At 37.9% G+C, this 72089-nt stretch overlaps 1 protein-coding gene and 1 long non-coding RNA gene across 4 annotated transcripts; one reads left to right on the forward strand and one right to left on the reverse strand.

Moving 5' to 3' along the window:
* Window positions 1-23060: 23060 nt before the first annotated feature.
* On the forward strand, window positions 23061-45246 carry LOC104234663 (uncharacterized). 3 transcript variants are annotated; one of them, XR_011402502.1, is made up of 5 exons: window positions 23061-23150; window positions 24099-24140; window positions 38881-38995; window positions 40313-40379; window positions 41134-41352. It is a non-coding gene; the product is annotated as an uncharacterized lncRNA (long non-coding RNA). The 3 variants fall into 3 exon arrangements; XR_713009.2 differs by lacking the exon at window positions 41134-41352 and adding an exon at window positions 45130-45246 and having other exon boundaries at window positions 23094-23150; window positions 24083-24140; XR_713008.2 differs by having other exon boundaries at window positions 23094-23150; window positions 24083-24140.
* Window positions 45247-54703: 9457 nt separating this feature from the next.
* On the reverse strand, window positions 54704-55402 carry LOC138877317 (uncharacterized). Its single transcript, XM_070156917.1, has one exon. The coding sequence runs from the start codon at window positions 55400-55402 to the stop codon at window positions 54704-54706; it is 699 nt and encodes a 232-aa protein (XP_070013018.1).
* Between the last annotated feature and the right edge of the window lie 16687 nt (window positions 55403-72089).

A 72089-nucleotide genomic window follows, 5' to 3' on the forward strand; every position in this document is an offset into this window, starting at 1 on the left:
AAGAAAGGAGAAGAAAAATCAGATTTTAAGAGGAGAGTTTTAAAAAATAGGAAGAAGAAAACAGAAACAGAAAAAAGAAAATATAGTCAGAAACAGGAATCCGAAACAGGAAGAAATTGAAATCTGAAAAAATGTTATCCTTCTAGAATCTGTCCGTCGTTTGTTTTTTTGTGGATATTATTCAGTATGAATCTGAAATCTTTCCCTCAAGTTTCTGTCACTGTTCATCTGGGTTAACGGGTCTTGTTCAGACTTGCTGTGTTATTGGTATATTCTGCTGGTTTTGTTACTGCTGCAACTGCTGAAAATTTACTTCTTCTACCTTCATTTCCAGGTACTTATCTTTTAAATTCTATGTTGGAAAGAGATTCAGCATGACAAATCGATGAAGAATGAATTGCAATTCTATTTTTCATTTATCTAAGTTGTTATTATAAATTTCAGTTTTGTTTCATGTCGCTTAATATAGTAGCATGCCTGACATGTTAATATTCAGTTAATCATTCTCTTTTGAAATTCATATAAGTGTTGTAATAATATTATCTATTCTAGAATTTCATTAAAGTATATGATTGAATTGTCAAGGCAGGGAATAGGGCATGAATGTTGGCCATTATTTAAATTTCTTGGTGTTGCTAGCTAAGTGAAGAGTAATGTAGAAATATCAAGAAAACTACATTAGTAACATCTATTGTTAAATAAGGTTAAAATGGTGTTGGTGGTGTTTTTCATGTACAAAATAATAAGATGTGTGTATAACCATTAGCGAAAGGTTATATGATGTAGCTTGTTACGATGTTTACGACATACAGTTAGATTGCATGTAAGGCAATTTTATTGAATTAGCTTGTATAATAATTTCTTTCTTATCAACTTGATGCCTATTCACCCTCATAAATAAATTAACCAAACAATTAGGCCAATTAGATCAAAAGCAAGTATATGAGAATAAAATGAGGTGTACAAGCATAAATTGCAATACTTTATATCAATGGTAAGTAGAAATAGAATTTGCACTAAATAAAAATAAATAATGCAAATTCTTGGAAAATATTTCTTCCCATTATGAATCATTTTTTATGCAATTCATTCTTTGGTAGATATATATGTTGTATTTGCCGAAAATAGTGTTAATCATATTTTTATTTTTATTTGAATTTGAATAGTCTGGGATGAATATAATTTATACGCAGGAATTATAATCGACGGGCAACATTTAATAAATTGTGAATCCTTTCTTTTTAAAAAAAAAAAATTTAAAGGCATCCTAAAAATGTGAATTTCTCAGGATTTTCATATAAAATACATAGATATAATAGACAATTTGTGGAAAATCCATAATACCATTACAAATATTTTGCACAATTAGGGATGCCTTCGCGCACCCTGATTATATATATATATAAAAAAAAGCAAATTCGGATAATGCGTACGCGCAATTTCGAGCGAATATTTTAATAAAAATGATTTCTCCGCGGATGTCAAAATAATTTCATATAACCCGAGGTGTGCAGTTCATTATCTAAATAAAAAGGGTGATGATGTTCCTGGTTTTATTTTTAATTTTCGAATATATATTTTTTATAAAAACTATAACATGGACAATTTTATTGTGTACACGTACGCGTGGCACGATCCCCGATAATTATAAAAAGTATATAATACGAATATACGTACGCGTAATTCGTCCATATAATTGTAAACAATAAGTAAAAAGCGGTAGTAAAATCATGCAATAAAAACGTATTTAGTAAAATCAAGATAATTAAGCCAATAATAAAAACAGTTAAGCGACCGTGCTAGAACCACGGAATTCGGAAATGCCTAACACCTTCTTCCGGATTAACAGAATTCCTTACTCAGGATTTCTGGTTCGCAGAATAATAAACAGAGTCATATTCTCCTCGATTCAGGGATTAAAATTGGTGACTTGGGACACCTTAAAATTCCCAGGTGGCGACTCTGAAATAATTAAATAAATCCCGTTTCGACTGTCCTTCAATTGGAGAAAACTCCCCACACGCCCTGCGGGCGCGGTAAAAAGGAGGTGCGACAGTCACAAGCTCTTCAAATATGCCAGGCTTAATACCTTTCAAGATGTAGCATAGTCCACAATGCATGCCTTTGATGCAAATCTCTATGCCCGAAGCTTTACTAAGTTTGTCTTTGCAGTTGACGCTTGAATTTCTCCAACGATTGATAAAGTCGATAACTGGTTCACCTTTTCATTAACAAGTATTTTTAAGTTCTATCATACTCACAGTACATCTCGTGCTATAAAAGCGATTGAGGAATTCTTGCTCTAGTTGACCCCAGCTATCAACATATCCAGCTTCGAGGTCCGTGCACTAATCAAAAGCATTTCCTTTTAATGAGTGGACAAACTACTTGACGAGGTAATCTCCATAAGTCCCAGCATTATTGCATATCTCAACGAAATGCACCACATGTTGCTTTGGATTGCCTTTGCCATCAAACTGTTGAAATTTAAGAGGTTGATAACCATCAAGCATCTTCATCATATTGATCCTTGAAGTGTACATCTTTGCATATGTAAATGAGGACTTGGAAGCGACTTCATATTTGTCTTTTATAATCCCTTCAATGAACTCTTTTAGTTGATTGATTGGAATTATCCCTTCCGAAGAGACTAAAATTTCCTTAGTAGATGCAACTTGTCACGAGGGAGGATCAATCTCTTGAACTTCTGGGAGTTTGCCAGGTGCATGGGTGGATTCTTCTTCCATCAAGATCCCTACCGTATCTGTTATCTTGTTAATTCTAGCATCTTGATTTTGCATGCATTTGATCAAGCCAGCGATTGCTTCCGTCAAGTTTGCCAATTGCTCCTCCACAGATGAAGTGTTTGTCGCCATGGCTGGCATGATTGTTGTGGACGATGGAGAGTAGCATGTATTGTCACACAGATTGATCCTAGATTGGCTCATGTTATGTAGTGTAAGTGGGGAGGATCCATCACTTGAAGTATCATCATCTTCCTTCATAGTAGAGTGCTTGGATCCGGAGAGGTCAAGTAGAGCAAGAGTTTTCTTAATCCTTTCAGCAACATCGCTTCCTCCTTCACGTGCGTTCGTGGAAGATCTTGCTCCTTTTGAGGATGAAGATCCGAAAACAAGGGTTGATGCGGACGGCACTTGGGGTGCTTGTTGTCCTAACGAGCTTGCTTTGCTCCTCGTAACTGGTCTAAAGCTTCGAAAGGTAACATCGAGGATGCTTTCCACATCAACATAGAACTTGGAATTAGCAACCTTGGTGGAAGTTGAACTGGAGTTGATTTTTTCTTTGAAGCCATTTCAATGTTCTTAAACTATGGTGATTGAAAAGTTGAAATGATATGTAGATATTGTCCCACCGGGCGTGCCAGAATTTGTAGATAATAAATTTGCGTCGAGAAAATAAAACCGTGACCGAAAAATATAGCAACAATCGTAATTTGATTTCGAGTATTTGAGTGTATAGTCTCTATGAATCCTCTAATTCTTCTTTCCAATAGTAAATAAATTCAAGGGCCTTTAAGCTTGATTTTGAATCTATATTTGTTTCCACGAACGATGATCTTGAATTCAATTAGCACGAACTTTGATTCGAACTCGTACTCCATAAATCTTGACTTGTTCTTCGTTCTTGAGGTTGAACTTGATTTCTTGAGCTTAAGTTGTTCGTTCTTGAGCTTGAAATTGATTTTTCAACTTGAACTTGATTGCTTGAAGCTGGAAACTTGTAGAGAAATTTGATGTGTTTGATCCACGAGCTCTCTCTTGCTTCTTATTATAACTTCTGTTGTCTTCTCTGGGTTATGAAGACCCCTATTTATAGTTATGGGAGGGAAGCGTTTGTGATGAGAACAAACTCTTTCCGACCAATCAGATTGAAGAATGACAAGGCCCTATTTGATTGGTCAGAACATGTCACTTGTACACGTGGCGTGATTTTATTGGCATTTTAATTTGACTTGGCACGCCTTGTCATTTTGACACGTGGCATGATCTCATTGGCTCTTCTGTTTGACTTAGCGTGCCATGTCATTTCACGCATGACACCAAACTGGGCCTCTAGGAAGATAATATCTTGGACTTAATGAAATGGGCTCAAAACTTTAGCTCAATTAAATAGGCTAGCCCAATAGATTAATACTTATGTATTTAATCCATATATATTGTATTTATATAATTAATTCAATTATATTAGTTCATAATATTTATCTGGCCTAATATATCTTGCATTTAAATATAGTCCAAATTATTTAATAAACTTAATTCTAATAAAATTTATATGCCTACAAATGTACCCTGCTTCAAAACTTGTCAAGATCTTTAAAAAGATTAGACTTGAAGTAATAATAAATAAAAACGTTTCTTCCCTTTTTTTGGAACTTAAATTTATTCCCCATGGTCATGAAAATGTTTGTCACTGGCTTATTAAATAGTGAGCTTCATAGATTTGAGTGTTGGATGCCAACTGTGATTCACTTAAAATAGTGATGATATGCCTTTTTGCCTTATTACTACACGCTGAACTGCAAGATAACTTCCAGCACTTTAAAATAAGGAGAATCTCATGAGAGTTGTTATTAAAGTCAAAACACTCAATTTCTTCATCACGTAGGAATGAGAGACTTTCTCTGGACTCCATATTTTGTATGAACTTGGAGCTGATTGTTCTTATTTGAATTCCTTTTGACGTATGACAGCCATCCAAGTCCATGTTGGAGACAGATTATTGCCGACGCCTTTTCAACTGATCCCACATCGGGACTATATGTTCTGCAATGCCTTTTTACAAACTCTATAAATACATATACTTTATTCTATTAGCATCACTTTCAACGTTTGCAAACCATTTTGAGTCTATTTTTGACGACTTGAAACCATTAACGCTTATGTAATTTCTTCTTATTTTCTTGTATTTATCTTCTTTTATTGGTTTTTTTTGTAGGTCAATGAGAAAGATATGTTCTTGCTTAACAAGATGATCCATGCATGAAGAAGATAATCACGGGGTGTAAGGGGTAGGTACTCATCCTTGATCGAATATCGGAGAGATTACTCTCATGGTCCAATTATCGGAGAGATTACTCCCAATGTGGCCCGACTACCGGAGCGATTACTCTGAATGTGGCCCGACTACTGGAGAGATTACTCTCAAAATGACCCGACTATCGGAGAGAGTACTCTCAATGTGTCCCGAGTCCCGACTACCGGAGAGATTACTCTCAAAATGACACAACTACAGAAGAGATTACTCTCAATGTGACCCTACTACCAGAGAGATTACTCTCAAAATAACCCGACTATCAAACAGATAACTCTCAATGTGGCTCGATTGCCGGAGAGATTACTCTCAAAATAACCCGACTATCGGAGAGACTACTATCAATGTGGCCCGACTATCGAAGATATTACTCTCGATGTGGCCCGACTATCGGAGGTCATTTCATCCATTTAGACCTTTGTGCCCATTCTAATATTCTTGATTTGGACTTTGATGACCCTTTTTTTTTGCAACCCAAAGAGATGGCAAATTTCAGAGACTATACCTCACCTTCCTCCAAACTTAGATATCTCATACTCGAGACTGAAGATGGCATAGAAAAAATCAAGCTTTTGTTTCACACCTCACAAGTTGGCCGGTATGCAGCATCATGGCCTTCTTTGAGGAACTCCCTTCATGTAGAAAATTGGACCTTGGAGCACAAACCAACTTCTAATCCACTGTCCAAGATATGTTCTCTCCAGGCGCCAATCCATCGCCACGTAAACATTGCTATCACCCTTCCAAACTTAGGACATCGCATAATTCAAGGCGAAGTATGTTGGGGAAATACAACAACAATCGAGGGCGAGTATCGTCGTATTCCAGGATATTGGAAATAGGCTGAAGATGTACTTGGTGGAAGCCAACAAACCCTGAGTACAACAAAGATTTACGATGTTGTCTACGCCTCACTTTCCACTTATGATCGGAACTCGAACATTTTGCAAGCATTTTGTAAGGCTTGGTTCCCAAAGACCAACACACTTCTTACAACAGTCGGGGAACTATCTATCTCTCTTTGGGACTTACATATCCTTGGAGGTCTGCCCATTGCAGGTTCTCCGTACGAAGAAGTGGTACATGAGACAAGAGAACTCGTCGGTTTGGACGAAAAATAGATAAGATTTATTCCTCGACCTTGCGCGATGTCTTCCATCACCTAAAGGAAAGTAGGGGTGTTAACCAAAAGGTCTCCTTGAGCAAGTGCACAAATTTTTGGTATAAAAAACTTTAATTTATAAACCTTCCCCACTGCGAAAGGAAAAAAAGTCAGCATGCCTAAAGTCGAGACATAATCCTAACGGAGTTATTCCCGAGACAATTAGGTGGTCAAGTAATCAAGAAGATATATTCTCCAAGCTTAGGGTGAGGTCTAACAAGAAAGATGAAACATATATAGCAGCATTCTTATTGATTTGGCTACGTGCCTTTGTGTTTCCTAAGGCAGAAACAGGCAAATATAGCATTATGGTCACAGTTTTGGCGAGTATTTATTGAATAAGATTTTGTGTTCCTCCCAACTTGATCAAGTCAAAGTTTGTTTTCCCATCCATTATGTTTATGGATGGCTTGCACATTACTTCAAAACTCATTATCCACTTGCTAAGGTTCCGTCCGTCCATTTGATGGTGGCATACTCAGGAGAGGGAGCTGTGCGGTACTTTGACGAGTAGGATGTAAGAAAATACATCCACAATGGGGAGAATATAGTTTGGACACCAACAATTTTAACCAATTCTCGTCCTTATTATTATGTGAATAACGATGCCCCTCAAGAGTTGGAATCAAATTACTTCATGAGCTTATGTTTTAATTACCTCTCTTTGAGGTATGGTAATTCATTCATCATAGAGCCATATAGCCCACATCGGTTTGGTCGTCAATTTGGGTTTTACTAGAATGTCACCGGTTTTCTTGGAGAATGATATCCGTAGAGCCTCTCTAGATGAAGGACTCAGATTTTGAAGGATTTGCACACTTTATCGGTCTATCTCACATGTGGCTTTTCCCCCAACGGGAGATCCTGTGGCGAAGCCTTTTTCCACCAATTATTTGTCATGGTGGGAGAAAGCGCATGGAAAGTTTCTCTAGAGATCAAGGTGTTAGAAAGACGCTCTCAAAAGTCAAAAAATCACCTACTTCGATCCCAAAAGTAGTTACACAACATAAAAAAAAGAAGCTTAAATCCTCAAAGGCAACTTTGAAAGAGGTGGTGTACACTTCCACAGATATAGAAAAACACCCTCAAGTTCTTCCATTTAGCAAGCAAGTTCCTCATGATTCAAGCTAGAGTACCAATGAAGATCAAAATTGGAAAAGGAAACGGCATACCCCCGTAGATATCGTAGAGGTTCCAAGTGTCGATGGTCCCTCAAGAATGCATACGGCTTGTAACAAGGAGGTAAAAATACAATCACCTTGCCCTTTCTTTTTATTTTTAATCGGACGAATAGCTTCACTAAAAAATATTCACTTTCTTTGCCTTTTCCTTTATGCAGTTAAATGCCATTAGGTATCCGGTGGTATCCCCACATGATAAGCCGTAAGTGAGTAATGAATCTATTGGAGGACCTACATCTAAAGTGAAGTCATCTTCAAAGGCATTATCTCTTCCTCATGACGAAGCCGTAAAATGAAAAACTCTAAATGAGATAACTCGTGTTTCATCAATGACAAATACAACATTATCTATTTTTAAAGGAAAGAGCATTGTCTTTAATCGCAAAAAGGAATTCATCATGGGACTTTGGGAGGATATTTACAACAGACTCTCCAAAACTCGTGCAGAACCGCTCTCATCTTATAGGAAGCAAGTCACTGAGATTTTTGAGGATATGAAAAAAGTGAATATCTTAGATCTTTCTCCATTAGAGTGTTTACTGGATTCTCTTTTCGAGCTTGCTGCTTTATATGACTAAGAGCGATTCAATCTGGTTGATAAGACGAGTCAAGATGAGAAGCTGGGAGCTGATTTCCAAAGCTAAGGAGCGTCTTGAATCGTTCAAACTTGAAGCAAGTGATAAAGTCAAGAAAGTTTCCTCCAGAGAAAAGAAACTAAAGAGAGTTGTGAAGAAGTTGCAGACATTACAACAAGAGAGGGAGAACCTCGAAGATGTTATAGAAGTGACTCAAAAGGAGGTTGAAGAGATTCAGGCAAAAGTTTCAGCTGCAGATACTGAGGTCTCTTCATATGACAACGTAAATTTGCTGACTGATGAAGATTAGGCCAATTTGGAGGAGGAGAAGAAGAAGAACCAGGAGACTAGCTATCAAGAATTGATCAACTACAAGTTTTGTTTAGATTAGGCTAATCTCCCATTTTATCTTTGTGTTAGATTGCCATAATAGATATTTATTTCATCTTAAACAAGATTGCTTCTCTTTTGCTTTACATTGCCTGACATTTATCTTAGTCGCATCATTTTTAGCTTTACGCGCTTGTAACGAAAGATTCATATCTTGTCGTGGGAGAATCCAAATAACGAACCTTTTAATTTTTTGGAAACTTCACTTATAGATCTATAAAGTATCCAAAATGCAAAACTAAATGCCTTAAGGATAGTTTCAGATAATAATTCTAAATCAATACTAAATTCTGACACGGCGACGATTTCAGATTTGTGTGACTTCACCAAATCTTTTGTATCTTGATGTAGGAATATCGAAATCACAAACCGTTTGATCTATTGGAAACTAAACTTCAAAGTCTAAAACATATCCAAAATATAAAATTAAATATATCTTAAGGATAATTTCAGATGATAATTCAAAGTCGACGTTGGTTTCTAATATGCTAACAGTTCCAAATTAGCGCGACTTCACCAAATTTTTGTATCTTGGTGTGGGACTTAGGTGTATGTTCAGATCTAATTTTGGAGGTTCCTAGAAGATTTTGAACTTATTTGCCAAAAGTTGGCAATTTGAAGAATTTAAGAGTTATTAAGTTTGACCGATTGTTGACTTTGATGATATCGGACTCCATATGTTGTTCCAAAACTTGAAATAAGTTTGTTTCGTTATTTGGAACTTGTGTGTACGTTTGTGATCCGGATAGTTTAGGTTTAAATCAGATGCTTGGTTGGAAACTTGGAAGTTCTTGTACTTGAGATATGTGCAACTTGTGATTTGATCTTCGATTCGTAGATGATGTTATTATATGTGTTTGTTAAGGTCCAAATAGTATTTAAGGACTTGTTGGTATGATTAGACGGGGTCCCTGGAGGCTCGGGTGTGTTTCAGATGATTCCACATTATTTTGGAGTTAGTAGGTGTTGTTGGTTGTGGTGTGTCGCACCTGCACAGTTTGGTGCACATGTGCGATGTCGCACATGCGGTGGTTAGGGCATAGAGGCAAACGAAGGCTTGGATTTAGGAGGCTGCTCCTGCGGAGGGTGCCTCGCAGAAGCGTTAGCATGCCTGCGATAGGTTTTGCGCCTTTGCATCTCCACAAAAGCGATGGTCTTGTCACGAGTGCAAGGTTGGCTAGGGGGAAGAGTCTCACATATGCGAGCTTTTTGTCGTAGAAGTATGCTCGCAGATGCGAACCTTTTGTCCACAGATGCAAAGTCGATAGGCAAACCACTTAAGTGTTATATTTCGAGATTTTTGGCTTATTCTCTCATATATTGGACCCTAGAATTGTAGAGGGGCGATTTTGCTTGGAGTTTTTTCATATAAGACTTTGGTGTCACTGATTTCTACTCATTATGAAATAATTTGAAGAATCTACATGGATTATTAATACCTAAAACATGGAACTTTGAGGATATTTGGGGGGGGGGGGGTTCTTACAACTTAAGAAAGTAAAAATTGAAGTTTTGAGCTATGATTTGGACTTGGATTTGAGAATCAAACACATATTTGGACTTCTGGGGTTATGGGTAGTCGGTATATACGCCTTAACTCAAGTTTTGACCATGTGGGTCCGTGTTAACTTTTGTTGACTTTTTTGAAAATTGATTAAAGATTAAAGCTTTATTGTATGGAATTGATTCATATGACTTTGTTTGATGTTATTTAGTTATTTTTGGGCTAGATACGAGTCGGTTAGAGGTGATTTCTAAATGAAAGGCGAACTTGGAGTACTGATTTTGCTCATTTGAGGTAAGTATCTTGCCTAATCTTGTTGAGGAAATAACCATTAGGATGTGCCTTTATTTGGCCAATTGGAATGTGTGAAAAGTTATGTATACGCGAGGTGACCAGCGTATATGTGGGTGCTATAAATGATTTGGACGGATTATACTTTGGGCTTCTATTATGCTTTGTTCGGACTGTTTACTTTCTGTGTTTCATGTTTAATCATTCGTATGACTACATGAACTTCTTAAATCATGTTAGAGATCATGTATTGGCTTTGATATCCTGTTTGAGCAGGATACTCGTTATTGTATGATGTACCCGCCTAATATGAGTTGCAGTTGTATGTCGGAGTACTTTATGTGGATTTTTGAAGAAGCTCAACTAGATAGGCCTAGGCGAAAAGGGCTAGCCGGGTTGAAAGATTCGGGAGCAGCTTTACAAGTATACCACGAGATTCTATCTCACTACCTTGTCAGCTCTACCATGCACCACCAAGTAGTCCCAGGATCGATTGATCATATGCTGCCACAGCTTGATGATGACAATCAGATAATGGAGTACATACAGATTGAATTAGAAGAAGAACCGGAGGATCAGGAAGAGGAGCTGGAGTATCGTCATGAGGATGTAGATCCTGAAGAAGACCAAGAGAATGAGAGACTAGGAGGAGATTCCAAGGATGTTTATTGAGTTGTTGGTTGATTTCCATTTTGTACCCTTTAAATTCCCTAAGGGCAATCCTAGGAGCCCATAAAATCTTTGTAAGCCCCGAAATCTCCTCCCGGCCTCACCTGTTAGTGCTAGTTCCTCTGTTGCAGGAGATCCGTTATCCTTATTTTTGCCCCAAAGAAAATTGTAAAGGCCTAACACAATCACAGTAGCACCAAGTATCCTGCAAAAAAGTGTACATTTGCTTAATTTTTGTTGTAACTCTTATATGAGTTTTAGGGTTAAAATATTACCTTCCGAGGCTCATTTAAGCATGGAGAAGTAATGTACTGGTTACAGGTACGATAACCATGTTTAAGGGGTTGAACGTTGTCAGGAATACAAGACCCATGTATTTCATTATGAATCCTTGTATGTATAAGTTAGTCCTGAACAACATATCTCCTGGATTATGACATGGAAAGTAAGGAATTTTTAATATATTTAACATGTAGAGGCAAAGTTTTTCTTGATAGAGATATTAGCAAACATTGATCTTTTAACCTACTTATACTGTACACGATCGCAAGCAACTTTGCATCCCAATGGATGCTCCATACTGCAGTCTTTCTTCTTTCCATCACCGCTGCTACTATACCTCCCTCAATTGTCACAAGAAAGCATATCCATGTCGTGAGGGAGATTCCGATAGGATAGGTCTAGGATGTGATTGCTTAGGCAAAGAAAAAAACTAGTGTCAGATTTTTTGCTTTTTCCTAATAATTTATCTGTAACTAAGTTCTATCTTTACCAGCAAAACTATGAAAACTGCCGAACTCAAGCACCCACTAATTAGCAGAAGATAACCTTTAATAAAATGATTTGAATTTGGGTTTATCCCACCACTTTGAGATGCATTATTAGGCTTTCCTTTTGTCCAAAGTTCAAACACAAGGCCTTGTACCTGAATCATTATCAATATACCACCAAATGCGGCAATGGTACCAATTAGCTTGGCCAGGCTGCGGGGACTTTTAAGATTCATTGTCTCAAGCCTGAATAAACAATATATGTGCAAAAGGAATTTAAATTACAAAAACTACCCCTTAATACACAGTGTATTAAAAAGATTAGACTAGCCCATGTAATGCAACAACACTATAGAGATCTTTAATTCCATATTCTAGACCTCAAATAGCCTTGAGTGTAGGTTGTAGCTGAGTGGCGGAAATAAAAAAATATTAAGTGATACTAACTAAGAGTGTAAATCACTAGTATGTAATATTTTATTATAATAGGCTTTTAAGTATTTGATTTATATATATAATGTATGTATCTGAATGAGACAAGGGATAATTTACCTGTATATCCAGGCCATTATTAAAGTAATGGCAGGAATAACATTGCACATTGCAGATTCAAATGTTTCTGTTGTATCTTTCAAGCCTAGAGAGAAGAAAATCTGGTCGATGATTGACCTGTTGGTCAAGAGAAAGACGTGTAATAGAATAAATGATATTAGCATCGGCAGTGATAATATCGTCAAGATTAATACAGATCTTAAACCAACTACTTCTGAAATGGATTTTTCAAATGGTGTTAATAATGGTTGAAAACTAAATAGATTTTACTCCGGGTTTACCGGCAAGAAAAATAATTTTAGAAGAATTTCTAAAACCCAGATGGGCTGTTTTCAGAAAATGGTTTCATGAAAACATGACTCCTGAATTGATACAATTCTTTAGACATGATTTTTATACAGACATTAGCAAGAAAAATAAAATTATTGCTTTTGTTCCATGGTTTATGTCTAAGCATGTTTATAACTATATTTCTGTGCTAGAAAGAGATTATACGCTCACAAGAAATATTTTTAATTCTATTTTTCCACCCCAACAATCTTTTCATATAGGGGAAAAGGATAAAATTGATTATTGCACTGCTTTTTAAAAAATATTTGAAAATGATGTTGCTGCAATAACTGCAAAGAATTTGAATACTATGCTTACTCAGAACAATTATACTAACATGTATGTGAGTATTCTGGGTGAACACGTCATTAAGATCCATGAGAAATTGGACAAGCTTATAGCTGAAGTCAACAAAATCCAACAAAAGGATACTAAAGGTAAAGAGAAGATCACTACTACCAGTATTCAACCACCTACTGAGGTAAAAGATTTTAAATTAAAAAGTCTGGATGACTTAAGTCTAGAAAATATTGAAGAACTTCTTGTTAAGAAATTAGGTGAATTTAGAGTTAGTCCTCTAAGTTTAGAGCAGACATCTACTAACAATCTGAAAGTAGATGACGAGATTAATAAAATCTCTGAAAAATATGCTCGAAAACCCTATCAAAGAATGTTTTACTATTCTAGGCCAACACCACAAGATGTTCTGATAGAAGAACAAGATAATGATCATTACCACCAAGGTTATAGTGGGTCAGATATCTATGAATGGAACATAGATGGTCTTGCCAAAAGGCAAATTTATACGATAGTACATAGAATGCTTATGTACAGTACTATCTGTAAAGTTAACAAGAATACAGATAGGGCAATTGCAGAAATGATTATTGCCGGATTTACTGGTCAACTGAAAGGCTGGTAGGATAATTGTCTCACCCAAGACTAGCGCTTTCAAATAATGCATGCAACCAAGACTGAAGATGATAAGATTGTTCAAAACTCAGTGTATTATTTAGTCATGAATATCATTGAACACTTTTCTGGAAGATGGTCTGATAATAGTGAGACCATTAGGACAATGCTCCAGAATTTGAGGTGTAAAACCCTCACATATTTTAGATGGGATAAAAATGTTTTCTTATCCAGAGTGATGGAATTGCTAGAGAGTAATAGTACTGATTGAAAGTCTAAGTTCATAGATGGACTCCCGCCCTTATTTGCTGAAAGGATTCGAAAAGTCCTTAGAGGCACAGGAATGAGTATTGATTATAATAATTACTCATATGGTAAACTATCTAGTGTATGCACTCAGGAAGGTTTAGCTCTGTGTAATGAGATCAAGCTAAACCAACAAATCAAGAAACATCGTCTCACTGAGAGACAACAATTAGGTGAATTCTGTGAGCAATTTGCCTTTGATATACCATCCAGAAGAAAGAAATCCCGTAAAAGGGATTTCAAAAGGAAAAGGGGTTCGCCGGAAAAACAGCGCGAAAAGACCCGAAAAATAAAGGCTTTTCATAAAGCCAGAAAGGGTTTTATTAAATCAAAAAACCCTCAGGCATGTTATAAATGTGGTAGAGTAGGCCATTATGCAAGAGATTGCAAGATCAAAGATAAGATCAAAGAACTAGATTTAGATGATCATATCAAAGATTCTTTATGTAAGATTCTTCCGAATTCTTCTCCAGAAATATCTGATACTGATGGAGGAACTTCATCAACAAGTGAAGACCTAAGGGTCCTTCATGAAGAAAGTTATACTTCATCTTCTGAAGAAGAGCAAGAGTCCTGTAAAAAAGGACAATGCTCAAATCATTGTTGTAATATCGACGATGAACTTTTTAATATCTACTCTCAATTTAGGGATTTAAAGATTAATGTTTTGTCTAATGACAATTTGATTGATTTACTAAGGGTTATTAAAGACCCTGAATTAAGGTCCCAGCTAATAGATAAAATTCCTACAAATCCAGAGGTAGGAACAGAGGTGGAAGAAATTCCATCTCAGAAAGGACCTTACACCATGTCTGAAATCAGAAAGATGGTGAAAAATAAGTCCCAGCCTGAAAGGCTTGCTACTGTCCAAGATTTAAGTACTGAGATAAGTTATCTCAAGAAAGAAATCTCAGAATTAAAAGCTTCAAATGTAGTTTTAGATGAAAGAATTTTCAAATTAGAAAATTCTGGGGGTATTAATACAGATCTCGGTGTTAAGATTATTGAGATAGATAATATCCCTAGTTATTCAGAAGAAAAGACTAGTAGTACTTTATTGGCAGTAATGGATTTTTCTGAAGATGAATTTTTAGAAAAATTACAATATTTTATCACTCAAAATTTTTTAATAAAAATAACTCTTTTAATTGATTACAATTTCAAAAAAGAGTTTGTCGCTCTATTTGATAGTGGAGCAGATCTAAATTGTGTAAAAGAAGTGGTTATACCCTCTAGATATTTTCATAAAACCACTCATCGTTTAAAAAATGATAGTGGTGGTGCAATAGGTATTTCATATAAATTGCCCAAAGCTTATATTTACCAACAAGACACATGCATTCCTGGGAGTTTTGTTTTGGTAAAAGATATTCAACAAGAAGTAATACTTGGAGTCCTATTTTTTATAAAATTAATGTCTTTTTAATATTGGGATACAAAGAGTTTTACTGGTACTTATAATGGTAAGAGTATCACTTTTGAGTTTATAACTGAACCAGTTCAAAGATTTTTGAATGAGATTATTTCTGATAATATTTCTTCAAAAGTCAATCAAATTGAATTTTTGAAAAATGAGATTTGTTCCATTACTATAGAACAAGATTTAAAAAATCTCAAGCTAGTAGAAAAGATTAATTTTCTCAAAAATCAATTTGTTGTTTTTATATGTGGTGACCATCTGAATTAGTTTTGGAATAGAAAGAAGCATATTATAAGTCTTCCTTATGAAGAAGACTTTTCTGAGGATAATATCTCTACCAAGGCTCGACCTTGTCAAATGAACTCCGACTATTTGGAGTTATGCAAGAAGGAAAGTGATTCCTTAAAGCAGAAGGGTTTAATTAGACCTTCAAAGTCCAAATGGTCTTGTACTGCTTTTTATGTTAATAAGCATGCGGAACAAGAACAAGGAGTTCCTAGATTAGTTATAAATTAAAAAACCCCTTAATAAGGTGTTAAAATGGATTAGATACCCTATCCATAATAAAAAGGATTTACTGGATAGACTTCATGATGCCATTATATTTTCAAAATTTGATTTAAAATCAGGTTATTGGCAGATTCAGATATCTGAATCAGATAGATACAAAACTGCTTTTAATGTGCCAATGGGCCAATATGAATGGAATGTTATGCCCTTTGGTTTGAACAATGCTCCCTCTGAATTTCAAAAAATTATGAATGATATTTTCCTTCCTTATACGGATTTCATAATGGTTTACATTGATGGTATTCTAGTATTTTCAAAAAATATAGAATCTCATTTCAAACATCTTGATCTATTTAAAAAGATTATTATACAAAATGGTTTAGTTATATCAAAACCAAAGATGATGATTTTCCAAACTTCTATTAGATTTTTGGGTCATAACATTGAAAAGGGTAGAATAATTCCCATTAATAGAAGTATTGAATTTGCCTCTAAGTTTTTCTGATATTATTACTGATAAAACTCAGCTTCAGAGATTTTTAGGAAGCTTAAATTATATCTCACCTTTTATAAAGGATCTGGCTAAGGATACTGCTCTTCTTTATGAAATATTAAAGAAAAATCCTAAGTCTTGGACTGACAGTCATACTAAAGCAGTCAAGAGTATTAAACAAAAGGTTAATAACCTTCCCTGTTAACTCTCGCCAATCCTAGTTGGGCAAAGGTTATGGAAACTGATGCCTCTGATATTGGTTATGGAGGAATTTGAAACAATGTTCTCCAATAGATAAACAAGAATATCTTGTTCAGTTTTATTCTGGTAAGTGGAATAGTTCCCAAAAGAATTATGCGACTGTAGCTAAGGAAATCCTTGCTATTGTCAAATAAGTTATGAAATTTTAGACTGATTTATATAATCAAATTTATTTTATTAAAGCTGATTGCCAAGCTGCAAAGTTTATCTTTAATAAAGATTTTAAACATAATGTATCTAAACAAATGTTTGCAAGGTAGCAAGCTTTATTAGCCCCTTTCGATTTTGAGATAATATATAACTTTTTAGGTAGTGTAGTAAGTCCCGCTTGGTTTTTCTTTTGGCCACGGTTCTTTTCCAAGAGTTTTTCTTGAACCGGGTTAGGTAGATTTTCCTTTTGTAGTTAGGACTAAGATGGGTAAAGGCTAGAATGCTACCCTGGATGTACACACCTGCAAACAACTAAAATGAACTTGAGAGTGTGACCTAGAAGGCTCAGTTGTGGACTTGTAAATCTATGCCTTAATTTTGCACATCTTGCTTTGCTTGAACGCTCGTATGAGTGTGTTGATAAACTGATTCAGAACTGATAATACCCTTTCTTACTTTCTTACAAGAGAATATCTGAACTCATAGTTCTTTATTTTGTTCTACAGATTATGAGGCCTACATATAGACCTCCTCGAGGAAGAGGACGAGGAAGGGCTTCTGTTGAAAACAGGAGGAATAATATTCTCGCCCAAATGGGAAGCCAAAAATTAATTGCTGCTAATATAGCAGAAGGTAATACCAAGCATCCTTTATATAAGGAATTTATGGATTTTATACAATCCAAGAAAAGTGAGGGTACATCATCTAATGTACCAACCTATTCCTCAGTTATATCAGAGGATAGCAATGAAAACCTTGAGGTTTATAACCGAAAGGATACAAAAGAGTTAATAATTCTTTTGGAACAATCCGACCTTAAATGGAAGGAAAACCTATGGCAATTAATGACCAGATACTTTGATTCAGCTTCATACGCTACTCCTGATTATAAATACAGGATGCACTATGAGATTATACTCTCAACAACAGGATCAGCTGAAATTCAGCATTTTTATCCTGCCAATACCAAGAAAACTTATAGTTTTTCAAAAATTATTATCAAAAAGGTTATACCTGCAGATGAATGGGGTATGAGTACCCTTAAGGATCGAGAATATACTCATCATGATCAGAAAGTCTCAGTTAAATTTAATTGTTGGGACTATGTTGAAAGTTTTAATAAAACTTTCCTCTATGAGAATCCTAATAGGAAACACTCATGGTTTATTAAGCTATGTTCTAATATGAACAGTCAGCAAATTCCAAATTGGTTCTTTAAATGGTAGAAATCATATGGTCCATCATTAGAAATACTTCCTCCTCTATTTAAGATTTTATATACTCAATGGGTAGATATATTTCCCAAGATTATTTCATTACAAAAAGATAATATCTTTTACGATGGAATTGCCGCCATGTATTTTTTCATAGAATTTTCTATCCCTTGGATTATGAAATGGGATGTAGAAGTTGGTTATACCAACGAAGGATTCCTTGCCTCCAAAGAATTTTTTATAATAAATTCTGGACAAAGTTAGTACAAACGAACCAGCAGGAAAAATTATTTGGAAGACAAAATTGAAGAATATGTCAAACAAGAAAGGACGGATATCAATGAAGGAGAAATCAGTCCTTTCCAACAAGTCACCAAAAAGCTTCAAATGAAGAAGGGAGCCATATCCAAAAAAGAAATCATCGCTTCATACTTCGAGGAGATAAAGAAGGATCTTGCAAAAAAATTTGAATCAAAAATAGGGGATGATATATCTATGACCTCACTAGCAACTACTTTAGATGAAGAAGCCTGTGCAGCAGGAGAAGCTCAATGTATTGCAGACACAGAAGTAAATATAGAAGAAATTGAGGACTTCCTTGCAAAACTGAAGGAAATCACAGAAGAATCTTCTGCGAAGAAAAACGACAAAGGAAAAGATAAGGCATGAAGATAAGAAGGCCCCACCAATAGATTATTAGGGTAATAAGACGAAAACTTTAATAAAGTAAAGGGTCCTTCTATTATAGGAAAGAATCTACTTTTATAAAGAAGATTGTCCGTTTGTAATTATAGAGCATCTTCTTTTTATCTTGTCGGCCACACTTGTAATTATTTCGTCGGCCAATTTTACTTTTTAGTTTTGTTTGTTTGTAGACCGATCCATTATATAAGGATCATTTTTCCATTCTCTAGAGGCAGGCGTTAGCCAAGATTAGAACTCTCTGCCTTCTCTCTAGTTTATCTTTCTACTTGTAAAGAACCCCTTCTGTAATAATTTTTCCAAGTTTGAAATAAAATCAAAAAGGTCGCTTGGCCACAACTAAGGGTCTATCTGCTGGTATTGTTCTTCTCCTTCCCTCTTCCATATCTGAAGTACTGTTAGCCTAAATGATAGGCTAAATAGGTAAGTATTAAACTTGGTTTTCAAAGGTTATTTACTATACATGCTTGGTGGTTAGGAGTTTATTGTGTCAACCCGATGGGGTTTTGGGTTAAGAACTATATAGATCAGGTAGTTACCAATCTCGACAGTAGACCTTGGTTAGGCCAACCTAACCGGTGGGGCTCGTAAACCCGTTTTAGGCAGGTGGCCGTTGTAGGGTTGTGAGGAGCCTCGTGGTTTAAGGTTTACTGTAGAGTTTAGTAGCTGGCCAGGACTGGTGTTCTTGTAATTCATTTCCTAAGCCCCATTCGGAAGTGATCCTGTACCTCTCTTGGTATAAGAGACTTTTTCCAGTTCTGATTTCTGTCATCTCTGAGAGCTGCTATAAAACTTTCAGGTAAGCCTCTTAAAGTAAGTGGCTTAAAAGCGACTTGTATTAAGTCTATGTGTATAAATCTATGTGAATCCCTATAAGGGGCTAAATCACTTTCAGATAATAACCTGAATGTAGCATGATCACTATCTACGGTGATCGTCTCTTCAGTAGTTTTAACTACTTGTTTTAAACCAACCCGTTTTAGACAGGTGGTCGTTGTAGAGTTGTGAGGAGCCTCGTGGTTTAAGGTTTACTGTAGAGTTTAGTAGCTGGTCAGGACTGGTGTTCTTGTAATTCATTTCTTGAACCCCATTCGGAAGCGATCATGTACCTCTCTTGGGGATGATATATCTATGACCTCACTAGCAACTACTTCAGATGAAGAAGCCTGTGCAGCAGGAGAAGCTCAAAGCATTGCAGAAACATAAGTAAATATGAAAGAAATTGAGGACTTCCTTGCAAAACTGAAGGAAATCACAGAAGAATCTTCTGCGAAGAAAAACGACAAAGGAAAAGATAAGGCATGAAGATAAGAAGGCCCCACCAATGGATTATTGAGGTTATATATATACACACACACTGCACTTCGCCTATCATTAAATCCAATATTAAATAGTATTAAAAAAAGTAAAAGTAAGAGGGAGAGAAAAAAAGATATTAGAATTAAAAGAATTGAAGAAAAGAAGTAAAAAAAATATAGAAAAAAATAAAAAGTCAAGTGTGATACGTAAGAAAGAGAAAACAATTTGGTGTTGGGAAGGAAAAGTATGTAGGGAAGATAAAAAAGTTAGTATTAAAATTTACTTTTGTCTTTTGTCTATTGATTTTATCCTATGGGTTACAATTTGATATTAGTTTTATCCAAATGGACATTTCGGGTTACATGCAAAACTTTGGGCTAATACTTTTTTTCAACGACCATACTAGGTAGTTTTCTCAAACATAATTAGACAATATTTAAGAAACTTTTACATAATCTAGCAGAATAGGTAATTAACATAACATAGCCACTAAATAATTACATTCCTTAATACAAACCTATAAATCTGGACCGAGAATCTCGTTCAAGGAAATCCAAATCGATTCAATTCCTAAAAAAATTAAGCTGGCGAGATTCACGGAACAACAATCCTAAACGTTTGCTTCCTATTTCTTTACTAGGTAATATTTTCAAGAGAATAGTTATGTATCATTTTTATACATAAAATATTAAACGCTAATCAACTATTAAAAAATTACTTGCACTTATTGTTCACATTTCATAATCTCTTTGTTTCCATTTACAAAAAAATGAAACTAATAAATCTGGAATTTAACATGCATAATCATATACATACGGGATCCTGAAATATAACTACATAATTACATTAATATATGTTGTATAAATTATAATAAATTATGTACAAATTATAATAGATAATTATACACGATGTAAATCATGTATAATTACACCCTCTGTTTTAAAAGGCAGAACTAGGACTCGCCCGGGGCTTGCCCTAGGGCGGAGCACTCGTAAAACGCCCCTGGGCTTATGTGTGGGGCTTAGTTCCGTCAGACTTACGCTTCGACCATCGGGGATTACGCCCCGGACATGCCCAACACCTAGCGTATTGGGTTCGCCTAATAGAACTTTATGCAATTGTATGTAACTAACCTTATAAATCCTCAAATTTTCTTAATAAATCCTTAAGTATTCAAAATTACTTTTTTTATTATCATAAATCATTAAATTGAGAGTATTTTATGTCACAATTAAAATAAAAAGTATTATACATTATCTACTAAGACTGCTATGATAGTTAGTTTTAAATAAATCTGTCATTTAAAAAAATTATTTATTAACTTTTGTTATGTCTTTAATATATAATAGTCCATAATTTTTTATAATTATTTTTCTAAATATTATTTTTTTCACGTTTACGAGATACAAAAATTATTAATTTAATAGCTCAATATTAGCTAGTAATAATTAGTTATCATAGTATTGTATGGTGAATTATGTGTCACTCTATTAACTTGTTGAAACTTTAAAAATAAATGATGCTAGAGAACCGTATTGAAATTGTGAATTATGTTTTTATATTAATTCTCTTTCAAATAGAAAGCATAATAAATAAAAGGACTATTTTAAGAAAAATATCAAATTATAATATCGAAATTCTTTCAAGATTCATTACTCCTTAAGAGATACATATAAGATTTTGTATCGAATACATTACTTTTGATGTTTGATTGTAATGACGTTGCAGCTAATTTGCATATTATGATATATGTCATACTTTTCGTATTATTCATAGTTGAATTATACTTTATAAATATTTTAAATATATTATTTGTTATAATTTTGTGATTTTAATGTAATTTTAATAATTATTTTTTATTTTAAAATTCTTGAAACTAGTAAAATTTAAAGATCCGTGGGACTTACGCCCCATGTCTTAGGGCTTACGCCTCGCCTCATCAGAGGTAAAATGCCTCGCCTCACGCCCCCGCCTTTTAAAACATTGATTACACCAAATAATATACCAACTAAAAACTTGCACATTTTAATGTTATATTTTATCATAAATTTTCATATGTATATATTGATTGTATATTAATGTTAATAATAGTGGATAATAAATATATACGTGGAATACATATATCGATAATATGACAATAGTATATAACTATGTATAATGTATATATACATAGTATTACCATACATTTAATAATACTAGTTTTAGTATACGTGCGTTGCGCATTGCACGTGTGTTTTGCGTCGATCAATATTATATATGCTTACACAAGAAGATCAAATTATTTGAATAAATAATTAAAATTATAATAAATACAATATTTCTTTAAATAATGAGAACACATATTATTTCATGGCAAAATACATAGTTTAACCACAGAACTTAGGACCAAATCCCTGTGATGCACCTTCCGACCACAGACAACTTTTACACTCCCAATCGTTCTAAAGTATGTTTAAGACACACCACTTTTTTCTTGAACAGTTTTTTATTTTGAGATTGCATCCACGTGCCAATCAAAACACAACGCGTGTCATAACTCAACTTTAAATAAGTATATATTTAAAATAAACTTTAATTGATTTTATTTTGAAAAAAAAAAAAAAAAATTATGCCGCCTCCACTTTCTTGTCACTCTTCCTGCCGAAATTCATTTCTCTTGCTAAATAAAATTTATCGGATGGTGACTAAAATCTAGACAGCAAAATATGGTCAAAAGCGAAACTTTATCTCTATTGGATTTTTGAAATTCTTCAAAAAGGAATCTTTGTCTCCACTAGTAAAATGTTTGGTTTTCAGTTGGCAAAGCAAGTATCCGCTCAGTATTCATCTTTGTTTCTCCGTTGAACACTTAGCAAGAAAATGATGAAAGAGGCAATAGATTAGTTAAGGAAGTGGGGGAAAAAAACAAAGAAAGAAAAGAAGAAGGAAAAAAGAAAAAGAAAAAAATTATTTAGAATTGTTGGATCAATTTTATCAAATCTGGACTGTTCAAATAAAACATCACATATAAATTTTTTTACTGTTTACGCACCTTATTTTATTGGTAAAACACGCGCTACAAGTAGGTATATATTAGATACTTTAGAAAGATCCCTATAAATATATATATATATACACATAAAGTTGAGTCTAAGAGAGGCTGATGTGGCACCTCTCTTAGCCCAGCATTGGCATTTATCTTTATTGCCATTTTTTTGATATTTTACCTTCTAAAAATAATGAAAAAACCCGTTCCAATAATAAATAAAAAAAAATTAACTGTCGCTGCAAAAGAAACGCCCTTTCCCTGCAGAAGAAACGGCCGCGTCTTTTACTCCTAAAAGGCTCTTCTCTTCCTCCTCTTCCCAAATCTCCTCTTCCCTTAAAGTGTCTTCTTCTTTACCCCTTCTTCCTCCCTATCACCCAAGGTAAAATTCTTTGTTTGCTCTTTAATATTTTAAATATTTCCTTGAATTTCTGTTTCTTTTATTTCTACTATTGCTAGAGATAAATTACTTCTCTCTGATTTTGTGATTTGCTTATCTCTTTCTTATTTTTGAGATTTATTTGGTGTGTATTTCCTGTGTCACTGTTTCCAATATTCTGGTTTCTGCCGGATAGATTTAGTTTCATCAAGTCACGAAGATCAAACTGAATAAACGGAAGTCGCTTACATATTCTTTTTGGGACAATGGAATGATATCTTGTGCTTACTCTTTAGTCTTTACTAATATTTTTTTGTAGTTCGTCATGCTGTATGATTTGTGAGTCTCAACCTGTATGGCTACACCTCTTTTTTCCCCTCAAATATTTTGGTTAGTTTCAAATCAAATTATTGCTTCAAATTGCATATTGTATGTTATGGGACTTGGCTTGTTTGGTCTGTATTGTTATTAGCCTAACATTGATCAATTAAGACAATCATAATCCATGAAAGAAGCACAAGAGGATTACGAAGTGCAACATATTTTATAGGTCAATTATCAATGTTAATTGTTGTCTCCTATGTTGAGGAATGTACTATAGTAATATTTGTGGGTAAATATCAATGCTTAATTTTCCTTTGCTATGTAATAACGAGAACAATTTTGTTTTTCTTTTACCGAGATTGATTTCTGATGATAAATTGTGTTCATCTTCTTCTTCCATCGGTTCTTTTCATCACTTCAGACTTTGCTTATGTCCCATATTGTTTGTTCTTTGTGATAAGCTTCTATTTCTTAAATAGTTTAGTGTGATTTTCTTTGAACTGTATGGTGTGAATATGACTTTGCTTTTTCGAATTTTCTATAGCTTCTAAGAGTTCTCGACTATATGATCCTCTAATTCTTATTATGGCTATGACATAATTGGCTTTCAGGATATTCTCTTTTCAGGTTTGCAGATTTCATCCAAGTTCAATAAAAGAGTGACCTTTGGTTAGTGCAACTTTATGGCCGAATTCATATCTCTTTGCATATGATTTCTTTTATTAATAAGGACTTACTACGGTCTACGTATTTAAGGGAGAAAAAACAAAAGAAAAATATGACTATAAAGCTTGAAAAATATGACTATAAAGCTTGAAATAGCTTCCATTTGCTTTTACTTGAACTCAAAAAGCAACAAAGACTTCACTGACATGAATGCAGTTGCACTAGAAGCCAAAACTATTGTCAAATTGAAAATATAATGTCATACTTTTTTCTTATCTTCATAAAAAGTCAAAAGTAATTTATTTGACAAAAAATGCTAGGAACCAGTATAACTTGTCAGATGAAGCTCATATTCAAGATATTTTATCTTTTGTCTATGTAATTAGTGATCCCTTTTGTTGTAAGGAAGAGATAATTTTTAGTACATGGAAATATCTTTTGACATAAAGATTGAAATAGGGCACCTACTAAATAATACTGGATTTTTTTCTTTCAAGATATATACATCTTAATCTTGGTTGCCAAACTTTTGTAATCGAAGATGAAGCAAAATGATACTATTGAATTGATGAGAGAATTCCTTGATGCCATGTTAATGGCTATTCCTTCTACACCTGCAGAGAATTTCAATAATGCAGTTTGTCTGTGTCACGACCCGGATTTTTCATCCTCGGGAGTCGTGATGACGCAACAATGACAAATGATATCAACACTGTTGCGGCGTGCAACCCGATCCATATCATTTGTCATTGTTGCGGCGTGCAACCCGATCCACATATATCATTGTCGCGGCGTGCAACACGATCCACCCATAACATTGTTGCGGCATGCAACTCAATCCAATATAACATTATTGTGGCGTGCAACCCGATCCACAAATAATATTGTTACGACATGCAACCCAATCCACATATAATATTGTTGCGGCGTGCAACCCGATCCAATATAAAATCAACAACAATCATAACAAGAGTCCCGACGAGGGATCAATAAGATCTACACTATCCCGACAAGGGATTCGACAGCATAAGTAATTATGTCCCGGCAAGGGAGAAACAACTATAACCAAACTTGTTACAGCATCTAACTACCTCATCTATAACCAAACTTCTTGCCCCGAGAATAACCATAATCTTTACCCAACATAAAGAGTCATCAACCTAAGCATCCGTAATACTCCCTCTGTTTCAATTTATGTGAACCTATTTCCTTTTTAATCCGTGCCAAAAAAAATGACCCCTTTCCTTATTTAGAAACAATTTACCTTTCAAAATGATTTATAGCCACACAAAATATATGTGCCTCATTTTACACCACAAGATCAAAAATCTTCTCTCTTTTCTTAAACTTCGTGCCCAGTCAAATGAGTTCACATAAATTAAAATGGAGGGAGTATCAATTAAGAATACAATGCAAGGGAACCATAACTCAACAATAGTCCGTCAAGAGGCAACATAATGATCTCTTCTTTTCTCACTTTTACTTCACAATTCACTTCACAACTCGAGCCAATACTCTAGAGGTTCAATTATCACTTATACTTTCACAATTCGTTATACAACTGGAGCCAACACTCTTCAATGTTCATAGGTTACAATTATTTCCACAACATTACACAACAAATGGAAATCCTCACCAAAACATGAATAATACAACGAAGTCATGAAATCACAATATAAGACTCACGGTCATGCTCAACACCAACGTATAGATACTCGTCACCATGCCTATACGTCGTACTCAACAAGAAACAAATAGCAAATAGGACACAACTCCTAATCCCTCAAGCTAAAGTTAGACCAAACGCTTACCTCAAACTTCTATCACACCTCCTTTTTCCTACCTCCGGAAGGGTATAAGGGAGTTTTTTCCAACTTAAAGTGACAATCGAAATGGGATCATTTTATTAAAAATTCAGGGTCGCCACTTGGGATAATTTATGGTGTCCCCAGTCACCGGTTTAGAATCTCGAATCGAGGAAAAGATTGACTCTGTTTTACAGTCTGCGAATACAGAAATTCGGGTAAGGAATTCTGTTAACCAGTGGAGAAGCTGTTAGGCATTCGCGGGTTCCGTAGTTCTAGCACGGTCGCTCAACTGTTATAATTGGCCTATTATCTGATTTTAATACATATTTTAACATATGGTTCAATTTTAACTTTATAACGGCTTTAATTAATTATTAGAAAGATTAAACATTATTTAAAAATCGTCTTGAACCCCGTCACATGAAATGCACCCGCGGTCCCTGATATAATTTATTTAATGTTGTTGAGATTTGGATTTGGGTCACATGAAATGCACACCCGAGTTTAAGGAAATTAATTTAAATTGTGCGCCTAAAGAAACTACGCACTTTCAAGTTAGCGAGGGCCATGAAAAATTCAGTAATGGCACACCTTGATTTCTAAAGAGTTAAACTTAATTAAGTGAGGGCCATGAGTTTTAAGATTTTGTTTGGCATGGCACGCCCCAAATTATTATTTTAACATGCTAATAGGCTAAGGCAAAATGATCAACACAAGCTTATGAGACAATTAAAATTCATGGCAATGCCTGTCGTAAACAACTTTATCTCTTCAAGATTTAAATGCACATAAAAGAGCACCCAAAATTATCCATGCAATCAAGAGAGAAACAAGAAACATTATAAGAGGAAATCTCAAAATATCATACCAAGCTTCCCATAAATGTCCGATGGTCTATAGAGAAGTACAAAAGCTAAGAAATAGCTCATTCTTGAAGTCAACAATCAGAAACATTAGCAGTCAAAATACAAACGCCATTTTACCAATATTACATCTTCTCACTTCTAATTTCACAAATTCTTCTACCAATTCTTGCCATACCAACTGATACAATTACTATTACAAAGCCCCTTACCATAAAGCAAACCTTAGTCTCAAAGGAAAATAAAAGTTCAAATTAGGATTCTTTACTCCAAGTGGCCCACATTCGGATAAATAGTATATAGGAATATGATACAATGAAATTCAAGATTCAACTATTGTCTGAGTTGGTAATAGAAACAACCCTGTAGCAAATTCATTGTCCGAAGAGTTACTACACGACGGTGTAAAATAACAATTACAAACAAGCTTGAATCACGGCTATTTTAAACCACACGACAGCATTTGATTTTACAAAGCAACTATACGGCGACCCATCAATAAAACACTGAACCAACTTTCCAAAATCAGTATAATCATTAGTTTATGGTCATGGATATGCAGAATGCTTATCAACAATTTAGACAACAAAACAACCACAAACTCAGCATTAACATATGTGGATCCCAGCCACTCTTTCATAAACAAATTAGCACTATCTAATTCATCAAGATCGTAAAAGAAAATAGAATGAGTAGGGAATGAACATGAGCCAATTTCAATTAATTCAACCAGAAAAGTGTAAGTTTACAGTTGTGTACCTCTCAACTAAGGCAAACAAGGAGGGTGAACCAAATAAGGGCCAGTATATGAAAAACAACAAGGATGAAAACTCAGCCGCAACAGATTCGAACTCAGCAAGACAGCTATGAACTCGACTTTAACCCAGAAAGAAAAAACAAAGCTCACAAAAAGCTCTCGCTAATATCAAACCCGAACACCTCAAATTCTGTCAAAACTCAAGTCCATTATGAAGCAAAAAATTGAAATCGAAGAGAAGAAACGGAACAGACGTGACATTGGACTGTTCTTGAGCGCTTTTGTGCTGATTTATAGCCGCGTTTCTGCTATTTTCGCAGCTGGTTTGCTGCAATTTTTGGGACTGATTTCATGCGTTTTGGGGGTAGTCCGTTCCGGCGGGTTTTTGGGTGGAAACGGAGCATTGAGGCTGGTGGTTTTTGGGGTCGATTTCAGGTTCAAGGGGGTGGACGGACAAGGGTACTGCTACTGGTTTTCTTGCTTCGGAGATAGAAGGGGGTTTGATTTGTTCTCTGTTCTTTAGAGAAATCCAAATAGGGGAGGAGATGACATGCTTTTTGTTGGTGTCGAAGCAGATGGGAGGCCGCCCTCCAATCTCCAATGTGTGTGTTTTTATGTGAAGAAGAAGAAGCTGAGCAGCAGCGCCCTCTGTTGCTTGGGGTCCAAGATCTGTGTATTTAGGTCTAGGTCTTTAAATGAAAAGGGAGGGGGAAAACGGGTCAAGCGGGTTTGGGTAGGGAGATTGGGTATTGTGTTTAGGCTTGAGTAGATTTGGGTATAGGGTTTGGGCCAAATTCAAATTAAACTCTTTTCTAATTTTCTTTCTCCTTTTTTCTTTTCTTTAATTAATTAAAATCCTAAATTAATCTATTTTTGTAGAAATTAAATTTATTTATTTATTTTTAACATTAAAATAACTAATTAACTTAAAACTAAAGAAAAATGCTATTTTAAAGACTAAAAGATAAATATGTAAAAATAACAATTTTTTAGGATTTTTCTATCATTTAAAAATGTTAAAATGCATGAAACACAAATAAATAAAGAAAAATTCCGAAAATTAATAAAAATTAAATTTGGTCTATTTTTTAGGAGTTATTTTCATGTAGGGAAAAAATCACGTGCTCATAGCTTCCACGGCCAACTCAAGCCTCAAACACCGCTTTTCCTTTCGAACTCGGCTCCAAATCAACTGTATCTAGACGTAATCGACTTAATAACATCAATAAACGCTAAACAATCCAATTCCAATGCTTAATTATAGCTTTCTAATCATTCTTTCCAAAAAGTCAAAAATTGACCCCGGGCCCGCTTGGTCAAAACACGAGGTTCAGACCAACACCCGATCACCTATTCACCCACGAGCCCGAATATATAATTTATTTTGAAATCCGACCCCAAATTGAGGTCAAATTCCCAAATAATCAAAAAGCCCTAACTCTACCCAAATCCCTAATTTTCTACCCTTAATCACATGTTTAGGCCTAGAAATCTAGTGGGTGTTGTAAAAATAGAAGAAAACAAGTCAAAGATTACTTAATCAAGAGGTTATGGTGAAGAAGTTCTTCAGAAATTGCCCAAGAGGTGTGGAGAAGAAGAAGTTTGTGAAAAATGGGTTAAATCCCGTAATGCATTATGTTTCTGGACTTTTAAAATAACTGGGCGGATTTGGTCATTGCGTTCGCGACGAGTTAGATCTGACAGACCTTCATGTTCGCGGAAGACAGCTCGCGTTCGCGGAGAAGTAACTCCTCGAGCCTTCGCGTTCGCGTCCAGGTGGTCACGTTCACGTAGGTATAAGTTTCCCTCCCCCCTGACCAGGCCATAAGCCTTCGCGTTCACGATACCAGGCACGTGTTTGCGAAGGTAAAACCCCCCAAAGCTTCGCGTTCACGACATGGGTCTCGCGTTCGCGTTGAAGGAATTTTCCTTCAGCACAATTAACTCATCGCGTTCGCGAGGGTCCTCCCGCGAACGCGAAGAAGAAAATATCAGAATACCAGCAACTGAAAACCTGCAACTTTTTAAGAGTTTAAAACCTTCCGAAACTCACCCGAGCCTTTGGGACTCCAAACCAAACATACGTACTAACTCAAAAATATCATATGAACTTATCCGTGTGATCAAATCGCCAAAATAACATCATTAACATCGAATTAAACTCAAAATCAAAGAATTATTTCAAAACTTCTTAAAACACCAAATTTGCATTTAAGGTTCGAATCACGTCAAATGACATCCGTTTCTCACCAAATTTCACAGGATCATCTTAAATCATATATAAGACCTGTACCGGGCGTCGGAACCAAAATACAGGCCCGATACCCTTGAGTTTTAATCAAAATTTATTTCCAAATCCTTTAAACAATTTCAGAAAATAATTTTCTTTAAAAATTCATTTTTCGGGCTTAGGACCTCGGAATTCGATTCCAGGCATATGCCCAAGTCCCATATTTTCCTACGGACTCTTCGGGACCGTCAAATATTGGGTCCAGGTCCGTTTATCCAAAACGTTGACCGAATTCAAATTAATTCATTTTATAGTAAAAATTTATCATTTTTCATCAGATTTTCATATTTAGGCTTTCCGGCTACGTGCCCGGACTGTGCACGCAAATCAAGGTGATGATAAATGAGGTTTTCAAGGCCACGGAACACAGAATTCAATTTAAAAGCAAGTGATGATCTTTTGGGTCATCACATTCTCCACCTCTAAAACAACCATTCGTTCTCGAACGGACATAAGAAGGAAGTACCTGATTCGGGGAAAAGGTGGGGATAAGGGTTCCGCATATCGGACTCGGACTCTCAGGTCGATGCCTCAGGAGGCTGACCCCTCCATTGAAAATGAACAGAAGGAAAACTCTTCGACCTCGACTGACGAACCTACCGGTCTAGAATGGCTACCGGTTCTTCCTCGTAAGACAAGTCCTTATCCAACTGGACAGTGCTGAAATCTAACACGTGGGATAGATCGTCGTGATATTTCTAAAGCATGGACACATGAAACATTAGATGCACGGCTGATAAGCTCGGCAGCAATGCAAGTCTATAAGCCACCTCTCCCACTCGATCAAGAATCTCAAACGGACCAATGAACCAGGGCTAAGCTTTCCCTTCTTCCCAAATCTCATCACGCCCTTCATAGGTGACACTTGAAGCAATACCCGCTCACCGACCATGAAAGCCAAATCTCGAACCTTGCGATCGGCATAACTCTTTTGCCTAGACTGAGTTGTACGAAGCCTATCCGGAATAATCCTGACCTTGTCCAAGGCATCCTGAACCAGATCCGTACCTAATAACCGAGCCTCTCCCGGTTCAAACTATCCAACTGGAGACCGATATCGCTTACCATACAAAGCCTCATAAGGAGTCATCTGAATACTCAACTGGTAGCTGTTGTTGTAGGCAAACTCTACTAAAGGCAAAAACTGATCCCACGAGCCTCCAAAGTCAATGACACAAGCTCGGAGCATATCCTCAAAAATTTGAATGGTCCACTCGGACTGCCCGTCCGTCTGAAGATGATACGTTGTGCTCAGCTCAACCCGTGTGCCCAACTCTCGCTAAACTGCCCTCCAAAAACGGGAGGTAAACTGCATACCTTGGTCCGAAATGATAGACACGGCACACCATGAAGGCGAATAATTTCTTGGATATAGATCTCAACTAACCTCTCAGAAGAATATGAGACTGCCATAGGAATGAAATGCGCTGACTTGGTCAGCTTATCAATAATGACCCATACTGCATCAAACTTCCTCCGAGTCTGTGGGAGTCCAACAACGAAATCCGTAGTGCTCCGCTCCCACTTCCACTCGGGAAGCTCAATCCTCTGAAATAAACCACCGAGCCTCTGATGCTCATACTTAATCTGCTGACAATTCAAACACCAAGCCACATACACAACTATATCCTTCTTCATCCCCCTCTATCAATAATGCTGCCGCAAATCCTGATAAAATCAACTCTCGGAGTCCATCTACATTAGGCACACAAACTCGACCCTGCAATCTCAAAACTCCATCATCACCCAAGGTAACCTGCTTGGCACCTCCGTGCTGCATCGTGTCTCTAATGACACACAAATGAGGATCATCATACTGTCGATCTCGGATACGCTCCAATAATGAAGAACGAGCGACTGTGCAAGCTAACACACGACTGGGCTCAAAAACATCCAACCTCACGAACTGATTGGCCAAAGCCTGAACATCTAAAGCAAGCGGTCTCTCACCGACCAGAATATAAGAAAAACTGCCCACACTTGGCTGACTTCCTACTCAAAGCATCGGCCACCACATTGGCCTTTTCCAGATGATATAAGATGGTGATATCATAGTCCTTCAACAACTCCAACCACCTCCTCTGCCTCGAATTCAACTCCTTTTGCTTGAACAAATACTGAAGACTCTTGTGATCCGTGAACATCTCACATGCCACGCCATATAGATAATGCCTCCAAATCTTCAATGCGTGAACAATGGCTGCCAACTCCAAATCATGAACCAAATATTTCTTCTCATGAATCTTCAATTGCCGCGAAGCATAGGCAATGACCTTGCCATCCTGCATCAACACTATACCAAGCCCAATACGAGATGCATCACAATAAACTATATAAGGCCCTGAACCTGTGGGAAAAACCAACACCGGTGCCGTAGTCAGAGCTGCCTTGAGCTTCTGAAAGCTCGCCTCACATTCGTCCGACCATCTGAACTGGGCAGCCTTTTGGGTCAACCTGGTCATCGGGGCTGCGATAGATGAGAACCCCTCCACGAACCGACGATAGTAGCCCGCCAATCCCAAGAAACTCTGAATCTCTATAGCTGATGCTGGTCTAGGCCAGTTCTTGACTACCTCAATCTTTTTCGGATCAACCTGAATACCCTCTGCTGACACAACATGACCTAGGAATGCAACTGAACTCAGCTAGAACTCACACTTCGAAAACATAGCACACAACTGACTATCCCTCAAAGTCTGAAGAACCACTCTAAGATGTTGCTCATGCTCCTCCTAGCTGTGGGAATATATCAAAATATAATCAATGAAGACCATCATGAACGAATCCAAGTAAGGCCTGAACACTCGGTTCATCAAATCCATAAAAGCTGCTGGGGCATTTGTCAACCCGAATGACATCACCAAGAACTCATAGTGCCCGTACCGAGTGCGAAAAGCGGTCTTAGGGACATCAGCTGATGGTATCCATATCTCAAATCAATCTTCGAAAATATCTTGGCACCCTGAAGCTGATCAAACAAATCATCAATCCTCGACAATGGGTACTTATTCTTGATTGTAACCTTGCTCAACTATTGGTAATCAATACACATTCTCATCGATCTGTCCTTCTTCTTAACAAACAACACCGACGCACCCCAAGGCGAAACACTTGGCCTAATGAACCTTTCTCAAGCAAATCTTGCAACTGCTCCTTTAACTCTTTCAATTCAGGCGGGGCCATACGATACAGCGAGATAGAAATGGGCTGAGTGCCCGAAGCCAAATCAATGCAAAAGTCAATATCCCTGTCGGGTGGCATACCCGACAGGTCTGAAGGGAATACCTCAGGAAACTCACGAAAAAAGGGCACAAAATCAACAGAAGAAACCTCAGCACTAGAATCACGAACATATGCTAAATAGGCCAAACACCCCTTATTGACCATATGCCAGGCCTTCACATAAGAGATAACACTACGGGTAGAGTGACCAGCAGTCCCTCTCCACTCTAAACAGGGTAAACTCGGCAAGGCTAAGGTCATAGTCATGGCATGACAGTCCAAGATAGCATGGTAAGGTGGTAACCAGTCCATCCCCTATATGACATCAAATTAACCATGTCCAGAAGAAGCAAATCTACACGAGTCTCAAGACCTCTAATCACCACTATACATGAACAATGGACACGATCCACCACAATAGAATCACCCATTGGTGTATAGACATAAAAAGGGGCACTCAAAGAGTCACTAGGCATGACCAAATACGACGCAAAATAAAACCGAAGCTTCTCTACAACAAACCAGAACAGTACCTGCACCTCCACCTCTAATACCTTTACCTCCACCTCTAGCATCTCTACCTCCACCTCTAGCATCTGAGCTGGCTGGACGAGTCCCTCAATGAACCTCCTCACTCTTTATCACAATGGAAAGTATGATAAGAGCATGACGAGCCAAGTCGGTGAATATGATCTCGTATTGAGTAACAGTCATAGAACCCTGCTGGAGACGCTTGAACTGCCTCCAATAGGCCTCTCTCGGAGTGATGGGTAGAAACTCCTCCAGAAATAGTTGAGTAAACTGCTCCCAAGTCAAAGCTAGCGATCCAACTAGTCTAGCCAAACAATAATCTCTCCACCAAGACTTGGTGGATCCAGACAAGCAAAAAGTAGCAAAATCAACCCCATTAGTATCAACCATCCCCATGTTCCTGAGAACCTCATGACGGATGTCCAGAAAATCCTGGGGATCCACAGAAGATGCACCGCTGAAAGTAGTAGTGAAGAGCTTGGTGAAACCTATCCAACCTCCACGAAGCCTCCGAAGACGTAGCTAATCTATTATCGATCTACTGCTATTCGGCTGAAGAAGCGGTACATGACCTCGCTATTCGCGAAAGGACAAGAGTAGAGGTATCAACTTAGCATTGAGAGAACAAAATTGCACGACAGGAAAGAATGAATGTGAAGTTTTTCCTAACTCTGTAGCCTTTGGGGAATAAATACAGACGTCTCCGTACTGATCCCTCATACTCTACTAAGCTTGTCTGCGAATTGTGAGACCCATGTAACCTAGAGTTCTGATACCAACTTGTCACGACCCGGATTTCCCACCCTCGGGAGTCATGATGGCGCCTACTAATGTGAGCTAGGCAAGCCAATTATTGAACCATCTACCTTTTTACCAATTTTATTCTCTTTAACAATTACGAAGAAATAACATTTAAACAACGAAATTTAACATAAGCGGAAGAAAACAATAAGCCATCTGAACATGAATATCTATTACAACTGTTTGATGTCTCGACTACCCAGAACTGGTGTCACAGTTTCACAAACGGTCTAAGAATACTACAAATAAAGGTCTAGAAGAATTTAATACAACATTGTCTCTAGAAATACATGTAAGAAACAAGAAGGTAAATAGAAAGGAGATGCCACGGCCTACGGACGTCTACAGGGCTACCTCGGGTCGCCTGATGAACAAGAGTCAGCAATCTCACTGCGGTCAGAAGTCTACAACATTATGGTCTGCACAAAATAGTGCAGAGTGTAGTATCAGCACAACCGGCCCCATGTGCTGGTAAGTGCTTAGCCTAACCTCGACGAAGTAGTGACGAGGCTAGGACCAGACTACCAAATAAACCCGTGCAGTTATATAATATACAGCGGAAAGTAAAGTAGGAATAAGCAAGTAAAGATGGGAGGGGGAAACATGTTATGGGGGGTATACCAGTATTAACAGTAAATGCATAGTAATAGTCTAAAGGCAACTTAGATTCCACAACAAAACAAAAGAAACTAATATCAAAACTAAGCACACTTGTATCAATAATTGTTGCGGCGCGCAACCTGACCCCAATATATATCAACACTATTGCGGCATGCTACCCGATCCATATCATTTGTCATTGTTGTGGCGTGCAATCTGATCCACATATATCATTGTTGTGGCATGCAACCCGATCCACCCATAACATTGTTGCAGAATGCAACCCGATCCAATATAACATTGTTGCGGCGTGCAACCCGATCCACATATAATATTGTTGCGACGTGCAACCCGATCCATATATAATATTGTTGCGTCGTGCAACCCGATCCACATATAATATTGTTGCGGCGTGCAACCTGATCCAATATAAAATCAACAACAATCATAACAAGAGTCCCGACGAGGGATCAATAAGATCTACACTATCCCGACAAGGGATCAATAAGATCTACACTATCCCGACAAGGGATTCGACAACATAAGTAATTACGTCCCGGCAAGGGAGAAACAACTATAACCAAACTTGTTACAAGATCTAACTACCTCAGCTATAACCAAACTTGTTGCCCCGAGAATAACCATAATCCTTACCCAACACAAAGAGTCATCAACCTAAGCATCTGTAATATCAATTAAGAACACAATGCAAGGGAACCACAACTCAATAATAGCCCGACAAGGGGGCAACATAATGATTTGTTCTCTTTCTCACTTTTACTTTTCAATTTACTTCACAACTCGAGCCAATGCTCTAGAGGTTCAATTATCACTTATATTTTCACAATTCGTTATACAACTGGAGCCAACGCTCCTCAGTGTTCATAGGTCACAATTCTTTCCACAACTTTACACAACAAATGAAAATCCTCACGAAGGCATGAATAATACAACGAAGTCATGAAAATCACAATATTAGACTCACGGTCATGCTCGACACCAACGTAGAGATACTCGTTACCATGCATATACGTCGTACTCAATAAGAAACAAATAGCAAATAGGACACAACTCTTGATCCCTCAAGCTAAGGTTAGACCAAACACTTACCTCGAACTTTCATGGCCAACTCAAGCCTCAAACACTGCTTTTCCTTTCGAACTCGGCTCCAAATCAATTGTATCTAGACACAATCGACTTAATAACATCAATAAATGCTAAACAATCCAATTTCAATGCTTAATTATAGTTTTCTAATCATTCTTCCCAAAAATACAAAAATTGACCCTGGGCCCGCTTGGTCAAAACACGAGGTTCGGACCAACACACGATCACCCATTCACCCACGAGCTCGAATATATAATTTATTTTGAAATTCACCCCAAAATGAGGTCAAATTCCCAAATAATAAAAAAAGCCCTACCTCTACCCAAATCCCTAATTTTTTACCCTTAATCACATGTTTTAGACCTAGAAATCTAGCGGATGTTGATAAAATAGAAGAAAACAAGTCAAAGATTACTTACCCAAGAGGTTATGGTGAAGAAGTTTTTCAAAAATCGCTCAAGAGGTGTGGAGAAGAAGAAGTTTGTGAAAAATGGATTTAATCCCGTAATGCATTATGTTTTTAGACTTTTAAAATAACAGGGCGGATTTGGTCATCGCGTTCGCGGAGATGTAACTCCTCGAGCCTTCGTGTTCGTGTCCAGGTGGTTGCGTTCGCGTAGGTATAAATTTCCCTCCCCCCTGACCAGGCCATAAGCCTTCCCGTTCGCGATACCAGGCACCCGTTCGCGAAGGGAAAACCCCCCAAAGCTTCGCGTTCACGACCTGTGTCTCGCGTTCGCGTAGAAGGAATTTTTCTTCAGCACAATTAATTCATCACGTTCGCGAGGGTCCTCCCGCGAACGCGAAGAAGGAAATACCAGAATACTAGCAACTGAAAACCTGCAACTTTTTAAGAGTTTAAAACCTTCCGAAACTCACCCGAGCCCTCGGGGCTACAAACCAAACATACGTACTAATTAAAAAATATCATATGAATTTATCCGTACGATCAAATCGCCAAAATAACATCATTAACATCGAATTAAACCTAAAAATAAAAGAATTATTTCAAAACTTCTTAAAACACCAAATTTGCATTTAAATTTCGAAACACGTCATTATCATCTTAAATCATATATAAGACCTGTATCGGGCACCAGAACCAAAATATGGGCCCGGTACCCTTGAGTTTTAATCAAAATTTATTTCCAAATCCTTTAAACAATTTCATAAAACAATTTTCTTTAAAAATTCATTTCTCGGGATTGGGATCTCGGAATTCGATTCCGGGCATACGATCAAGTCCCATATTTTCCTACAGACCCTCCGGGACCGTCAAATTACGGGTCCGGATCCGTTTACCCAAAACGTTGACCGGAGTCAAATTAATTCATATTATATAGTCAAAATTTATCATTTTTCATCAGATTTTCATATTTAGGCATTCCGGCTACGCGCCCGGACTGTGTACATAAATCGAGGTGATGCTAAATGAGGTTTTCAAGGTCTCGAAACATAGAATTTAATTTAAAAGCAAGTGATGGTCATCACAGTTTGATACTGATGTGTTTACATGATAACTTCTCTTTGTGCCATTTGCTAGGAATTGGAGGAATAACTGTCACTGGTGTAGAAGAAGCTATATACTGTGTTTTGATCGAACAATTTCTCAATTTTCTTTTGCTTCTTTCTCCTTAATTAAGCAATTTCAGTCTCACCTTTCTTTCTCCCCATCACTGTGCGTTTCCCAAATTTTAATGATACTCTCCCTTCTTCTCCTATATTCCACATAGAAGCACTAAGAACGCGGAATAGTAAACAATGTTAGAAAATTTTGTTTTAGAAAACTTAAAAAATGTTCTTTGTTAACTAATGAAATACCTAAGGATATAATTAGTAAAATTACTAGGAAAGAAATTTAATAGAGGATTAAGAAAAAAATATGATGGAATATTTTATATTTTCTATTTTATTTTATTTTTTGTTTTTTACCCTCATTTAATTTTACTTTATTTTAGAAATCTCAAAATGTCGCCATATACAAATACTAACAAATTTTCACCACTACTTGTAATAATTAGTATTATTGATGAAAAGCATTTAAATATAGGGTTTGGTGATGGGTTTAAAATATCATATCATCAGGAGAAGCAAAAAAGAAGAAAGGAAGCCAGGTTTAGAAGTTCTGATTAAAAACTATGGCCAATTTATCTATAATCTATAAAATAATATAAAGCAGGGACTTATACGTTTGAGGTGGCACATCTCATTGCACAGGATTTCCATTTATCTTTTTCTTCCAATTTTTAGATTTTCCTCCAATTTTCTTCACTTACCTCATTAACCAACCAAACCTAAAAGTCACAAAAGCGCAACGTTTCACTTATTCTAGAAACCGAACTGTTTCGTTACCCTTCAATTGAGAATTCAGGCTTTGTATATTAACACCTTTCGTGTCTTCTTCCACCGTTCGTTCAAAACTATAGTTCCTGACTGCTGAAAAATGCATCTGATCGACGATTACCTACGTGGAAGGTGTGATCTCCTGACGAACATAACAAACAACCACCAAAGTGAAAAGTAATTTCCATGTAGAAATCACGCATTCTACAGAGTTAATCGCGTTGAGATATTTCTTAGTTCTTTTTTCCTATTGTAATCCTTTGCCCTCTATTTTGGTGATTTTTATGAATGATTTAGCTAATCTTTTTGGTTTTGGTGAATTTTGTAAATGACTAAGTGACGATTTTTGGAGTTCTCTAAGTTCTTTCACAATTTCAATGACAAAAGTACGTTGTGGTGATTCCTAATCGTTCTCTTCCAGATTTTAACTTTTTGGATGCTGGAAATTGGTCGCTGCAAGTATGTAACTAAAGCTCTTGGGATCTGCCTCTGCCGTTTAAGGGGAACGCCAACAAATTCAACTTTGCTGCTAAAAGGTATGTTTTTTTTATTTCGATCATACTGGAAGATCTTATATTGTTAAGTTTTGTCATCAATATTCTAAAGATTATTATATTACCAATATATTAACCATTGGAAGTGCCTGAATTTGCAATGGATGAACACCATATAATTTACAAAATTTAGAAGGAATATTTAGAATGAACATTGAGAAGGAACAATTAGTTTGCATAATTTATAAGGAATCAAAAATAATATCTTACTTGTATGTGCTACACATTATTGACATATTTGGTCTTTGGGTATTTCTTGCTATTTATGAATTCTACACCATCAACACTGATAATCATGTGCTCTTCTGAGCTGTGGTGATTAAAAAGAAATGAATTGTACATCCATTTCCTCAGCTTAAATACCATCACTACTTGCTTTGTTTTGGATGGACCATTCTTAATGTCCTTATTGTGTTCTGCTGTTATTTTCTATATCTTTTATAGTTTGCACTCTTCTTAGTATCAAGTACTTTGAGCAATTTTTTCTTTTATATAATTTGGCAGGATTACTAAAATAAATAAGCAGAAGTAGAACAACAATATTGTATTCTTATGGCGTATACAACTTTTGCATAATATTTTCTGCAAACATATGTAATTTCTTTAGCTAAAGTTATTTTTATTCATAGAATTGATTTCTTATTGTACAAAATAACTACAGTCGTCGCCATTAATCTACGTTGGCAAACTTGCAACATTTTCCACTTCCTACAAAAGTTACCTACATGCATCATCAAAATTCATTTTGAATGTTTCTCTAATCGACTACATGCATTTTGTAGTTCATAAATGTTTGCGAACTTTAAATTAATTTCTTATATTAGTACATGGATATAAGATTTACTCATTATTAGTTCATAATTCAAGCTGATAACCTACTATTTTCTTCATAGGGTGAAAGGTTATCTTTTTAGAAAAGAAGCATGAAATATTTCAAATTTTATGATTCATTACTAACCTCTTAAATGTTAGGTATATATAAAAGTATTTTTGTAAAAGTGGATCCATGTGAAGAAGAACAGGGAAAAATTATTAATATAAAATAATTGAAGAATTCTGCAGAAAAGGAAGTCAAATCTAATAGTTTAGCTCAAATGGACCCGTTGGGCATGATAATAACAGTCAGATGAGTTTATGATTAGTCATGGTGAATATTATAGTGTATGCAAATAGCCGTGACTTATAGTCCAACAATTGTTTGAGTATGAAGAGGAACTTATAATTTCTCTAACGAAAAACAATCCTTATTTATGATGAAGAAATCATGGATTATTTGTTAACACTTAACAACAACTGCAGATGTAATGATGTGGATCATCAAGTTTTAGGAATGGATGAACAAAGAGAAGTTCAAGACAGACTTAGAGTAAGTATTCATGGCTACTTCCCGCTGTCCAAAATGCTCTTACGGTCTTATAGATGCTTTTGTGGAACAGTTTTGGATGAAGGAATAAATAAGGTAGAATAGAATTAGCATTTTCCTCCGCAAGCAAAATGAATAAATTTTACTTTTTGCATTCCCGCAGAATCAGATAAGATGTGACTATGTCTCCCTCTATACTAGGTTAGAAAGAGACAGGATGTCGGAAATCCTGTTATGGTTTCTCGAGTTGCATTTAATAGCTACAATATTAAAGACAAGTTTATCCTTTGCACATTACTCTATGGTTTGCATTAGGTTATGAGATGGAATAAATATTTTTTGTACAACTAACAATAAAATTAAAAAGTAATGATAGGGAGAAGTTAATTATGTTAATTTTCTTTCTGTTATTTCCCTCCATAACTAACAATTTTTTTCAAGAAAAATTCCTAGCAAGGCAAAAATATTTTCAAGCGAGTCTTGATAGCCAGGACAATTTAGAATTTTAAAAGCGTACGGAGAAGTTAATTTCGTTAAACACATGATACAACCGCAAGTTATCGAGTGACTTCATATGTTAATTATTTGTCCTCTTCTTTTCTTCTTTCGTTTCCTTTGAAATTGTCTATTGGTCATTCATTTTGTTTATTAAGCAGATTACATGTGATATGAACTTGCTTCGATGAGTGCTTTATTTAGTTTGAGTTGATGATTTAGAATAATTGAATTAGATTTTTTTTTTTTGCATGCTTCGAAGTTCACAGTGGCTCCAGTTCAAGCCTTTATAAGATTATTGCATATATATCAAAATCTATGAACATAGAGTTGCCTTCACATCATGCTGGGTGGAAAGAGTTCCAAAGACCACATATGTTATGTTGTAGGGATTACTGAAGTACATGATTAGTGATGGTCAATAGTCATTTTTCTACTTTTATGATTTGTATGAAATAAATTTGAAAATTGTTGACATAAAGAGTCGTGGAGCCAAAGCGAATATACGTATTTGCATGCATTTACACAAAATTTATCTCTCATATCTCAACCAAATTAACTATAAGATCAAATATTATTTTTTATGATCGCGCGAAGCACAGACATATTAACTAGTTGGGTGTATAAAAGATTGTTCATGCTCAGAAGATGTGTCATAAGAATTTGATCCTAAGTTTCGGGGCCAAACTATATATTCTGCCATTATTTCATTGACATAATAGCTCAATTGAAAACCTTCTAAGCATGCAAAGATAATGAATTTAGTTATATTAGTTGTACAGTATTTGTAAGTAGACATATTTTGTTATATCCCACCTAACATATTTTTATAAGCGATATTGTTGGTATATGTTTTCTTCTATTTTGGCTACTTTATCATGATAAAAAATTTCTTAAATTCTTATTGGTCTAAATCTAAAACCTGTTCTTTACCACGTTACGACCACATAAAGGTTAAGACAACCCTAAACTCATTCTGATTTTCAAGGGGGATTTATATCTATACCCGTTTTTTGGGTCACGTTTTAATTTGTGCTCATTTTGTAAAAAAAAATTGCAAGCGTACCTACTTTTTCGCATAACTTCAGCATACGAGGCTGAAGTAGCAAAGGCAATCACGTAAAACTTCAGCATTCTAGTAGATGGGCCTGAAGTAGCAAAGACAATATGCTGAAGTTTTTTTTGTCCTGAATAAGATGCTGAAGTTATTTAGTTCATTTGTAAAAACTTTAGCACTAAAATAGCTGAAGTTTTTTTATCCTAGATTCATTGGTTTTGTCATGAAGCTTTTTCAAAAATTTCAGTAGAAGATGCTGAAGTTATTTAGTTCATTTGTAAAAACTTCAGCACTAAATAATATTAAGTTTTTTTGTCCTGGATAAACTTTTTCAAAAACTTCAGCAGAAGATACTGAAGTTATTTAGTTCATTTGCAATAACTTCAGCACTATATAAGCTGAAGTTTTTGAAAAAGCTTTCTAACATATATTAGATAAATAATCACCTTATTCTTTCATAGTGTATTACTACTATAAAATAATTAGATTTCCAACAATATCTAAATCATAAATTTTGGAAACAATAAACGTGAAAAGAACAGAATTATGTGAAAATATTCATAAATTATTATCTACTAACTTACGCAATTATTTATAATTTATTTTTAAATACTCTGATAAACATACTTATGGCAATCATCCCCTGAACTGAAGTTGTATAGCAGCACCAACAACAGCAACAGAAGAAAGAAGAAGAAGAAAACGAAAGAGGAGAAGGAGGAGGAGAAAGGGGGTTGGAGTTGTTTAAAAAATGGGTACAAGTTAAAACTTTTTAAAAAATGAGTATAGATTAAATGGGGGAGACTAAATAAGGCGCCCTGTGCAATTTTTACGATTTCCAATCTTGGATGGACTCTGCCAATTTTGAAATTTCAAGAGTTCCTAATGATAAGGATAATTTTTAAAATTATAGAAAAACAAAATGAAAAATTATAGTTGTTTCAAAGTTCCAAATATATTACTTTTAGTTAAACTTTAAAATATTATCGTAACGACTCGACATGTTGTTTTTCTTTTTAGGACCCCGTTCCCTCAAATAAGACTTCCCGGGTTTGCCTTAACTAATTTACGACCTACGGGGATGGTTGGTTCGGGATTTGAAAGAGTTTGGGTTGAAATAGGCACACTTGATTCCCTAAGATTTCTTTTAAAAGGATAAGTTTGACTTTGGTCAATATTTCGAGTAAACGGACCCGGACTTATGTTTTGACAGTCCCGGGAGGATCCGTAGGAAAATATGAGACCTGCGCGTATATCCGGAATCGAATTCCGAGTTCTCTAGCCCGAGTAATGAATTTTCGTTAGAAATTGTTAAACTAAAATTCTAAGGATTTAATGAAAATGAATAATGCTTGATCATATTAGTATCGGGACCGTATGTTATTTCTGGAGCCCGGTACAGGTCCAATATAACGTTTAAGACTTGCCCGCAAAATTTGGTGTCAATCCAAGTAGTATAAGTACGTTTCGGCACATTAGAAGTGAATTTAAGAACTTGAAGTTCATAAGTTTGATTCAATTGGTTTTAGGGGGTGATTCTTAGATTTAGCGTTGTTTCGGGCATTCCGAGGGTTCGAGTGAGTCCGTTTTATGATTTCAAACTTGTCGGTATGTTCGAACGGGGCCCGGAGGCCCCGAGCGTCAATCAGACGAGGCTCAAGTGAAGTTGGAAAAATTGGCAAGGAGCTGAAGCTCCAACTATCTATCATAACCGCACCTGCGGTTGGTCAGCCGCAGGTGCGAGACTGCAGATGCGGTCGATTCATCGTATTAACAACCAAGGGAAGGAGCCCAGGAACTGCAGCTGCGACTCCTTTTCCACAGAAGCGGCCTCGCAGGAGCGACTCCAATGCCGCAGAAGCGGTCCCAGCCCCCTGGCCGAATTCTGTAGATGTAGGGCCCCTCTCGCAGAAGTGAGACCGCAGATGTGGTCCCCTAACCGCAGGTGCGGAAATCGCTTAAAGCAATGCCTTTATTTAATATAGGAATATGTCATTTTTGACACATTTCCACCATTGTTTGGGCGATTTGCGAGCTTCCAAAGAAAGATATTCCACCTAGGATCTTGAGGTAAGTTCGTCCCACTCATTTCTAGTTTAATACTTGAGTCTTGGGTAGATTAACACACAACGATTAAGGAAAAATCATGGGGTTAGAGCAAAACCTATGATTTTGATAAAAGTTAGATTTAACCACGACATGTTTTATGAAATTAAGTAGAAATCGTATATTATTGATCCTTAGGTTATAAAGAATAACTTTCTTCGAAAAATTTCGGAATCCTGGCGCGTGGGCCCGGGGCCGAATTTTAGGAAACTTGTGATTTGGGTTGGAAAATTACTTTAATAGTTAGAATGCGAATTTGTGAGCTTGTATTGACTAGTTCCTACCTTGTTTAATTAGTTTTAGATCGTCAGGCTCCAAATTGAGACTTTAAGCACGTTCTTAGTATTGGAAGTACGCTTCAGAGCGAGGTAAGTCTCCTTTCTAACCTTGTAAGAGGGAATTGTCTCCATATGTGTAATAATTGAATAAATTTCCACTAAATGCGGGGGATACGTACGCACTAGGTGATGAGAGTCCGTACGTAACTACTACTGTGTTAATTGTCCCGGAAGTTTAGGACCCGTATCATGCCATATTTTTGAATGTTATTATATCCTTTCATGCTAATGAGATCACTTAAGATATGCTAGAGACTTGGAAATGAACATATGTGAACGTATGCACTTGCTTGAACACTTGTATGAATTTATTTGAACATAAATGCACCATTATGTACTTACTTGATGATAATTGATATTTGTGGATCGGGCCGATCGCCTCGATAGAAATAAAAGTATCTATGGCGCCATTTGACCCTCTGGTAGTGCACAACTTCTTTCTGTTGGATCGGGCCGTACGACCTTGGCATTGCATGCACATGATATTTATGTGAAATTTTATTCATGACTTACTTTGTTAAATGCTCTGAAATGTAAATGGCTAATTGTGATACTATCTAGGCATGACTTCTCACTTCTTGTTATAAATTGATATTATCTGTGACATCCATGCTTAGCATAAAACTTTATTATATTATTTGACCCTAGTAAGTATCAACTCGACATCTCGTCTCTACTTCTTCGAGATTAGACGGGATACTTACTAGGTACATATTGTTTATGTACTCATACTACGCTTCTGTACTTATTTGTACAGGATTTGAGGCAGGTACATCGGGCTACTGATTGGAGCCAAACCTACACCACTACGAAGTGGCGAGAGCGGTCGAAACAGCTTTTACCCGAGATGGTTGGAATCAAATCCATAGGGAGCTAGAAGTGGGAATTGGATTCCTATATAAACTAGAGATGCTTAGTGCTCTTAATTACTCTTCCAATCATCTTTTGGATGGATATTACTTCTAATATTTATGATAATGATAATCTAAATTAAACTAAGAATGATTGCTTGTAGGGTGTTCTAAATAGTTAAAGAGGCACTAGGGAATTGACTTTTTCCTAGGTGAATACTTGACGGGATCTAAAGCCTAAGGCAAAGACGTTATGTTGGGGATTCTGATATAACTATTGCACGGAATTACTCACTCTATACCTCTCGGTAGCTTGAGTGATTTTGCTCTAATTGACTTTCTCAAGACCAATTGGGTGTCAAAATTGTGCAAGCAATATATGCTCAAGTCGGGTATTACTATCTCTATGTTTAACCCTTTAATTGGGGCTATCAATCTCTTTATTACACCCCAATTCCTTATTGGATTGATTTTTTTAGACTCAAGCTCTCTTTCTCAAGAAGAGCCCAAGTCAAATAGGCACAAATTAGTGTTTGTAACCACTAATTCAACATGGAAAACACAAATTAGTCCAAATATCAACTACCTATAAACATCTATGCCTTAAATCAAAAGACCCATCAAATACCCACACTAGGTTTGAGCCACAACCCTAGATAATGGGTCTAGCTACTCATAATAATGGAAGAAAACAAAGAAATAGATGAAGAATAACCCATATGATTTAGCTACAAGCTAATATAAAGAAGATTCAGTGTTAGTCTAGCTACAATTTACTCAAAATAGCCTAATACAGCCATTCACGTGCTCTAGTCTTTCGCAAATTACAAAAGATACCCTAAAAATGTGAAAAGAAAGTATTTATACTAGGCCAAATTTTCTGGACAAAAATAACCCTAACGAGGTAGTGCGGTCCGCACAAAATGCATCGCGAACCTCAATCAGACTTCTTGGCTTAATTGATCATTCTCTGAATCTGGCCACCGCGGGCCGCATAAAATGCACTGCGGTCGTGGTGGATTCAATGCAGTCCGCACAAAATGGCTTGCGGACCGCGCTGGCTTCAATCTCCATTTTTCATAACTCTCTCAATCTCATCTCTGTGGACCGCACAAAATGAAGTGCGATCGCGGTGAGGCTACTACGGTCCGCACAAAATGGTTTGCGGCCGTAGTGCTTGAGTTACCAAAACATGCACCTCTCTGAATCTCCTCACTGCGGACCGCACTAAATGAAATGCGGCCGCGGTGGAACTGTTGCAACTGTGCTTGGACTTGTTCTTGGTACTTGTGCATGTTTCACTCCTTTTTGAGCTGGTTTTGACTAATTGTTACCTTTTTTACCAAATCCTGCAAACAAGTACAACATGTAAGACTTTGGGACTATTTTGTATATATATTTTAGTCAAATTTCAAGTAAAAAGGAGTGTAAAATGAACTATAATCCGTAGTTATCAACTCCCCCAAACTTAAGCTTTTGTTTGTCCTCAAGCAAATAAAATAAGACCCACCTCTTACCAGAGTAAATCCAAGAAAATTTAGATGACCTAAAGTGACCTCTTCTAGCATCAATTGAGACTAACAATTGCCCTCAATTCAAATGAATCATTAACAACATTCGACCTTCTAAGCACCATGGATTTAGTGCGACACAAGAGCATCAAGAGTTGACTCAACCCATCAAAGAAACTCTTTCTACTACTTTGGTCATTGTGGAACCCAAACTCATACTCCTCAACTCTCCCTAAGCAAACCTCACTTTTAGATTGTAGCATTCAGAACGAGGATAGTGGAAAACACACTCATCTCTCTCAAAGAAAGATCACAAGTCCGGCTCTAAGTACCATAAGCTTTCCCCTTTTGTGAGTCACCACTAATGTAAGCTTCATTCAACTCAAGATCATATAGGGCTTTTGTGGAGATATGGTGAAGGCTTTTAGTTCAGGGTAGGAAATATTTGGTCTAGGTAGGTTCCATCTTCCCTTAAAAACTTCATTTGCTTCATTTTGGCACATATTCTCTTGACTTTTTGAGTCATTAACTTTTTTCCTTTAGGGGTTAGAGAGACACACTGTCACTCTTTCTTGTTTATTTCAAACCTTTTTCTCATTTCTCAACTTTCCACACCTTTCATCTCTTTACTTTTATTGAATACCTTTAGTTTTTTCTACATTGATCATTCTTTTTGACTTTTTAATTTTCTTTATTTTTCATTGCCTTTCATTTTCTTCCTTTTTGTACCTTTTACCACTTTATTGCATTCCTCGTCTCTCCCCCAAACTTATGTTTTTGCCTTATGCTAAGAAAAGATCGGGTGCCAAGAGAGGGTATTTGTTTAGAACGGGTAAAAACTTGTATCGTGGTTTTTTAAAGAAAAAGGTCTACGGCTCAAAAGGGTTGACTAGGGATATTATTACTGGTAGGTAATGGAAGTTTTCAAGATAGCATTCAGATCAAGGAGTGCCTATAATCACATCTCAAGTCAAACTACAATTAAAATTTTGCATAGACAAACATTTAGGGCAAGTTCTAGACTAATGGCTCGGGACTTGGACTTGCAATTCAAATTCTCACCACACAAGTGATAGGATTGCTAAAGAGACAGAGTCGGGCGCCCACAACAACCTTAGCTAAGATTTAAGCAATATGAACGGTCCCAAAAAACCACTTGATGATTATCGGCCAACACAAGAGTCTCAAGGTCACAACTTTCACCATCATATACACAACAATTTGTTTTTGACCATAGGATCAAAGGCAAATGTGTTAGGACCAAGTGAAGCTTTGCTTGAGACACCCTTACTAACTAGCTACTATTTACACAAAAAGCAAAATAAAATTGACTCAAACCCTTAAGAAGGTTGTCATGCCATCCATCATCGGGAAGAGCCACCCGATTCACACAAATTCCATCTTTGGAAAGAACCATGACATTAAGAAAATCAAAGGCTTATTGAACGCAAAACTCAAAATAAGAAGCTATCAAAATGAAATAAGAAGCTATGAAAGCAAAATGCGGAAAGTAGAATGAATATGTAAAAGAGGGGATTTAGATGAATATACATAAGGGGGAATGAATATATACATTAGAAAGTAACTTTATATACAGACCAAAGTTGCAAAGTATGAAAATTGAACTAAAATAGTAAAATTTTGTACATAACAAAAGTAAAAAGAAAGCATAATAAAAAGAAAGGAATGTCATATATACAACCCAAATCATCCAAAATAGGGCCTACCCCCTCAAATGAGAGCTAGCATTGTCCTCAATGCTAACTAACCAAAATAATAACAATAAAAGATAGAGAGTAAAGAGAAACTCTCTATTGGCCCTCCGTCTGCATAGGATCATGAGTCGGGGTCCCTGGGTCGTGGGTCTACTCGGGAACCTGTGTCTGCACTGGGACCTAGGCCTGTACTAGGTCCTAGGCCTGCACTGGGGCCTGAGGCTGGCTAGAAGAACCTCCCTGTGGCTCCTCCAACTCTATCACAGCATCATCAGCACAGGGAATCACCCTCTTCCTCTTTGCTGGTCTCTCTGTTTCCCGCTCTGACTCAAGCTGGGCTGCTAGAGCCGGGTCATGCAATAAAAGGTCCAAAAGTAAGTGATCAACCTGCAATTTCTCTACCTCTACCCTCAACTCCTTCACTGACTCCTTCGATGCCCGAGTCCTTCTCAATTTCTTTGTTTCTTTGGTCAACTCCTTCAATGCTTTTCCATGTAAACCCACAGTGTCCAATTTTTATTGTTGGTTCTCTAGGAGCTTCTTCTGGTTCTCCAGAATCTCCTTGAGAGTGTCCTCTATTGACTATGGAACCTGCAGTTGAGGAGGTACAGACTGGGCTGCCACCGAAGTAGAAAGTACAGACAGCTTAATGGTGACTGCCTGCATCCAGTTGTTGATACTGGCAAGGGTCTAGCTCAAGCGGTGGGTAGTCAAAGGGTATGCTGCGAATGAGGGAATATCTAGAACTGTAGAAGTGGAGGGTCCTGGGACTATGTCTGGGGTAGCTGAATAAGGCTGAGTAGGAGCCACTACTACTACTGGCCAGTAGAAGCAGTGAATTTGCCCTTGGGGTCCTTGCCTTTAGGGTTGTCATCACCCTGTAGGCTGTACCAGGAAAAAGGTGCCTTCGGCTTCAACTTCACATCAAATCTCCTTTTTTCTACATCTTGATTCTCGAAGTACATAGTCAGGAAATTTGGGAAGGGATAGGATGTATCACCTTCATTCACCACCCGTGTAATCACCCTGGACATCACATTTCCGATGTTGATCGGGTACCCCGCCATGATAAATGCCACCAATATAGCCCGAGAGATAGGAAGAGAGTTCACGTGAGTGTTGGGGTCTAGCTTGCTACACACAAATGTCTCCCACCCTTTTGCTTCGAAGTTTAGGGTTCTCCTCAAAATGTTTACTCCCGCTATCAACCATGCTGGGGTGGTACCTGGGATTGCCAAGTACTCTGCTAACCACGGACATGCATCCTCCCCCAAAGCTACCTTCTCTAAGTGCAATGTCTCATCCTCTTCCGGGAAGCCCAGGTAGGCATTGATCATTTTTTCATCAAACTTTATTTTCAAATTTCGCACCTTAGTCATTATAGTGCCCTTTTTGATGTGGGAAATATTGGTGTAGAACTCCTTGACTAAGTGCTCATTGACATCCTCCACGTGGCCTACGAAATAGTTCCAACCTTCTCTCTCTATGAACTGCCTCAGTACATTGGGGTTGTGAGGCAAAAAGTCCTTTGTAATGAATTTCTGCTCAGGTATCAACTTCCTCTCGGGCCACCATTCTCTGAACTTGTGGTAGGCCACTTCACTCACAAACCTATCTTTCCATGCTTCCGGTTTCCTGGTTCTCTCTACTCCTTCTACTTGGGGCTCACGCCCTCCTTCTTCTTCTACGGGATCCTCACCAGGTATTGAAGCTGTAGGTGAGGTAGAAGAGTCACTATCACTGCCAGCAACTAAGCCCTCAGACGACTCAGAAGAAATTTGCACTGACGCTTGGGCAGTAGGGGTACCCAGAGGTGTATCTCTCAATCTAGGCCTCTCTGTCCAGTCAGGAACATATTTTGACACGGAGTCAGAGTCGGATGCCTCCCGAGAGGGCACATACTCACTTCCCGAATGGGAAGCATCTCTATCCACAACCCTTATTATTTTTCTGGTATCTTTGATTACTTGCCGAGCTTGTGGGGTCAATCTGATCATGCCTCGTCCCCTACCTCGGGAGGACTCTCCTTTTCCCTGTTGTTTTCTACCACCGCCTCGTGATTGAACCATTGTCTGCAAGTGGAATTCAGTTGAAGCTTGTTAGTATCACAGTATTAGAAGAATCTGAAAAGAAAAAAATTGCAAACACCAAAGAAAATAATTGCAGACTGCGGACAACATAAAATGCAGTGCGACTGCAAAGGGACCACCGCGGACCGCACAAAATTGCACCGCGGTCCACATTGAGGTGGGGGTCAGACTACCTACTCTCTAATAAAGGCCACCGCGGACCGCACAAAATCTGTCGCGGCTGCAGTCTTTAATTCTCAACTTTGTAAAGTTTCACCACCGCGGTCCGCACAAAATGGCATTGCGGACCGTGGAGAAGCACCGCGGACCGCAATAAATCCACCGCGGGCCGCGATAAGTTACACCTAGCAACACCAACCTAGGGTTTCAATTTTCTTCACATTTTTGTCTAATTTTCACCTATTATTGATCCCCTAGGTGTTTAATCAGTATTTTTAACTAATTAGTCCTAATCTATAAAACTTATGAAACCCTAAGTTAAAACAATTAAAGAGAAAGGGGAGAAGAAACGTGGAACTAACAATTTAAAAGAAAATAAAACACATTTAAAAGCTATGGAATGATTAAAAGTAGCAGAAATGAGATGCAATGTAGATGAATGAGACTCAACAATTGAATTCGTGCAGCTAGGCATGATGAACATTGATTTTTTTTCTATTTATTGCACAGAGGAGTGAAAAGTTTTAAATGAAGGCCTCAAGTCCTATTTATAGAAAAAGGACTCGGGGCCCACTTCACCTACCCACTGCGGACCACACAAAATGGCACCGTAGTCCGCAGTACACAGAAATATGAGGCACTAGGGAGACGTTCGCTGCCGACCGCAATAAATGTTGTGCGGCCGCAGTGGTCCACCGTGGAACGCACAAATTGCATTACGATCGCAGTGAGAAACTTTAGAGAACCCCCCTTTTTTGACCAATCCACTCTGAGGACCGCATTGAAATGTTTCCCCCATGCTAAGGCCTTTGCGGCCACATAGCAAACTTCAAAAAGTGTGCATTTTCTTTCCAACTTGGTCCTGCACTACATCAAAACAATGCTACACACATCTCACAATCAAATAGTCTAAAAACAAATCCTACACTAAACAAAATCAAAGAAAAACAAAAAAGAAAGACACATGGGTTGTCTCCCAAGAAGCGCCTGATTTAACCTCGCAGCACGACGCAGGTTACCATCAAATCACTTTAGATGGAGCAATGCCACCATGTGGCTGTCATCAATCTTGCCTAAGTAGTGCTTGATCTTGTGCCCATTAACTCTGAAAATCTCCTCATTTTTTTTTTCAAGTCAAGTGCACCAAACGGAGTCACAAACACAACTTCAAAAGGTCCACTCCATTTCAACTTAAGCTTTCCCGAAAACAGACATAACTGAGAATTGAACAAGAGAACCAAATCACCCAATTTGAACTCTTTGCCATAAGCATGCTTATCATGAGGGTACTTTATCTTGTCCTTGTACAAGGACGAACTGGAGTAGGCATGGAATCAGAATTCATCAAGTTCATTAAGCTGCTCCACACAAAGATTTGCTGCCACATCCCATTCAAGATTCAGCTTCCTCAAAGCCCACATGGCCTTTTGCTCTAACTCAACCGGTAGATGGCAAGCTTTCCCAAACACCAACCGATACAGAGACATGCCAATCGGAGTCTTGTAAGAAGTCCGATAAGCCCATAGAGCATCATCCAACTTCTTTGACCAATCAGTCCTATTTGCATTGACCGTCTTTGACAGTATACTCTTAATTTCCCTATTTGAGACTTCAACTTGGCCACTCGCCTGAGGATGATAAGGAGTAGAAATTTTGTGATTGACACCATACTTTTCAATAAAGTGTCAAAAGATCTATTATAAAAATGAGACCCCTTATCACTTATGATTACACGAGGAGTGCCAAACCTTGTAAAAATGCTCTTCTTGAGAAATGTAACAACACTCCGGCCCTCATTGTTGGATAAAGCCACAGCTTCAACCGACTTTGAAACATAGTCAACCGCCACAAGAATGTATGTGTTCCCACATGATCTAACAAACGGGCCCATAAAATCAATGCCCCGTACATCAAAAATATCAACTTCAAGAATGGTATTGAGACACATCTCATCTTTCTTCGAAATTCCACCCGCTCTTTGACATTCATCGCTTCTCTTCACAAGTTCACTTGCATCTTTGTACAAAGTTGGCCAATAAAACCCACAACTAAGAACTTTTGAAGCCGTCCTCCCCCCTCCATGATGGCCATAATAGGGAGAGGAGTGATAAGCATCTAAGATACTCAATTGCTCTTCTTCTGGGACACACCTTTGGATCACACCATCCGTGTAGATTTTGAACAAGTACGGCTCATCCCAATAGAAGTCCAAACTATCCCGTTTGAGCTTCTTCCTTTGGTTAGAAGAGAGCTCACACGGGATTATACCAGTAACAAAAAAAATTGGCAACATCCGCAAACCATGGCATACCATTCACTGACACCGAAAGGAGTTGCTCATCGGGAAATGAATCATTGATCTCTAGGACAACACAAGGCCTTCCCTCCTACTCCAAGTGGGACAAGTAGTCCGCCACTTGGTTTTCACTACCCTTCTGGTCCACAATCTCCAAATCAAACTCTTGAAGTAACAAGACCCATCACATCAGTCTACCTTTAGAATCCTTCTCCGTCATCAAGTATCAGAGTGGAACATGATCGGTATGAACTATGACCTTGGCACCCATGAGATACGACCAAAATTTCTCCATAGCGAACACAATAGCCAAAAGCTCTTTCTCAGTCACCGTGTAGTTCACTTGAGCATCATTCATTGTCTTGCTTGCATAGTACATCGGATGAAACATTTTGTTCACTCTTTCACCCAAGACCGCCCCAACCACAACATCACTCACGTCACACATAAGCTCAAAAGGCAAGCTCCAACTGGGTGCGAAAATAATAGGAGCAGTAGTCAACTTGTGCTTGAGAAGTTCAAAGGCTTGCATACATCTCTCATCGAACACAAACTTGGCATCTTTTTCCAATAACTTGCATAAGGGATTCACTACCTTTGAAAAGTCTTTGATAAATCTCCGGTAGAACCCCGCATACCCAAGAAAACTTCTAACTCCCTTGACAGAAGTAGGGGGAGGGATCCTTGAAATCACATCAATTTTTGCTTTGTCCACCTCTATACCATGCTTTAAAATTTTATGCCCAAGAACTATGCCCTCCTCAACCATGAAGTGGTATTTCTCCCAATTAAGAACAAGATTGGTTTCTTCACAATAGGCCAACACTCTATCGAGATTTTTCAAACATTCATTAAATGAGTCACCCACAACACTAAAGTCGTCCATGAACACCTCCAAAATATCTTCCACCATATCGGTGAAAGTGGACATCATACACCACTTGAATGTAGTCAATGCATTACACAACCCAAAAGGCATTGTAGAACAGGCAAATATGCCATATGGACAAGTGAAGATGGTCTTCTCCTGATCTTCTGGAGTAATTAAAATTTGGTTGTACTTAGAATACCCATCCAAGAAATAGTAAAAGGCACGCCCAGCAAGTCGATCTAACATCTGATCAAGAAAAGCCAATGGAAAGTGATCCTTGCGGGTCACTTTATTCAACTTGCGTTAGTCCATACATACCCTCCACTCGGTGATAGTCCTTGTTGGAATCAACTCATTCTGCGAATTTGTAACCACGGTCATACCACCCTTCTTCGGCACACATTGCACCGGCGAAGTCCAAGAGCTATCAGATATGGGGTACACAACCCCGACATCCAACCACTTGATCACCTCTTTTTTCACAACTTCTTGCATTGCCTCGTTCACCCTCCTTTGATGTTCCAAGGAGGGCTTTGCATCATCTTCTAGAATAATCTTGTGCATACAGAATGCGGGGCTTATCCCTCGAATATCAGCTAAGGTCCAACCAATTGCCTTTTTCCGCTTTTTGGAGCACCACCAATGTGGCATCAACCTGCATATTAGTATGACAAGAGGAAAGAATAACTGGCAAAGTTGAACTAGGGCCTAAGAACTCATACCTGAGGTGTGGAGGCAACGACTTCAACTCCAACACCGGAGGTTCCTCGATTGAAGATTTTGTTGGTGGAGTCTTCCTATTCTCAAGATCCAAAGAGAGTTTCCTAGGCTCATAAGACTAAGAGCCCATTCTATGTAAAGCATTCACACACTCCACTAGGCCTTCATCATTATTTACATCAAGATTCAATAATACTGCCTCTAGAGGGTCCTCCACAATGATCATTGCACTAGTGTCATCACCTATCACTGCCGTGACAAGGTCCACAAAAGAGCACACATCAGAACTATTGGGCTGCTTCATTGACTTGCATACATGAAAGACCATTTTCTCATCACCTACCAGGAAGGTGAGTTCCACTGCTTCCACATCAACTAAGGCCTTCCCAGTAGCAAGGAAAGGTCTTCCCAATATGATTGGAACCTCAGAATGTACCTCACAATCCAAGATCACAAAATCAGCCGACAAGATACATTTGTCCACCCGGACAAGAACATCATCAATGATACCCAATGGTCTCTTCATAGTTCTATCATCCATTTTCAATCTCATGGAAGTTGGCCTCGGTTTCCCCATACCCATAGTCTTGAAAACTGAGTAGGGCATCAGGTTGATACTTTCCCCCAAATCACATAGAGCTTTTGCGAAGTCCGCACTCCCAATGGTGTAAGGAACGGTGAAAGCACCAGGATCTTCTAGCTTCAGGGCCATTGAGTGCACTATTGCACTAACTTGATGGGTCATCTTGATAGTTTCACAATCCATGGATCTTTTCTTTGTCACCAAGTCCTTCATGAATTTAACATAATCCGACATTTGCTCTAGATCCTACACCAAAGGCACATTAATGGATAAGCTCTTCATCATGTCAATAAACTTCTTAAACTGATTCTCATTTTTCTGCTTTGCGAGCCTTTGAGGATAAGGTGGAGGTGGCCTTGGCAAAGGAGCCTTGGTTTTAGGCACAACTGTTTCTGGCATGTCTATAACGTGTTCCCTAGACGGGTTCGTGTTATTCTGAGTTTCCACCACGACATCTTGGATATCAATCCTCACTTTCTCCTTCACATTCTCATCAATCACATTTTCAACCACCAAAGGAATCTCATCTTCTTGCAACTCAACTTCATCACTCAAAATTTCTTTTTGTTTGGAGGCATTCATATCATCGCCTCATCCACTTCTTGTAGTTACCGCCATCACATAATTGTTCCCACCCTTCGGGTTAACTACAATATCACTTGGTAGAGCCCTCTTAGGGCGAGTATTCAAGTATTGTGAGATTTGGCCTAATTGAACCTCCAAGTTTCTGATTGATGTATTGTGGGAAGCCAATTGTGCATCAGAATCCGCATTCTTTTTCATCATATGTTCAAACATAATTTCAATTCTCCCCATTTCATTGTTGGAAGAACTAGGACCTTGGGATGGAAATGGGGATGAATTGTTCGGTTGTTGATATATTGGGGGCCTTTGAAAGCCTTGCCCCCGATTTCCTTGATTGCCATTGTTCTAACCACCCTGATTTTTGTTACCACCCTAGTTGTTGTTGTTGCCATTCCAATTACCCTTATTGTTCTGATTGCCCCAATTGGGATTTTGGTTGTTGTTACCCCAATTTTTATTCCCTTGTTGTTGTTGATTGCTCCAATTGCCTTGGGGTCTCCATTGTTGTTGGTTGGAAGAATTTCTCCTTTGGCACTAATAATTGTTCATATATTGCAATTATTCATTCTGCCCATCATACCCATCATCTTGGAATCCACCACAATCATTGTCATATTGATCCGAACTCCCTTGGTTCTGTTGACCTCTTTGTCTTCTTTTGTTCACTAGTATGTTGACACCCTCCATAGCATTTACTTGGCACAGATTTTGAACCTGCTGTAACTGTGCCTTTGCTAGCTTGTTCATTGTTGTTGTCAGCTCTGCTATCGTCTGCCTATGATCATAAGCTCTTTGTGCAAGTGAGTGACCGTGGGGTCACCCTGTGTCACATTGGCTCTACTTTGCCAAGCTGAGGACATTTCAGCCATCTTATCAAGAATGTCACAAGCCTCATCATAAGACAGCTTCATGAAATTACCCCCAACAAGTTGGCTCACTATGCACTGATTTGTTGTGTTAATGCCGCGGTAGAAAGTCTGTTGTATCATTACCTCAGTCATATCATTGTTGGGACATTCCTTTACCATGGTTATGTATCTCTCCCATATCTCATGTAAAGGTTCGGTGGGCTCCTGCTTGAAAGCCAAGATCTCATCCCTCAATGTTACCATGTGCCCCGACGAGAAAAACTTTGCAATGAATGTATCTGTCAACTCATCCCAAGTAGTGATGGAATGGTTGAGAAGTCGTTCAAGCCAATCCAATGCCTTCCACCTAAGTGAGAAAGGGAATAATCTCAACCAAAGTGCATCCTATGTACACATTAGTTTGCTTGCTCCTCCAACAGGTATCCACCAAACCCTTGAGATGTTTGTAAGCATTCTGATTGGGAGCACCCGTGAAGTACCCTCACTGCTCTAACAATGTCAGCATCATATTCGTAATTTGAAAATTGCCCACCCGCATCCGGGTTGGGACAATTGCACTAGCATATCCTTGGTTGGGAAGCACTAGAGCAGCCACCCTTGGAGGTAGCGGGGGAGGGTCTGAAATATTATCATTGGCCTGGTGGCCTATCCTTTGTCCTTGAGTTACAATAGAAACCTCATCATCAGTATTGTCATCTACCTCTTCCCCCGGTAGAAGATCTCCAAGAGGTGCGTTGTTTGCTGCCATTTTGTACCTGAATATGGACACACACAAATTAGTAACGCAGAAGGAAAGAATAACAATACACAAAACTATTTAGACAGATAGCCAAAACCGTTAGCTCCCTGGCAACAATGCCAAAAAGTGATCGGACCCAACTCTAAACCACTACGAAGTGGCGAGAGCTGTCGAAGCAGCTTTTACCCGAGATGGTTGGGATCGAATCTACAGGAAGCTAGAAGTGGGAATTGGATTCCTATCTAAACTAGAGATGTGTAGTGCTCTTAATTACTCTTCCAATCATCTTTTGGATGGATATTACTTCTAATATATATCCTAATGATAAGCTAAATTAAACTAAGAATGATTGCTTGTAGGGTGTTCAAAATAGTTAAAGAGGCACTAGGGAAGTGACTTTTTCCTAAGTGAATACTTGATAGGATCTAAAGACTAAGGTAAAGACGTTATGTTTGGGATTTTCATATAGCCAATGCATGGAATTACTCACTCTATACCTCTTGGTAGCTTGAGTGACTTTGCCCTAACTGACTTTCTCAAGACCAATTGGGTGTCAAAATTGTGCAAACAATATAGGCTCAAGTCAGGTATTACTATCTCTAGGTTTAACCCTTTAATTGGGGCTATCAATCTCTTGATTACACCCCAATTCCTTGTTGGACTGATTTTCCTAGACTCAAGCTCTCTTTCTCAAGAAGAGCTCAAGTCAAATAGGTACAAATTAGTGTTTGCAACCACTAATTCAACATGGAAAACACAAATCAGTCCAAATATCAACTACCTATAAACATGTAAGCCTTAAATCAAAAGACCCATCAAATACCCATGCTAGGGTTGAGCCACAACCCTAGCTAATGGGTCCAGCTACTCATAATAATGGAAGAAAACAAAAAAAATAGATGAAGAATAACCCATATGATTTAATTACAAACTAATATAAAGAAAGTGTTAATTTAGCTACAATTTACTCAAAATGGCCTAATACAGCCGTTGACGTGCTCTGGTCTTTCGCAGATTACAAAAGATGCCCTAAAAATTTGTAAAGAAAGTATCTATACTTGGCTGAATTTTCTGGACAAAAATACCCCTGAAGAGGTAGTGTGGTCCGCACATAATGAGGCTTCTTGGCTTAATTGATCATTCTCTTAATCTGGCCACCGAGGGCCACGTAAAATGCACTGCGACCACAGTGGCTTCAATGCGGTCCACACAAAATGGCTTGCGGATCGTGCTGGCTTCAATCTCCATTTTTCATAACTCTCTGAATCTCATCTCCGCGGACCACACAAAATGATGTAAGCCTTTGGGACTATTTTGTATACATTTTTAGTCAAAACTCAAGTAAAAGGGAGTGTAAAATGAACTATAATCCCTAGTTATCAGCTACCAGTCTAGTGCGTGTTCCTGATCATAGTCCGAGACTTCGACGGTAAGCTACTCCCTTCTTATGCTATTCAGCAACTTGATGGAGTCTCTCTATACTTTTGGATGTCTATTCTATTTCAGACAGTAGGATAGATTTACTCTTTTGTATATTCTACTAGATGCCCACATACTTGTGACATCAGGTCCTGGCACACACATTAGTAGACTATTATTTTGGGGATTGTATCAATATATTTTTGGTACGTTACTAATTATCACTTGTTTTAACTTCAAATTAAGAAATTGCTATACTTGTTTTGGTAAAGTAAAATGAGAACTTATTAATATTTCCGCATTGGCTTTCCTGAAAATGGTGTTAGGTGCCATCACGACCTATAACGAAATTGGGTCGTGACAACATGGTATCAAAGCACTAGGTTCACGTAGGTATCACAAGTCATGGGCAAACCTAATAGAGTCTTATGAATTGGTACGGAGACGTCTGTATTTATCTTTGAAAGGCTATATGGTGTTAGGAAACTACTCATTATTCATTTCCTATCGTGCAGTGGTTGGTATGCTAAATTTATCTCTTCTATTTTCTCACAGATGGTGAGGACATGCACGGCTGATGTTCCAGACCCAAGAAAAGCTACTCCCCCCGTTGCTAGAGGCCGAGGAAGAGGTCAGGGGAGGGAACCGGCCCGAGGTAGGAGACAAGGTCATCCCAGAGCTATACCAGTAGCACCACCGGCAAATCCTGTAGGAGATCCTATCATTGAAGAGCAGGGCGAGGTGCCCGCAACTGAGCCTACCTCGACAGACTTTATGATAGCACCGAGTTTCCAGGAGGTCATGGTCCGTATGCTGCGGTTCATGGACACCATGACTCAGGCTAGTTTATTTCCAATGGATCCAGCTATATCATAGGCAGGAGGGGGATCATATACCCCTACTCCTCAGGCTCCTGGTCGTGCAACTACAGTGTATCAGACTCTGGGTGCACTACCTTTGGATGGGGCTCAGCCAATTGTTGCAGTGGTGCCCAAGCCCAGACCAGCTGCGGATGGTGACCCGTAGAAGTTGTTGGATAGATGGACTAGACTTCACCCTCCTGTCTTCGGGGGTGAGCGTCATGAGGATGCCCAGGATTTCATTGATAGGTTCAGGGACAGACTGAACAACATGAGGATATTAGAGTCACATGGGGTTGACTTCACTACTTTTCAGCTAGAGGGCAAGGCCCGTAGAGGGTGGTAGTCCTATGTTCTTGGCAGTCTAGCAGGTTCTCCTCCCATCACTTGGGTCCAATTCATACAGTTATTCTTGGACAGGTATATTCCACTCTCTGAGAGGGAAGAGCTGTACTATCAGTTTAAGTAGCTTGAGCAGGGTCAGATGTCCGTGACCGACCACGAGGCGAGGTTTTCTGAGTTATCCTGCCATACATTGATGATACTTCCTACTGATGCAGAGAGGGTGCAGAGGTTTGTTGAAGGGTCAGATGTTCGTGACCGACTATGAGGCGAGGTTTTCTGAGTTATCCTGCCATGCATTGATGATACTTCCTACTGATGCAGAGAGGGTGCAGAGGTTTGTTGCAGGGTTGCATTATTGCACTAGGGCCAATATTGGCCTGAGAGGTAGAGATGGGGACTTCTTACCAGCAAGTAGTGGAGATTTTTTGGAGGATTGAGGGCTACCGTCTGAGGGGTAGGGAGCAGATGCAGTAGGATAAGAGGGCTAGACTCTCCAGAGAGTTCAAAAGTGCCCCGACTAGGGGTTGAGGTTAGTTTGGGAGGGGTAAGCCCAACAAACCCCCATATTTAGCACCGCCACCTGCTCAGGGTCCTCCAGCGCACCCTAATTTTAGCGTCATGCCAGAGAGTTCTTATCGCCTGCCAACTATTCAGGGTTCCTCCAGTGGGTATTCAGGTCACCAGGGTTCTTCAGGTTCCTATTTCAGGGTTCCTCCAGTGGGTATTTAGGTCACCAGGGTTCTTTAGGTTCCTATTTCAGTGCTATGCCAGAGAGTTCATACCGTCCACCAACTATCCAGGCTTCTTCCAGTAGGTTTACATGCCTTCAAGGTTAGCTATCAGGGCAGCAGGTCACCGCACTGTGGCGTTGTTTTGAGTGCGGAGACCTTGGTCATATGAGGAGATACTACCCCAGGCTTTGGGTCAAGGTAGTACAGTAGGGTCAACAGCCTATGATTTCGGCACCGGTTGCCCAGCCGTCTAGAGGTGGGGGTAAACTAGTAGAGGCCATCCTAGAGGTGGAGGCTAAATAGGGAGAGGTCAACTAGCTACTTCTCAGTCGGGTGGAGGCCAGCCAGCCGGCGCTCCAGCCAGATTCTATACCCTTCCGGCCAGGCCAGATGCATTGGCCTCAAATACCGTTATCACATGTATTATTTCCGTCTACTGTAGAGATGCTTCGGTATTATTTGATCCATGGTCTACCTATTCATTTGTATCATCTCTATTTTCTCGTTTCCTGGTTATTCCTTTGGAGCCTTTGGGCACTCCTATTTATGTATCCACTCCCGTGGGTGATTTTGTGTTTGCGTATCGGATATACCGGTCCTGTGTGGTCATATTCTGTGGTTTTGAGACTAGAGCAGATCTCCTATTACTTGATATGATTGACTTTGAGATCATCATGGGTATGGATTGGTTATCCCCATACCACACCGTTCTTGATTGCCATGCCAAGACTATTACATTAGCAATGCCAGGGTTGCTTGGGTTGGAGTGGAAGGGTTCCACAGTTGATACATCTAGTCTGGTTATCTCTTTCTAAAGGCTCGACATATGGTCGAGAAGGGGTGTTTGGCTTATCTGGCCTATGTTCAGGACACCATCGCCGAGTATCCGACGATTGATTCAGTCCCTATAGTTTGGGAGTTCCCCGATGTGTTTCCTTCTAATCTTCCTGCATGCCGTCGGATTGCGATACTGATTTCTATATTGATTTGGCTACAGGTACCCAGCCTATATCTATTTTGCCATACCGTATGGCTATGAAAGAGTTGAAGGAGCAGCTTGAGGAGTTGTTAGCAAAGGGGTTTGTTAGATCAAGTGTGTTGCCTTGGGGTGCACTAGTGTTGTTTGTAAAGAATAAGGATGGGACCATGTGGATGTGCATTGATTACCGCCAATTGAACAAGGTTACCATCAAGAACAAGTACCCGTTACCGCACATTAATGATTTGTTCGACCAGTTGCAGGGTGCTAGGGTGTTCTCTAAGATTGACTTGAGATCAGGGTACCATCAGTTGAGGATTCGGGACTCAAATGTTCCGAAAACTGCTTTCCATACTAGATATGGTCATTATGAATTTCTGGTGATGTCCTTTGGCTTGACTAATGCCCCAACAACATTTATGGACCTGATGATTAGGGTGTTCAGACCTTATACTCATTCCTTCGTCATCGTCTTCATTGATGGCATCTTTATATACTCACGTAGCCTAGGGGAGCACGAGCAACATTTGAGTGTAGTGCTTAATACCTTGCGGGAACAGAAGTTGTATGCTAAGTTCTCCAAGTATGAGTTTTGGCTAGAGTTAGTGGCATTCTTGGGGTATATTGTGTCAAGAGAGGGTATTAAGATAGATCCCAAGAAGATTGAGGTAGTTCAGAGTTGGCCACGTCCTACTTCAATGATCGAGATCAGGAGTTTCCTGGGGTTAGCAGGTTATTACAGACGATTCGTGTAGGGCTTTTCATCTATTGCATCACCTCTGACTAGATTGACCCGGAAGGGTGCTCCTTTCCATTGGTCCGATGATTGTGAGGCGAACTTTTAGAAGCTCAAGACAGCTTTAACTACAACACCAGTTCTTGTGTTACCTTCCGGTTCAAGGATGTATACGGTATATTCCGACGCTTCACGCGTTGGCTTGGGTTGTGTATTGATGTAGGAGGGGCGAGTTATTGCATATCTTCACGCCAACTAAAGATTTATGAAAATAATTATCCTGTGTATGATCTAGAGTTGGCGGCGATTGTTCATGCTCTTAAGATATGGAGACATTATCTATATGGGGTACCATGTGAGGTTTACACTGATCATCACATCTTACAACATTTGTTCAAGCAAAGGGATTTCAATTTGAGGCAGTATAGATGGCTTTAGTTACTGAAGGATTATGATATCACCATTCTTTATCATTCGGGCAAGGAAAATGTGGTCTCGGATGCCTTAAGCAGGAAAGTAGGGAGTATGGGTTGCTTGGCATTCATTTCAGCAGAGGATATGCCACTAGCCTTGGACATTCAGTACTTGGCTAACAGACTTGTGAGGTTAGATATTTTAGAGCCCAGCCGAGTCTTTGCATGTGTTGTTGCTCAGTCTTCATTATTGGGGCAGATCAAGGCCCGACAGTTCGATGATCCACACTTGGCGGTTCTCAGAGAGTCAGTGCTATAGGGTAGTGCCAAGGAGGTTTCTATGGGCGAGGATGGTGTTCTGCGACTCCAGGGTCGCCTATGTGTTCCTAATGTTGATGGTCTGAGGGAGAGGATTCTAGAGAAGGCACACAATTCGTGGTATTCCATTCATCCAGGTGCTACGAAGATGTATCGTGACTTGAGGCAGCATTATTGGTGGCGGAGGATGAAGAAAGACATAGTGAAGTAGGTGGCTAGGTGCTTGAATTGCCAGCAGGTTAAGTATGAACACCAGAGGCCAGGTGGCCTACTTCAGCAGATGCATATACCTGAGTGGAAGTAGCAGCGCATTACTATGGACTTCGTAGTTGGGTTGCCCCGAACCTTGCGAAAGTTTGATGTAGTGTGGGTCATTGTTGATAGGTTGACCAAATCGGCACACTTTATTCCGATTGTGACTACTTACACTTCAGAGAGATTGGGTCAGATTTACATTCAGGAGATAGTCCGGTTGCTAACACACAAGGATTAAGAAAAAATCATGGGGTTAGAGCAAAACCTAGGATTTTGATAAAAGTTAGATTTAACCACAAAATGTATTATGAAATAAAGTAAAAATCATATATTATTGATCCGTAGGTTATAAAGAACAACTTTCTTCGGAAAATTTTAGAATCCGGGCGCATGGGTCGGGGGCCGAATTTTAGGAAACTTGTGATTTGGGTTGGAAAATTACTTTAATAGTTAGAATGCGAACTTGTAAGCTTGTATTGACTAGTTCCTACCTCGTTTAATTAGTTTTGGATCATTCGGCTCTGAATTGAGGGTCTAAGCATGTTCTTGGTATTGGAAGTACGCTTCGGAGCGTAATAGCGTACGTTATGTCTAACCTTGTAAGAGGGAATTGTCCCCATAGGTGTAATAATTGAATAAATTGTCACTAAATGCGGGGGATACGTACGCACTAGGTGACAAGAGTCCATACGTAGGTACTACTATGTTAATTGTCCGGATAGTTTAGGACCCGTATCATGCCATATTTGTGAATATTATTATATCCTTTCATGCTAATGAGATCACTTAAGATATGCTAGAGACTTGGAAATGAACATATGTGAACGTATGCACTTGCTTGAACACTTGTATGAATTTATTTGAACATAAATGCACCTTTGTGTACTTACTTGATGATAATTGGTATTTGTGGATCGAGACGATCGCCTCGGTAGAAATGGATGCATCTATGGTTCGTGCCATTTGACTCTCTGGCAGTGCACAACTTTTTTCTGTTGGACCGGGTCGTACGACCTCGACATAACGTGTATATGATATTTATGTAAAATCTTATTCGTGACTTACTTTGTTAAATGCTCTGAAATGTAAATGGCTAACTGTGATACTATCTAGGCATGACTTGTCACTTCTTGCTATAAGCTGATATTATCTGTGACATCCATGCTTAGCATAAAACTTTATTATATTATTTGACCCTAGTAAGTATCAAGTCGACCTCTCGTCTCAACTTCTTCGAGATTAGACGGGATAATTACTAGGTACATATTGTTTATGTACTCATGCTACGCTTCTGTACTTAATTGTACAGGATCCGGGGCAGGTACATCTGGCTACCAGTCTAGTGCGCGTTCCTGATCATAGTCCGAGACTTCCACTGTGAGCTACTCCCTCCCTATGCCGTTCAGCAGCTTGATTGAGTCTTTCTTTACAAAGGCTGTCTATTCTATTTCAGACAGTACGATAGATTTACTCTTTTATATATTCTACTAGATGCCCATATACTTGTGACACCAGGTCCTGTCACACACATTAGTAGACTATTCTTTTGGGGATTGTATAAATCTTTTGTTTGGTATGTTACTAATTATCACTTGTTTTAACTTCAAATTAAGAAATTGTTGTACTTGTTTTGGTAAAGTAAAACGAGAACTTATTAATATTTCCGCGTTGGCTTACCCGACAATGGTACTGGACGCCATCACGACCTATAACGAAATTGGGTCATGACAATTATATTCCAGTTATAAGTTTACATAATATGGTTGTATGAGAATTTAATTTTTCAAAGGATATAAAAGTTGGTGAAATAAAAAAATAAATTTAACTAAGGTAATTTTAATAAATTTTAAAATTCTAAATATCAGAAGTTTACATAATCCAAATAAGGCAAGATTAACAAGCAAAAATATAGTTGATTTCAAATTTTAAATATTAGAAAAATTAATTAAATAGTAATAATTTTATCTAATGTGAAATTTATTTTAAAAGATATAAAATCAACATTTCGCGTTGGTGCTACTCCATATCAATGACTAGATAATATTAAAAAATACGTAAATATTATTAAATATTATATTGAGTTATAAATAAAAATTAAAATATGTAAATTTTTAAAATTTATTTTCTCTCTTGACTCTCCTAAGACACGACAAATGTAAAAATTATAATTTATTAAGCGTTCTTCACTTGTATGTCATTCTAGCAATCGGATTATATTTGTGATTAATCAATGCCAATTAAATGAAAGAAATATGGGTTTAGTTTTTATAGATGTCAAGTCCTCGTAGTGTACATGTCAAAAAGAAGGTCCTTCTGAAGTGATCTCAGTTTCTATTAGCAACCGGAAAAAAAAAACATATAAGAAACTAAATATTGTTATAAGCAAGTTCATGTGCATCAATCTCGTCTCACCTTAGTTCGAAGTTACTGGACAACAAATCAAACCAAATTTATCACTCATCAACAAATATATAGACATTCAAAAGTTGAGAATTTGTGCTATTCAAGCACGGGAATATAATTGAGCTTCTGAATAGTGGTTTATCTATAGATAAAAATTAAAATCAAAGAGTACAACCCATAATATTTGTTTTTTTTTTAAAAAAAAAAAGAAGTTTACTCTAAAAGGGATGAGTGTAAACAGTTCCTAGGGGATACAGATTGGATCTTATTGTGATATTTATAGATACGAATTTTAATTAACTTAAGTAATGGAAACAATAGTCTAAGCAAACCTCATAGCTTGGCACTTGGCAGAAATATTATTTTTTCGTTAATTAGAGATTTTATAAAAACAACATATATTATAATGTCTAGAATTACTGAAAATAAAAATAACTTAGTGGATCATACTTGTAGGTAAACCTGTTAAACGGGCCAGGCCAACCCACTGACAACCCGGTTTGACCCGATTTAGCTCGGGTCAGCCCGGTCTGCTATGGGGTGGGACAAGTTGGGGAGGGTTAGGGGTGGATCCGGACGGGGCGGGTCTTTTTTGGTAACCGGTGCCCCGGAGCCCGATTACCCACTATCAACGTTTTATCGGGCTACAACCCGGTCCAGCCCGGTTACCATTAGACAACTTTTTTTTTTAATTTTTTAACCGTAGCCAACGGTCAAATTTCAAAAATGACCGGCCGTTTTTTGCATTTTTGGCTATTTCGACCTACCCCTTAAGAAAATAGCCGTTACACCCCTAATAATTGATAAATTATAATTTTAACCTTTTAAAAATTATAAATAGCTGCCCTTCTTCTTTATTTTTTCCTTACAATTTGTGTTCTTACTACTCTAATTCTCTCTTGATAATATTGCTTATTGCTCTCAAGTTGTCAATTAGTTATTATTTCAAGTTTCATCAAATATTTACTTTAGTCACTACAAAATTATAATTATCAAATATCAAGTATTCAAGTGAAGTGTGATATCAATATCATTAAATATCAATTGAAGTGTGATATCAAATTTAGTGCGACATCCGAAATTTTGATACACTCGTTCCATCTCTTTATCTTCTTTGGTGTATTTTTATTTTATTATTTAAAATTATTAATTTAATTTTTTAATTTAATTTACATAATGGATATATTTAGAGCAGCCAAAAAAGCATGTACTAGTAGGGGTCGTAGTAGTAAGAGCAGAACTCCTAAAAGATCAAGAGGTGGTACTGGTTATTCTAGTAGCTTTACACATATTTCTGAAAGTTCACCTGAAAGTTTGAATGTAAATTATGAGCAACTTCAAAAAGATTATGGTATAGATGATAATTTAGATGATATTCAATCACCTGATAATCTTAAAACACCACTACCTACAACGGGTACTGCTAGTCAAAATACTAGGGGTGGAGGTCATGGTAATACTGGTAGGCCTCCCCTCCCTATTAAGAAAAATCGAAGATTATGAAGTAAGTGTTGGAGTTTTTTTGAAAGACTAGAAGAAGATAAAAATTATGTAAGATGTTAAATTTTTAAGGAAGTTTATAAACATGAGATCGAAGGTAAGCAAGGAGGAACGGGTCAACTTCGTAGGCACATGGTAGATAACCACCCTATTGCATGAGGTGCTGATGAGGAAGGTGGGCAATAAAAATTTAACCCGGGTAATCGCAGTTTAATGGGTAAATACGATATAGTGAAAGATTGGAAAGAATTAGCTGAAATGATTATTTTAGGTTGTTTACCTTTTAGTTTTGTTACTTCACCATATCTTGTTACTTATATTCAAATAATTATAACCCTTTATTTAAACGTATTCCTAAAAGTACTTGTAGAGCTGATATTTTGGGCTTTTTGGATAATATCAGACATATATCCGTTATTTATTCGCTAGTCTTTCTTGTACAGTTTCTCTTACGTCTGATATTAGTCGTGTTGTTAATGGAAATGATTATTTGACTGTTACTGTAACGACCCAACCACCCATTTTGCTTTATAGAACCTCATTCTCCTAAATGAGACTTTTCGTACTTGCTTTTACTGATTTATGACTCGGGGGGATGGTTAGTTCGGGATTTGAAAAAGTTCGGGTTGAAATCGGAACACTTGATTCCTTAAGGTTGGCTTAAATGGCCAAGTTTGACTTCGGTTAATATTTCAGAAACGACCTCGAAATTGAAATTTGACGGTCCCAATAGGTTCGTATGATGATTTTAGACTTTGGCGTATATTCGGATCAGATTTTGAATGGCCCGTGAGCATTTTGATGCCAAATAGTGAAAGTTGGTTATTGAAGGTTTTAGAAGTTCTTTAATTTTTGATTTGGAGTAGGTTTTGATGATATCGAGGCCAAAATAGAATTTCGAGATCGAGAATAGTTCCATAATGTCATTTAAGACTTGCACGCAAAATTTGGTATCATTTCGAGTAGTTTAAGTACGTTTTGGCACATTGGAAGTAAATTGAAGAACTTGACGTTCTTAAGTTTGATTCAATTGGTTTTGGGGTACGATTCTTAGTTTTAATATTGTTTCGGGCATTCCGAGAGTTCGAGCAATTCCATTTTATGATTCCAAACTTGTTGATATGTTCGGGCGTGTACGAGGCTCGGACCAAGTTGGAAACTTGGAGCAAGAGCTGAAGCTCCCCAGATCTGTCATAATCGCACCTACGCTTAGCGAGCCATAGGTGCGAGCCATGATCCGCAGAAGCGAAAATGCGGGGAGCCCAGGCACCGCAGGTGTGGAGGAATTTACGCACCTGCAAGACCGCAACTGCGAACACTGTGGTCGCAAGAGCGGAAAAGGCTCGCAAATGCGGCTCCTTGTGTCCGCATATGTGGAGCCCAACCAGGTGAGGAAAAGGCGCACCTGCAAAGGTCTTTCCGCAGGTGTGAGACCGCAGGTGCGAAGATCGTAGAAGGTAAAACCTCATTTAATACGGGACCTAGGCACTTTTGAACTCATTTATTTCATTTTGGGGAGATTCTTGGAGCTCTTAGAGAGGGGATTTCACCTAACACTTTGAGGTAAGTAATTCCTACACAATATGATTTAAATACATGGTTTATGGGTAAATAACATGTAAATAGGTAGAAATCATGGGTTTAGGTGAAAACCTAGGATTTTTTTTTTTATAAAAATGAGATTTTACCACGAAAATGATTATGAAACTTAGTGAAAATAATATATTTATGTTTCTAAGGTTATGGGTGATAACTTTCTTCGAAAATTTTCGGAATCCGAGCATGAGGGTCGTGGGTGAATTTTAGGAACCTTCCATTTAGGGTTGGGTAATCACTTAAATAGTTAGAATATAAACTTTTGAACATATATTGATTGGTTTTTATACTATTTGAATAATTTTGGATTGTTCGACTCCAATTTGAGGGTATGAGCGCATTCTTGAGTTTAGAAGTAGGCTTTGAGATGAGGTAAGTTTCTTTTCTAACCTTTTAAGACAGAATTTACCCCATAGGTGAACCTAATTAAAATGTGATATTATTTGTGGGGGCTACGTACGCACGAAATGACTAGAGTCCGTATGTAGCTACTATTCCTGTTTATGTCCGGGTAGTTTTAGGTTTACACTATGCTTTATGGACACCGTTATTTGATTATATTTGTTAATTGTAATAAATTGAATTAAATTGGGGATTTCCAAGGATTTAAAAGCTTCAAGTTGAATTGTCTTTATTTTGAAAAGAATCAAGAAAAGATTATGATTTATTGATAAATTTATATTTGACCGTGTCACATGTATGATTCGCGAGCAGAGTAATTAGATGCATCTATGGTTCACGTTGCTTGACCCTCAGCAATGCACAATTTACATTTATATTGGATCGGGCCGAACGTCCTCGGTGGAATTCGTGTGTGATAATAGAACTAGAAGTCCTTTTTATAACTTGTATACATTCATTATTTGAGAGATCATCTGTTTTAAATGAAGAAAGTGTTTTGGGTTCTTAAATATGATGAAAGAATTGTTCAGTTATTTCTTGTTTTGAGTTTTATTGTTATCTCTATATATCATGCTTAATTATAATTTCATATTATTATATTGTTGGCCCTTAGTAAGTGTCGGAGTCGACCCCTCATCACTACTTCTTCGAGGTTTGACTATAAACTTACTGGGTATATATTTTTAAGTACTCACGCTACACTTCTATAATTAATTGTACAGAATTTGAGGCAGGTGCATCTGGTCACCAGTCCGGCGCACAGACTTGATCCCCATTTTGAGACTTCACGGTGAGCTACCTTCTGAGCCACTCTGCAATAGCTGGAGTCTTCTTTATACTATATTTTTATGTTTATTTCCTTTCAGGCATTAGACGAGTATTCTTTTGTATATTCTACTAGAATTTTCACATACTTGTGACACCAGGTCTTGGCATATACTCTAGTAGACTTACGATTTTGAGTTTGTTTATATGATTTTGATTTGTACTCACTTGCCTCCGTTTAATTATGTTACCTTTGCAAATTTCTAAATCTTTTAACAAGTGAGGACATGTTATCCACTTAGTAACTTATTTAAATGGGAAACCACTAGTTTGATCAGTGTTGGCTTGCCTAACAACAGTATTGGGCGTCATCACGGCCTGTAATGGAAATTGGGTCGTGATAGATACATGCCATTGGATAGAGATATTTTTGTATGCAAAAATATATTATTGCTTTTAAATGTGATGAAGATAAAAGTCATACTGGTGCATTTATAAGTAATACAATCTATGAAGTTGCTATATTTTACAATCTTTCAAAAAACGTTTTGTGTATGTCATTTGATAATGCTTCTAATAATTCTGCTATTACAATATTAGAATTGCATATATACCCACCACTTACTGAAATATTTCATGTGAGGTGCGCATGTTATATTTATAATTTAATTGTTAAGAGTGGCCTTGAATTATTTAGAAATGAGATCACTGTGGTTAGAAGAACTGTTAGTGTAACTCAAGGAAATAATATAAGTGCTAGATTAAATGCATTTAAGGATAAATGTGTACAATATGGACTAAAACCAAGACTCATGCCTGAAGAAATAGTTACTAGGTGGAATTATACTTATTTATTCTTAAGATGTTGTTATAAATATAATTTCCCGGTTGTTATGGAATTACACCAAGGCTCTGCGCTTAGCCCGTTCTTATTTGCCTTGTTGATGGATGTGATATGGTATATGTTATTTGCTGATGACATAGTTCTAATTGATGAGACAAGGGTGAGTGTTAACGAGAGACTGAAGGTTTGAAGACAGACTCTCGAGTCTAGAGGTTTCAAATTGAGCAGGTCTAAGACAGAGCACTTGGAGTGCAAGTTTAGTGAGAGTTGAGGGAAGTAGGCAGGGACGTGAGGCTTGGATCATAGGTCATCCTCAAGAGAGATAGCTTCAAGTACCTTGGGTCGATGATTCAAGGGGACGGAGAAATCGATGAGGACGTCACTCACCGTATAGGGGCGAGCTGGATGAAATGGAGGCTTGCATCTGGAGTTTTGTGTGACAAGAAGGTGCCACCGATACTCAAAGGTAAGTTTTAAAGAGTTGTGGTTAGACCGAACATGTTGTATGGGGCAGAGTGTTGGCCGGTTAAGAACTCCCATATCCAGAGGATGAAGGTAGCAGAGATGAGGATGCTGAGGTGGATGTGCGGGCACACTAGGATAGACAAGATTAGGAGTGAAGATATTCGGAAGAAGGTGGGCATGGCCCCTGTGGATGACAAGATGCGGGAAATGAGGCTCAGATGGTTTGGGCACATGCGGAGGAGAAGCCTTGATGCTCCGGTGAGGAGGTGTGAGCGGTTGGTCGTGGTGGGTACAAGAAGAGGTAGAGGGACGCCTAAGAAGTATTGGGGAGAGGTGATCAGGCAGGACATAGTACGACTTCATATTTCCGAGGACATGGCCCTTGATAGGAAGGTCTTGAGGTCATATTTCCGAGGACATGGCCCTTGATAGGAAGGTCTTGAGGTCAAGCATTAGAGTTGTAGGTTATGGGGTAGTAGAGCTTTCCTTACTTCATACCGGGGATGAGACGGGGTTGGATTAGGGTTGATCTTAGATGGCTTGCAGTTTATGTTGAATCCACACTATCCTTGATGTTTATCTTAGCCCCGGGCCTTAGATACTGGTTACTGTTATTGCATGTCATTTATCTTTTGGTTGTTATGCTTCTGTTACTATTACGATTTCTACTGGAGTTACTAATGAATTGTCTTTTTTT

Source organism: Nicotiana sylvestris, chromosome 9, assembly GCF_000393655.2.
Source record: "Nicotiana sylvestris chromosome 9, ASM39365v2, whole genome shotgun sequence".
Classification (NCBI taxonomy): Eukaryota; Viridiplantae; Streptophyta; class Magnoliopsida; order Solanales; family Solanaceae; genus Nicotiana; species Nicotiana sylvestris.

What these genes read in the sequence shown, in the direction of transcription:
- LOC138877317 (XM_070156917.1), bottom strand. Translation starts at nt 55,402, where the DNA reads ATGTCGGATTATGTTAAATTCATGAAGGACTTGGTGACAAAGAAAAGA.